Below are 62122 nucleotides of genomic sequence, written 5' to 3' on the forward strand. Positions count from 1 at the left end.
CAGCATACATAAACATACATACTCCATGTATGTGTGTATATAAATATAAATGGAGTACTACTTTTCATTAACATTGGAAAGTATCAGTCCTTTTATCCATAACTGAGGGAAGTATTTTAATGAGAAGCACATGACTGTACAATCCTGGTTAAGATGACAGGACCACTTTTTGTAGTTGTACACACACTCACTCACACACACACACACACACACACACACACACACACACACACACACATAGAGCATGCAGAGACACCCCCACACATTATGGCAACTGAATAACATGCAGAAGGAAATGTGGTTTTATTCATTCAGGAAAAGAAACAAAAGGTCTCAAATGGACTAAAAACACACACAGATTTCACTGTTAACGTGGTTTTAATTGCATTACACTACAAAAACAGGCAGATGATGTGAAACACAAGCAGTGGCCAGGGAAGTTTTGGCATGAGTACAGAGCGCTCTGTTTCGCTCCTCTGTTCGGTGGTTTGCAGTGGAAAGTACCTACCATGGCACAGAATTAAACATATGGTGACAGACACAAACTGAGATAATGAAGCCGCTGAACAAAGGGGTGAGCACTGGGGGGGAATAACACTGGATAAAAATAGAAGAAAGACAGAAAAACGTGCATGATGAGCCAGCCCTGAAGCCCTGTGAGCTCCATCCAGATTGTGAAAGATCTGCTTCTCATCTTCTCTCCTTGACACAAGAAACTCTTTCTAAAAATGCAAAACCAACACAAAATCCAATCCTGAATAATAATCCAGAACATCTGATGTTCTCCAGACATTCATTGTTTTCAAACACAGCCAAATACATGATTGCCTTCCCAAGTTACTGGGTGCATCAGTGATTGTTCTCAACATGTTCGGCTGCTTTCAGCACTGCTGGTATTTGTTTAGACTCTTTTGCTCCAGTTGATCTTTCAGAGTTAACTTCAATAGTTACTTCCTCCAAACCAGCAACATGTTTGTTAGATCCCATTCCTACTCGACTGTTCAAAGAAATCTTTCCAATTATTGATGCTTCAATCTTAAAAATGATCAATCAGTCTTTATTAGTTGGCTATGTACCACAGACCTTCAAGGTGGCTGTAATTAAACCTCTACTTAAAAAGCCATCACTTGACCCAGCTGTCTTAGCTAATTATAGGCCAATCTCCAACATTCCTTTTCTCTCAAAGATTCTTGAAAGAGTAGTTGTAAAACAGCTAACTGATCATCTGCAGAGGAACGGTTTATTTGAAGAGTTTCAGTCAGGTTTCAGAATTCATCACAGTACAGAAACAGCATTAGTGAAGGTTACAAATGATCTTCTTAGAGCCTCTGACAGTGGACTCATCTCTGTTCTTGTCCTGTTGGACCTCAGTGCAGCTTTTGATACTGCTGACCATAACATTTTTTTACAGAGATTAGAGCTTGCTATAGGTATTAAAGGTACTGCACTGCAGTGGTTTGAATCATATTTATCTCATAGACTCCAATTTGTTCATGTAAATGGGGAGTCTTCTTCACACACTAAGGTTAATTATGGAGTTCCACAGGGTTCTGTGCTAGGACCAATTTTATTTACATTATACATGCTTCCCTTAGGCAGTATTATTAGAAAGCACTGCATCAATTTTCATTGTTATGCAGATGATACTCAGCTTTACCTATCAATGAAGCCAGATGACACACATCAATTAGTTAAACTGCAGGAATGTCTTAAAGATATTAAGGCCTGGATGACCTCTAATTTCCTGCTTCTAAATTCAGATAAAACTGAAATTCTTGTTCTCGGCCCCACAAATCTTAGAAACATGGTGTCTAACCAGATACTTACTCTGGATGGCATTACTTTGGCCTCCAGTAACACTGTGAGAAATCTTGGAGTCATTTTTGACCAGGATATGTCCTTCAATGCACATATTAAACAAATATGTAGGACCGCTTTTTTGCATTTGCGCAATATTTCTAAAATTAGAAACATCCTTTCTCAGAGTGATGCTGAAAAGCTCATTCATGCATTTATTACTTCTAGGCTGGATTATTGTAATTCATTAATATCAGGCTGTCCTAAAAGCTCCCTGAAAAGCCTTCAGCTGATTCAAAATGCTGCAGCTAGAGTACTGACAGGGACTAGAAAGAGAGAGCAGATTTCTCCCATATTGGCTTCTCTTCATTGGCTCCCTGTTAAATCTAGAATAGAATTTAAAATTCTTCTCCTCACATACAAGGTCTTGAATAATCAGGCACCATCTTATCTCAAAGACCTCATAGTACCGTATCACCCCAACAGAGCACTTCGCTCTCAGACTGCTGGCTTACTTGTGGTTCCTCGGATATTTAAGAGTAGAATGGGAGGCAGAGCCTTCAGCTTTCAGGCGCCTCTTCTGTGGAACCAGCTTCCAGCTTGGATTCGGGAGACAGACACCCTCTCTATTTTTAAGATTAGGCTTAAAACTTTCCTTTATGATAAAGCTTATAGTTAGGGCTGGATCAGGTGACCCTGAACCATCCCTTAGTTATGCTGCTATAGGCCTAGTCTGCTGGGGGGTTCACATAATGCACTGTTTCTCATTCACCTTATTTACTTTTTTTTTTTTTTTTTTTTTTTTTGCCTGTCATGTCTGGCAGATCTTGCAAACAGAACTGTGATCTGAATGCATTGTTGTGCCAAACATATTTGCTATTTCAAGATGAGCTCTACAGGTTCTCTATAGGCTCCTCTTGTTACTGTGTAACCCTTTATTTTATTTGAATTATTTTTAACATGCTATTTATCAAATTGTGCCAGAAATGACAGGCTTAAGAAATAGAAAAGAGAAAAGAAAGAAAAGAGAAAGGGAAAGAGGAAGAAGAAAGGGGAAAAAAAGGAGAGAAAATAGAAAAAAGAAACAGGAAAGAGTGCAAGTAAGTAAACCAAATAGTTAGCCACTTGTTAAACTTAAGATATTGACAATATCTGCAAAATTAAAGATTGTGTGGGGAAAAAAAAATAAATAAATAAATAAAAATAAAAGAAGAATAGTTATACAAACCAACCATTTTGTGTTATTATGTGGGTGTATGTGTTTGTGTCATGAAATGTACTTACCAATGAAGGCAGAAAGCCGCAGCCCCGCCCATCAGAACCCAGAGGCAGGCAAAGAGAATCCCAGGAAGCCCAGGCCACCAGCAGCCCATCAAGACCTACGAAGACCCGCGGCCACTCATTCCAAAGACAACCGTACACCCCTCCCAGCAGACGGAGGACGGAGGTCTCAGATGGAGTCCCAGCAGCCAAGGAGCAAGGGCACCAGAGCATTCGAGGCAACGAGAAGCCAGCCCCCCCCCCCCCCCCCCCCCCCCCCCCCCAGCGCCCAGCCCCCTGCACGGCCGGCAGCAGGGCCCCAGGGCCCCCGGCACCCGAGGGCCGCCCAAGCCCCCACAGGGCCCCCCCCCCCCACGCCGAAGAAGCCAATGCAGCCCCGCGCCGCAGCCCCCAGGGGAGCAGGTCACCACCCACATCAGAACATCCGGCCCCACCCAGGAACCAGGAGGTACCCACACCCCAGGGGGGCAGGGGGGGAGAGGCAACCAGCAAGGAGCGGTCAGGAGGCAAGCCACCGGCCCAGACCCAGGTCCAGCCAAACATACAACCACACGCACACCGGCAAGCACACCCATGTACACATTTATGCACAAACACACTCTCCCACACACATATAAACATAGATACACCATATTCACTCGCCCACCCATACTCACGAAGACTGTGACAAATACAAAGACACACATTCATCCATAGCTACCCACTCTCTGAAGATGGGAGCGGAAACCACCCCAGGGCCAACAGTGACCCCAAGATGCCGCCAGCCCGGTCCCCAAGGAACCACCCGACCCCGACCCCGGGCGAGGCATAAGAAATCGGGGTGTGAGATGGCCCACCCCCCCTCCCCCCGCCCAACTTATAAGTGTATGTGTTTATGTTGTGAATGAATGAGGTGTATAGGGTGCAGTTAAAACTGAGGGGGCAGTTGTGCCACAAGCACCAACTGCTGGACGTCAGTGCTCGCCCACACTGCCCCCCCAAAAACCCTCCATGTCTAAAATGCAAATAAAATTTGGGGACAGACAGAAATGAGGATCTGAATGGGGCCACCTCAGCGGCCGCCCCTCATCAACCTCTATGTAACATGCCTGCCCCAAAGGTCCTATATGTATCGTGTAGTATGTGTGCATGTGTTGTGAATTATAATGTCTATAGTGCAATTAAAAAGGAGATGCAAGTGGCCTCTATGTGGGTGGGGGGGGGGGGGGGGGGGTAAGACCAGGAAGGTGGAAGAAAAAAAAAAAAAAAAAAAAACCCCACCCAACCTGGAAGAAGAGAGCCAGCAGTCCACTGGCTCAGTAGGCACCCCGACCTCCCACACCCCAGCACAGGGCAGGGAGGGGTGAGCCCGGGGCCATGGTGACAGCATCCCAGAGCACTGCAGCACCTGAGACTGGTGCCACCGCCCCCATCATAGAGGGTAGCCCACTCTCACTAGACGCCCATTCACTCAACAATAGACACAAACAAGCGACAGGACATGCTGGCCTGAGTTGGAAATACGGTGCCCCGTCCCCACCAACCACCCCACCGCCGTCCCCACCCCCCACCCCACCCCCCGGCAGCGCAGGCACCCCAGGGCCCCAAAAGCGCAGACCGGACGTCCCAACGCAGGTTAGGTCAACCCACCCCACCCGGTGGCGCGCCCGGGACAGCAGAGACCCCCCAGCGCCAGGGGGGACCCACCGGGAGCCGGCACGGCCCCAGGTCCGGGGCCCCAGGGCCCAGCCCCCAAGCCACCCAGGGAAGACCAGCCAACCGACCGGGGGCCGGCACCCATCACCCCAAACACCCCGGACCACACCCCAGGACCGCAAGGCAGCACCATCCAAGCCCCCACCACCATCAACTAGAACAGGCACACAGACATCACCAGAAGGTCGCCCCAGGACTCCAGTCTCAGGAGGCTACCAGCTACACAGGCCCCCAGAGCTCCCACCCGACTGCCTACAAAGCACCTCAGGGGCAGAACCAACAGCCAACCACCCCCACTAAGTAATGGAGCTGATCAGTGGGAACCAAAGAGAGTCAAATTCCTCCAATTGATCTTTAGATGAAGCAGACATTCTCTCTAAACTAATATAATCTATTAATAAATATTTACTTTGTTTATACTCCACTCTGCATTTAATCATTAATTGATATTAATCTCTGGCTCTCTTCCACAGCATGTCTTTCTCTCCCCTCAGCCCAACCGGTCGCGGCAGATGACTGCCCCTCCCTGAGCCTGGTTCTGCTGGAGGTTTCTTCCTGTTAAAAGGGAGTTTTTTCCTTTCCACTGTCGCCAAGTGCTTGCTCATAGGGGGTCGTTTTGACTGTTGGGTTTTCTCTGTATTATTGTAGGGTCTTTACCCACAATACAAAGCGCCTTGAGGCGACAGTTTGTTGTGATTTGGCGCTATATAAATTGAATTGAATTGAATTGAATTGAATTGAATTGAATTGAATATCAACAAGGGTTAGGAAACCTATTCTGGAACCCAGGCTGGTCTGCTCTACAGCACTCCTTTATTTATCCCAGAAATTAGGAAATAATCGTGTTACAGCACGCACTGTACATGTGTATCTGCTTGTACAAAATTTGTATGAAGTTTACAGACTGCTTCAAAAGTTTAGATTGCATTAAGGCAATTACGGACATGTCATGAGTGACAGACAGGTGAATGCTGTTTTTTTCATGATCAGCATTTTATTATACCGTAGACTGTATATAAAAGATGGACACAGCTTCAGTGTTTGGAAAAGTGAAGCCAATGCAAAAGTTCCTTAAACATAAATTCTTTTCAGTGGCCATCATGGGAACATTCCTGTGCTCATATAAAGACTTACAGTTATACAGAAGTTTAAGGGAAAAAGGTCCTCAGCTCCCTTGATCTTTGACCCAGGCCCTGTACTGTGAAGCAAGTTCAACAAATCAAAGGTAGCTTTCTATTTTCTGGGTTCACTTACCCTAACACTGACAGTCAAGATAAATGGTCATAATTCTATCATTAAGACATGGAAGAATCTGATGGATTATAATGGAGCATCTCTTTAAATCAATGTTTAAAAGAGTTTTACTTTTTGTTCATTCAGCTGAAGCCTCAGTGGTGTTTAATGGTCTAAAAGCAAATGATAAACATAAAAATATCATTCAAACGTAGGCTTAGAGTACGTGCAAATGAGTGCTCTGTCATATATCAGTGCTTATAGAGAAAAAAAATTGCTTTAAAATTCTTTGCAGCCAACAGGAAAAAAAATATCAAGGAATAAATTTGCATATAAGAATCTAGAATCAATGCTGATGTTCACTGAGGAAACACAAAGACTGTAGATGTATTGAAGAACTGTAGTCCCTCCTGCTCTCTATGCACAGATGTCTGAGGGATCTTTCAGGAATGTTGATGCTACTTTCCAGATCAGCCAGTAGGCGGTGATTTCATACCTGTTGATCTCTAACCTGGAACCAAACCAGCTCTAGTCTAGGCCTGTGTGACTGAGGCCTAGAATACCACACCAAATTCATGGCTCCTTACCATAGTAGGGCTGGCTGGCTTGTAGCTATAATTAGCTTTCTCTTCTGGGCCAACTCAGTAAAGTTCTGACATAGAGGTGTCAGAAAGTTGCACCAACAGGACTTTATTTCTTTATGAAGGAAGCAAATACAGTGTAAGATAAGATAAGATAAGATAGTGTTTATTCGTCACATGCACAGTTATACACAGTACAATGCACAGTGAAATGTATTTTGTACCTGCAACCATATATACACACACATATAAATAAGAAGAATAAAAATAAAAATAAGTAATTCACACTATACACTATACTCTATATACTATACACTATACACACTTTTACGTGGAATTATAGATTATAAATTATAATATTTACATTGTGCAATGATAGTCAACTGGTGTACAACTGGTTACTAACAGTTCACTCAGTACTGGGCTACACACACACATTTTGGGCTGCCCGTCTACCTGCAGAGAGTGTTTGTTGTCAGATGGAGGCAGTGTGAAAACCATGATGTAACCGGTCTGTGGTCTACTCTTGCTCATGCCGTTATTGGTCCGTCATCCAGCCACAGAGAAGGTGTTTGTTTGCACTTCCCCCATTTCTAGTGAACTCCTCTGTCACTGCCTTCCTTATTCCAGCCCACTTGTCAACCAATCAACATTCAACCAATCGATAGGGCATCCGAGTCCAGCAGCATGACAGAGCACATTGATGGTAGACAAAAACCCGTCTCCGTATCCTATCCAAATGGAAACCTGGAGGCAGATGGACAAATTTGCAGGACCATAAATTACACTTTACTCTAACTCACGTCCCCACAACACTGGACCAGTGCCACAAATATATTGTCCATCAGGCTGCCTTCTTGCTGAAAAAGGCTCTGCCTGTAACAATAGCTAACAAGTGCTGCCCTCAGCTCTACATGAGATCTACAAAAGAAACAAAATGTCAAACTTGAGGCTTCCAAAAAGTGGCCCACAAACTGAATGGTGACCCCTGTGTTTTTCATACAGTCTACATACTACTCACAGGCATTAAATAAACATGGATTATATCATCTAACTCTCAGAGATATTTATTCCCAAAAGAATTTCTTAACACAATTCCAATTAATCCATTATCAACAACCATCTTACAAATAGTGGTTGTGCTACTTTTGGTCCTGAGGCTACTTGATAGGATGATATTACTTTACTTTCAATACACTGTGGTGATTTTGCTTCTACAGAATACACAATAGTTCACACAGCATTGGTTTATACAGCAGCAACTCCTAAGTTTCCCCCCTTTGAGGATTATTGACTGTCTGTCTGTTGGTTTTACCAATCAAGATCAAGAGCAGGGCAGCAGGAGAAGTTTAAAAAGTTTCCATGGACTCACAAATACACAACGAATGAAATGCTTCCTGACTCTTGTGTTTTTCAGGGAAGCCCAAACCTGTAATCAATATCACATTGTGAACTAGAATCCCCGGAAACTGTGAGTGATGCCATGGTAGCCACAACTCTCCATCCCAGACGGACACCTGGGACACATCTAAACACCCTCTCACTCCCACCCTGCCCACAACCTCACCACACGCCAGACTTCTCTCCATTAGATGTGGTCTGAGAGCATTCGCTCACTCTGGAAAGACGGAAGGAAGAGAACATCCTAACTGTTTATTCTCATTCCCACTTACAATCACACATGCCCACTGTTTCCTTTTTATTTATTTATTTTTTCAAAAATGAGCACAATTAGGAAGCTGTTGAACTTGCATGGATTCAAACTTGGAGATGGAATGGACTTTGAAAGCTCAAAAATGTGTGGGTGTCTTTCTGTTTATGTGCGTGCACGGAGTTTGCAGAGTGAGAGGAAACCGGAGGAAAAGTCCCAAGTTGAGGCTTGGAAAACTGTGACCTTGCACTCTGAATTCTGCAGCTTATGGATGACAAGATGAAACAAGAGAGGAGGAAAGGGGCAGAAAGGAAAGATACAAAAAGAAGGAGAGAGAAGGTGGAGATCTGAGAAAACAAAACAAACAGAAAGGAACTGGGATAGGTAAAGACAAAAGCACACTGTATGTTTTAAAAGCAGAAAGAGAGGGCGAGAGGAAGCCTGATCACCTTTTTCTGTAACTGTGTAACATATCAAACGCACACAGTGCTGCAGAAGATTGTTATTTTGCTCAGAACACATAGACAGAGGGGAAATTAGCAGCACACAGATAAACACATCTTCTGTCAATATATTGATTGCATCCATTCAACAACCACAGCATCCTCTGGAAACACCGTGCACACAAACATAGCTTCAACTCACATGGTGGCTAAGGTCTGTCAAGAAATTAAAGCTACCTTGAAGAGTGTGTGTTTCAGATGGCTGTTATCTTTGTGAGCCCCGGTAGGATGAAAGTGATGGCAACAAGCTGCCCTCATCTTTGAAGGGAAGTAATAAAGAGGGCTTCATGATGAAGACAGGCAGAAGAAGAGAAGGGGAAGTAATGAGAGGTCTAGTTTTTCTCTGTCCCCCCTCTGATTCTCTCAACATGTGTCTCATTGTGGCAACAGCACTTTTGTGTGTGTGTGTGTGTGTGTGTGTATGTTAGAAAGTCAAAAAATCTGCTTCTCATATGAAGATCAAATACAGAAACAAAACTTTCTGAGGTCAGATATTCGGATTCTATACTCAGCGCCCTATCCTGTTCATAGTCACGATGCATTAAAAAAAACAACTTAAATGCAAAGTAACTCCTCTTTTTTTTTTTTTTTAATAATGTGAAATTGTGTTATCTGCTGTTGTCCATGTGAGATCTTGTGTCTTGATTGTGTTCTGTTGTGGGCATGTGATTCCTGTTGTACTCCTTTGAAGTCTGCTGCCTGGGGCACATGCATAGTGGGTGCATTGTAATGTAAATTCTCCAAGTTTGCATGGTCACAAAAAAACAGGCAGGCACATGGACTCCCACGGGGACCCTCACTATCTGATGACAGAATTTACATCACTCAGATCCAAGCGGGCCCAACTCGTGGGTGCTGAAAATATCATCAAGGCTTCAGTCATGCAGGCAATGGTAGTTTTAAGTGTCTGAGTTGAAGGCAACTGGACTTTCTGATTTTTTTTTGTCTTTTTTAGGTTCCTGAAGGTGTTTCACCTCTCATCTGAAAGGCTTCTGCATTTCTAAAAGCTAACGGGGAGTCCCAGGTATGTAACCCCTGGTGGGGTTTGTCACCTTGGAGGTGGTCCAGAAAGTCGTTGACCTACCCAGTCATAATGTGAGTCGTTAGCGCCACGTGAGCCAAGGAGTGAATTCTTTGTGAAACATTGCTCCTCCCTGCCATCACGTAGTCATTGAGGTGTCCAAGGTGTGAGCGGAGGCTTGAATCGACTGTGAAGGGATCTCAGGGATCTCATTATAGGTGGCTGATAGGTGGTGTGTCATGATCCTGGGGTTTGATCCAGCATTTGGTGTTTTGGACTCGAATTTTTCTTCAGTTTGTTTTTTAGGTTGTTTATGGTTTCATTCCTCACCTTTATATTTCTTTATGTATTATATTTCTATGTTTTGTAGTTTAGGTTGCTTGCCAGCCTCAGAGTGTGTGTGTGTGTGTGTGTGTGTGTGTGTGTGTGTGTGTGTGTGTGTGTGTGTGTGTGTGTGTGTGTGTGTGTGTGTGTGTGTTTCACTAGAAATTTACCATTACTTTACAATCACACTGCTTTGATTTTACATAATATTCAGTTGAGACAGTTTATATATTTTCCACATCAATAAGTATACACACAAGTCTGAAATGCTCCCCTAGGATCTGAGTGAGGTAACTATTGTTATCAGAGGGCATGTGTTAGCTTCTATCCACACAGTCACATGACCACCACGCTGCACCAACTGCGCCCACAGCGGAAAATCTGAATCAATACTGACTTTGAAGAGAGGTTGTGTAAAGGGGTGCAGATGTGTTACACACTGATACAATTCCTCCTCATCCTGCGGGTATCCCCGGGGTGCATTAACGATCCTGTTCCCGGTGAGATGCAAACGAGTGAACAAAGAAGGTTTCAGAATGGATATTTGCAAATATTAGAAGAATGCCCGTTTCATTTGCTGCCTCTGCAGGCTTTCTGTTGTGTTCACTTTGGTTTGTCAGCGTGTTATTTTTTTTGCACAGTATCGCAGATTGTTAGTCACACTCCTTTTGTGAGCTTAAAGTGCATTTGCCTGAGACTCGTGTGAAATGAACCAAAGGTTTAGTATGTCCAAAACTCACCAGCAACTATGTGTCTGTGCACTCAAGATGTGAGCACACTTCTTGCTGCATTAGGGCGTCTCTGTTCAAGCATTTCTTTAACTTTGTGAAACCAGCGATCCCACATTCACACTGTGATTGCCCTGCTGTGTGGAGGTGGGGAAGACTGGGTTTAAACTACTCGAGCTCCTTTTTTTCCTTCATTCGTCACACACCTACTTGTGGCACTTTTTACATGAAGGACTTAATGCAGCAGCATAAATGTTTGAATTTAAACTCTTTTCACACCTCCTTCAAGTGTGCTGTTTGGATCATATTTGCCTTTCGAAACATCTGTTCAACATGTTGGACGAATTCCTTATTTTGCTGTCTAAAACAGCCCCTTGGCATGTTTGGGCTCTGGAATGACATGCCCACAAAGACAATTATGCTGACATGCTGATGTTTTACAGGTTGCTTTATACAGGGATCTCGAGCCCTTTTCAAACATGGAACATGTGATGGTATTCTGTCTTTAAGACATAGATCCCTTTTCTGTTCATTTCCCTAATGGCTTCATTGGGACATACCCACCACAATGACTGAGAGGAAAATGGTACACATGAAATTGAACAGTTCATCAAAGTGACATTTAATGTGTTGGTATAGTGTTTGGCTTTGAGCTGTGGGAAAAACAATGCCGTGTTTTGTTGGTCTGTAGAGATGCTGTCGGTGGTGGTGATCAAAACTAGGCTAATCTAAAGAAACTGCCCACATGCTCTCTGCTATGTCAGTATGTCATACTGTAATCATATCCACATGCAGTTTAGATGGCAAAGAAGTGCATGCAGGAAAGAGCCACCAGTTTAGTGTGCTTGCAGTGCAGCACTGGTTATAGTCAACACAAAGTACAGCTGAGCCCTATTTAAATTTCATGTAATTTTGCAGTTATTGGACCAACTAAGAATTATGTTGAGTGGTTATTACTGTTCAGGATAAGGAGGACATTTTTTAAAACCAGAATTTATTGCAAACCAAATATGTTTGTCAAGATATTTCATATTCTAAATGCTGACCCGGCATTAGAGTAAAAGAACGGGGTTTACTTAAAGCCTTGATTACACTCTGTTGTGGACACGGAGAGCTGGAGACGAGCGAATGCAATCACAAAAAAAACAAGCAGGCATGCACAGACCCTCACGCTCACTGCCCGATGATGAAGTGTGCATCACCTGGACCCGAGCCAATCATTGCAGACAGCGATGTGGAAAGTATAATTGAATAATCTGATTTATAGATCACTCCATCTGGTACTTTTTTTTTTTTTTGGGATATTTCAGTCTGGCTCTAAGTGGTAGAGAGAACAAATTGTTGCCAGTCTCCTAAGCTGTGTCACTGACGTGGCTGAAAGCAACAGTTACAGCAGATGCAAACAAGGTATCAGTTCAGCAACAGAAACACTGTTACTGTGACAAATAATAAATTGAAATTTCAAAGCTTTCAAAATAACAGCAGATATAGTCTTAAGTGCTTAAGATGAAGGCACCTACGACACCCTGTCAGAGTACGGCTGTGTGGATGCATGAAGCAAACTTTAACTCAAAATGCAGCTTTAATGCTGAATCTTCTTATAATGAGAAAACCCCCACAAAATCACAAAATCAAGGCAAAATCTCCACAATACAAAAAAAAAAAAAAAACCCTTGGCAATCAAAAGGAAAACTCAGGAGGAATACACACACAGCTGGCAGGAAACAAAGACAACAACACAGCAAAGAACTGAGCAAGACACAGATAATATATACACAGGAGGTAATGAGAGGAGAGTGGAAACATCTGAGAACAGGTGGACAGAATGACACTAATGAGACTAAGAAACCAAGACTAAACACAACGCACACAGAACAGGAGACTGACAAAATAAAACAGGAAGTGTGAAAACGAGGAAACAGAAACACAGACTTGACACCACACACAGGGAAGCACAGAAAGAATACACACACACACACACACACAGACACACACACACACACACACACACACACACAAAATGTTGCCATCTAATGTCACTTCAACTCAAAAATGGTTTCCTTGCAACAAAAAAAGTGCTGTGCCACTAACTATGTGATCACGTTGGATGCAGGGTTTCAATGGTGAGAAGCTTGAACATGAATCTTTCATGTTGCACAATGTGAATTGTAGAAATTAGCTGCTAATCAGCTAAAGGATTTCCTGCTGACATGACGTTTATGATAATGGTATTAAGCCACAGGATGCAAACGGCTGATTGCATGCGACAGCACCTTCATACTTCATTCTGAGATATGTCACAAATTAGCAACGTTGGAGATCATGAGTGAACTTTCCGAGGAAAACCATTTTTGACCTCTGAAATGTTTGATAAGCCATATCTGTGTGCTTGAACTTGCATTTTCTTTTTTCGTTATAGCACTTCAACAGCAAGCTATAAACGCAAGATACGCTCATCTTTAACTTAAGATTAATATTTATTCTCTTTTAGCTCCGTTTCCTTTCTCCTGTGGGGAAAGGCGGACTCTTTAGCTGCTTTTTTCCCCCCTACTACTTCTAATACTGCACTGGGAGCCTACAGTGATTTATTTTATTGAAATTACTTCCATTTGGAAAAATGTTTAGAAGTTCCTTGGACCGTGGAAGTTGTCTTACTACTGTAACTTCTTTTTCTCCGTGGTAACTGCTCAAATTCAATCAAATCATTAAGTACATGTCATACAGCTGCAGCTACAGGAAAAATATTATCTACAGTGTGCACAGACAGTATGCAGTGTCTGAAAGAGACTTCTGTACTTTCAAAAATGTAATATTACACAGATTTGCCTGAGGCATCAGCACAAACAAACTGCATGTTATTAGAGGGGAAACATTCCTCAGATGGTTCGTGGATCTGGCAACCTGTCCGCTTGGCACGTCTTGCCTTCTGCTTGTGTGTGAGTATGTGTGTGTGTGTGTGTGTGGAGTTGGCAGCACTACACACGCTCCTCTGTCATGGTCTTTTTCAACATCTGTCCTCTTGGAGAATGACCCACCAGGCTTCCACAGAGAGGAATTCAATACACTCTCCAGAGAGGAAAAACCGCCGCTTTCGTGTCCAGCAACTGAAGCGGCTGTGCTGATTTATCACGTGTATTACTTTGCATTTGAAACACCTGTCATATTTCCTCCCAAGCATCACCGGGGAGGTCGAGCATCATTGATTTTGTCCCCTTAGACAGCCGGATGCTTTTTTTTTTTGTTTTTTTTCCAGGTACTGATTCTAATTCAACATTGGTCAGATTAATGAAGACTTGGCCTTTGAAAGTGAGACAGATGCCAGATTAGAGGAAATGCCTGAATAAAGTTGCAACAACCATTACAGATGCAGATCTTCCAAACAAGACACAAGTTGTTGTTTTTCTCCTGCAGCTGATCACACTGGTTGCATCTTTAGTCAAGACAAAGTCCCAAAAGATTTCGAGGGAACTTAAGAAAGTTTGTCTTTTAAAGGGACAGTTCACCCCTTTACGCACATACAGGCCAATGGAAAGATGTGTATATTGGCGTTTGGGGTGAACTGTCCCTTTAAAGTGTATTCAGCAGCGGACTTTCTCTGCTTCTTTGCTGGATCTCCGCCCACAATAAACGCTCAAATCTGCCACTGGCTGCAGACCGGACTTAAACCGTCCCGCCCACTGGTAGATAACTTCTGTGTTAAACACAGCTGCAAGTCACTCAGTGGGAGGTCATTCACAGAAGGAGACACGCCGGGCGGGTGTGATTCGTGCAGCATAGTGGAGATGCTGTAATTAGGAGCGAAAAGACAAACTTTGTTAGAAACTTCCTATCAAAAGCATCCACACAGTCACGATGTGGAAACCTGTCTGTGCATCTAAAGGCCTCCTCGGCTTTTCGGGACCTCGCGCTGCTGCCGCCGCGGTCACCTTTCTGCTGGTGACCGGGATGCTGGTCGTCATTGCCGGACACCCGAGCTGCAGAGTCCCGGAGGAGCTTCCAGCTGCGGGGACGAGCGGAAAAGTTTTCTCGACTTATTTCAAGAAACTGACCCGGGAGAGGCGAGAAGTAGGGGGACCCCCGCGAAGCAGCGCTCCCCCCGGACCGCTGGAGCATCTCTCCCCGGCTGACCTGTTCATAGCGGTGAAAACCACCGGGAGGTATCACCAGCAGAGACTGGAGCTTCTGCTGGACACCTGGATCTCCAGGAACATGCCACAGGTGAGCTTGATAGTCCACCTGTTACTCAGAAAGGGGCCTTCTGGTAGGAGATCTTCACATGATGGAGCCTAGAAATACACCGATATCTGTAGATTTATTTAACTGTACTTGTTAGGATACAGGAAATGTTTCTAGCACCTTTTCATGTCAAGCCTGCGCTCACTAAATTCACAATTAGGGAAGCTGGATCCTAAATGTTTCCTTCACTGACTGCTGCTATTTCAGTTTAGACCCAAAGCCTTTGTGTGGCCGGGGCTCAGCGGCGCTTTGATGCTCGTGGGCAGGGAACCGTAAAACGGAGATGGGTGCTTTTGTAATTATGAGATGGAGATCAGAGGACTAACAGGCCGATCACACTGCCGCTAATGTGTTGACACAATACAAGTAGGAGACAAGAGGAGGAGAGACCGCGCTGATCAGTCAGTCCTAATGGGATGCGTCTTGGTTTGTGAGTAAAGAGAGGAAGTTCAAAATGATCTGAGTGTTTAAGCTTTCTTTGTTTCTGCGACACTGACATTAAAGAGCTGGTCGTGATATTTGTTGTTTTACTGATTATCAACCTGACTGCGTACATTTAGTGCTTACAACGTAATTTTGACCCCAAGCAAACTGTTTTTCTCTTGTACTAAGTTTTTTTTTTTTAATTCAAATACTCTGCATAGTAACTAATTTGCATGTTTTGAAATAATCAGTATTCAGATTTTCCCCCCTTGTGCTTAAAAAAAAAACCTACAAAATAATGAATACATTTCTCTCAGATTAGTCATTAATGACCTGGCTAATCACAGGAGTCCTGTGATGAGGACTGCTGGAGTTTTGAGGGAGAGGCTGGCAGATAAATATCTAAGATCAAACGGGATGAGCAGACAGCTTTTTGGTCTGAGGCGCGGTGGTGAGTGAGTCAAGGATGAATCTGTTGCTATAAAACACATGAGGCAGCGGTTAAGTGATCTCAGTAGCTTCAAAGCTCGTAATCAAAGGCAGACGTGACTGCGGATCGTGCAGCGGTCATTCTGATTTCCAGTTAAACCTCCGTGTTTGGGGTGGCGGGGTAACTCATTTAAGCTACACCCAGACTGTTGACATGTAAATACAGTTTATGTGGAAGAGAATCTGTGTGTGTGAGAGACGCATTCCTGCATCAGCTCTCACGGTTGTTACCCTACCTGTTTCCCAGACACACCTCTATACTGTAAGACTGCTGAGTAATAGAAACAGCAACACACACACACACACACACACACACACACACACACACACACACACACACACAAATAGATACCGTCACAAATACACATGCCCTGGGAACTCAAAGGATTTCTCACGGGAAGTTACAAATGTGTCTGATCACAAGGAAAAACACGCGCATGCACACACACACACACACAGACACACACACACACACACACACACACACTTCACTTTCTCTTGTCTTACTGGCTGTTGCTGCTCAACCCCTGGTACCCCCCCCCCCCCCCCCCCACACACACACACACACACACAAAAAAAAAAAAACACATTTTCTCTTCCACCCTCCCTCCACCTCCTCCCCCCTGCTGCCTTCTCAGAGAGGCTCAGGCATGCACTGGTATGACACAGACACACGCTCTCATGCAGGCGTTCTGATGCAGAAGCTGACTCTTCTCTGGGGGCTTAAGAGGCTCAGAGTGGGGGGAAAAAAAAAAAAGACTGACAAAAACTCACAGCTGGCTGGACTCTCTCTCTCTCTCTCTCTCTTTTTTTTTTCTCATCCCAGTCTCTTGTTCTCTCTCTCTAGACCACAGGCAGTGATCTGATCACGTAGTACTTAAAGCAAAGATTTATTGATAAATTCATGCTGCATGGCAGGGGGGCTGCAGAGTGGAAGAGATCCCTCTGATCTTTGGTTTCGCAGTGTCACCCCTGCACTCCACAGCAAGGGATTTTAATGGAAGCAAAGACTCTGTGAGGCTCAAGTGCTTAACCATTCATGTCATCAAATGGAGAAAATGTACAGTATATGCGATTTTTGTAGGTGACACAAGTCACTATGATGGTTTTATTTATTTAATTTTTTGTCAAGTCCTCTGCAGGCAGTTTGTGTCTGAAGGTTGCAGCAGATTTTGAGCATCTACCCCGCTGCCACGTCTGGACTTCAGCATCACATCAAGTATTGATCTGTCCGTTGGCAGGACAGGAAACTTGCTGGCATCTTTGTAGAGAGGTTTTCTAGAATTCAAGGACACACGCAGCACCACCAGCAATTAACTGATCTCATGTAGCTGCAGCTCTTTGTCCTTATTGATGAAATGCTGTAGAATCTTTTATTTATTTATTTTCCTCTCCTGCACTGTACACGGGTTTTAGGGACTTTAAATGTTAAATGTCTACTGCCTCGCTCCAGCATAAAGAACAAAGTCATAAAGGATTATCTTAACAGACAAGAACAACAAGGAAACACTCGTGAAGACACAACAGCACTGAGACTAAACAGGCTCCGAATGACCCCCAACAGTGAGCATGCTCTACCTGCTATTGTCTCATTTCAAACACACTGTCCCGGAACACCGACCCACAACAACAGACTATTTAGCGACTGGTGTGTACACGTGTTGTTTTTTTGTTTTTTTACTTCCTGTGGAGTGTTATGAGGTCTACGCAGCTTCCTGAGTGCACAGTGACCCTCAACCTTGTCACTCATCACATTAACACTCACACAGACACGCACAGCGTGAGGGGGGTGTCGAAGCCAGCTGCTGTGCTGCTGACAGACAGGAGGCTTACCTTTGGCCTGGCGCTCAGTCAGCACAGCATCAGCACAGCTTACTGCTGCTTTGTGGAAACAGGATGAGTCTCACCTGAAATCACAAGTGCGATCGGGATAACGCAGTCATCACCCGCGTGATGCTGTTTTTCTTTCCCTGCTGCTCAGCAAAGATCGCTGGAATGATGTGACTGGTGTTTTGTTTTCCATAGACATACGTGTTCACTGATGGAGAGGATGAGAAGCTGAGGAAAAGAATGGGTGAGCCACACACACACACACACACACACACACACACACACACACACACACACACACAGGAGTTTTGCTGAGTCGCTGCAATGTTATCTACAGTGTGCGAGGCAGGAAATCAGGAACCAGGCTGCTGACTGGGCAATAATGTTTCCACAAAGTGCAGGAAGTCACTTCAGTTTAATCAACAGGCTTTTCCTCTTGTTACTCACGGAATTGTTCAACCTTCAATCAGTTATTCTTCTCATTGTGTGACTCGGTGCTAAATTGCGTAATTAGGATATTTTATGAGGGTGTTTTCAAGCAGTCAGGATATAGTGAAATCCTATGCTTAAACAAATTATTAAGTCAAGGGTGCCTTGATCATTGATTTCTGCTTCTTATTGATCATCAGGCGCTCACCTGATCAACACCAACTGCTCGCAGGCACACAGTCGTCAGGCCCTGTCCTGTAAAATGGCTCTGGAGTACGACGCTTTTATCAGCTCTGGAAAGAAGTAAGACGCAACCCACACCGCACCATACACCACACAGAGAGGGCGGTTTACTAACCCACAGCACTGATGTGTCGCAGGTGGTTCTGTCACGTTGACGACGATAACTACCTGAACACGGGCTCCCTCCTGAAACTCCTGTCTCAGTACAGCCACACACAGGACGTTTACATCGGACGACCCAGCCTCGAACGGCCGATAGAGGCCACAGAGAGGCTGAGCACTGATGAAATGGTAATTTAGGATGATTTTTTATTTTTTTTAAATGTCTTGCTCTTAGTTTTTGGTTATACTGAGCACAGATCTATTGTGCTTTTCTGCATTTACTGCTACAAGGCTCAATGGTCATGTTAAATATAGTAAAATTTTCATATGTGCAAATAATCCATATGAGCCAAAATCTCAGGCTTCTTCCTGCTCTAAATACTGTTTCTCACTTTGTTGTTGTTGTTTTTTTTTTTTCTACTCTTGGCTCTGTATGATGTCACAGAGGGGATAGCCAATAAGAAGAAAGTTGGTTTAAAGTGAGAAGGAAGGCAGCTGCTGCAGCTTGTTTCAGACACTGGATGAAATGAGGCCCAGTGAAAGCTGAATAAGGATTACGATGAAATGAATGCAAAATTACTGTAGAATTAAAAAAAGGAAGCTGGAACACAATTAATGACCACACTGGTCCTAAGAGTGATAATCCCCATTAGGAAATTCTTCTGTTACTTTTGCAAAAGATTGTGGAAGCTGTACAACTAAAAGTGGAGGGAAAATAAAATAAAAGAGGAACGGGATGATTGACTCATGCTGTGCGTGTGTGTGTGTTTGTGTGTAGAAGCAGGTGCGTTTCTGGTTCGCCACTGGAGGAGCGGGGTTCTGCCTGAGCCGTGGCCTCTCCCTTAAGATGAAACCCTGGGCAAGGTACGCCCTCACTTAAGATGAATTAGAAGCTGCTTTTTTGGCACTGCTTCAACCACAGCTCTCATCTTCTCTCCCTCCAATTCTGTTTCTTTCTCGGTCTAGCGATGGCACGTTCATGACCACAGCTGAGCACATCCGCCTCCCCGACGACTGCACGGTGGGTTACATCGTGGAGGCGCTGCTCGGCGCGAGCCTCATCCGCTCAGGGCTGTTTCACTCCCACCTGGAGAATCTGGGACTGGTGTCAGACATACACAACCAGGTACACACAGAATGACTCATGGCAACTCCAAATAAACTAGAAGGGCAGATGAGGAGACATCTTGCACAAAGACCCAGCACCCTGCCCCACAATTTTAAAGGGAGCGCTCCAATTCTGTGCCAGAATTTGAGGAGCTCTTCCTTTGTTTCACCAAATTGGATAGTTTTTGACTAAATTTTCACAGACAGAAACTAACAAACCTCGCTTTTGTCGTCCTCCCATCAGGTCACTCTCAGCTACGGCACAGCGGACAACAGCAGGAACACTGTAAATGTGAAAGGCCCATTTTCTATAGAAGAAGATCCCACCAGGTACATTTTCTGTTCATGCCAACACATGACACTGTTCACTTATTTAGTTTCCTTATGTAATATTGAACCTAGGATTTGTGGCTTCAATAACTAATTAATTGATTGGTCGATTAAAACTCATATAAAAAATAGTCAGACTGGCAGTAATGCTTTCCAAAAAAGACAAAGTATTAAACTGAGGCTCCGTCTAACACAAAAGGTCACCTTCACTTTGAATATTTACAGTTCAAGGACCAAAATACATCACATCCAAGCAAAGCAAAACAAAAGGCTGGAGAGCACGCTTCCTGACATTAAGGAGATTTTTTTTTTTTTTTTTGCTCCCCTTCCCTTCCCTTCTTTTTCCCCTCCCTTGGTTCTTTGCCAGTAATTATATTGTTATGTATTGAATTGAGGTAATTCCATTTATTTATATACTTCGTTAGTAGGCACTGATGGCGCCGTGCCTAGATGGTGGGAGGTAATGAGATAAGCTTGCTGTGAGTCGTTGGCGAGTAAAGGAGGGGAATAGAAAATCAGTAGAGCCTGCATTATTTTGTATTTTTTCATTTAAAAAAAAAACATATTCATCATAGTCTCACAGCTGCTTTCTAATTTAGTTTTAATGCATGTGTACTACAGTTGTGCTTTATGTAAGCACTTCTTGTTCATGTTTTACTACTACAAGTTTCCTGGCTTTGTTCTGTGTGTGTGTGTGTGTGTGTGTGTGTGTGTGTGTGTGTGTGTGTGTGTGTGTGTGTGTGTGTGTGTGTGTGTACGACTGATTGTATTCACGGCCTTATTTTGAAATCCCTAGTTGGCAGCTTCCAGGCATTGTGACACTCATTTCCCCGTCTCTCTCAGATTCAGGTCTGTCCATTGTCTGCTGTACCCAGACACTCCTTGGTGCCCCGGCCCCTGGCGACTTTAACACCCATCTAGAGACAAAGACGGAGGAAGGGACGGACTGATGGAGTAGAAACCATAAATATCTGCCGATTATGCTGCTGAGTCCCACCGCTCCTGACTCCGAAGAATGACTTGAGACAGTTGGAGATTTGTGTTTGCCTCTCGGCAGCGGTCGGGCTAGTAGACTGACTTTTTTTTTTTTTTTAGGAAGGAGCGCCGTTTTATTATTTGACACTTGAACTCTGACCCCGTAAATTGGGTCTAAAAGCAAAACATGAAACTGCAGCAGGAGCAGTGGAGCAAAAGCCACACGTCTTGCATTGTGTTGGTGTTTTTAACTAAATCAGCGGGCTTTATCCTCTGCGTGGTGGTCATTGTAGGATATCTCAGCGCAGAGCCCAGTGTGTCAGCAATGACTCTGCTTATATGGAAACTGTTGGAGGTTGTTTCCTTATTTTTATATGTAGCTTATTTCCTTTTTTACCTTCATTTGATCAGGCATGATCAGACTGTAGATTTCAGTGTTGAGGTGCCGACAGGAAAGTGTTGTTACCTTTGGACAGATCCACTCTGTTTCCATCTTTTCCTTTTTTTTTTTTTTTTTTTTTTTTGCTAAGCTATTTTGCTAACCTGAGAGTTATGAGAGTATAAATCTATTTATCTAGCTCTCTGCAAGAATGCAACAGGCCTGTTCTCATATAATTGGGGTAATTAAAGTCAGATAAGTCAAGGTTGGTTTTCTCTCACGAGTAGGGGTGTTTAAAACCTGTGGGATTGTCTGTCCGGATTTTTAAGACATTTTAAGATTTTTGCAGTAAGTACGTTTGTTTTGTAATTGGGCCGTAACGCTGCATTCATCCTCTGAGAACAGGGAATGCCGACACCAGTTCACTCTCATCAAACTCACGGGCACGTTTTCATTTCAACACTGAGATTATCAGACCTAGAGCGACGAACCAGGCACGCACAGCTGCCTTGAACATTTGTCGGCATTACCCAGAGAAGCTGCAGTCAGATCGGCTGATCTTTAACATCCCAGTTCCCTAGCACAGTCGGCGTGACGTGTGATTGCGCCCTTGGAAGAACCGAGCAGGTATTAGACTATTGAAGTCACAGTGAGTCATGTGTGCTGCCTTCTTCATGCTCTGAGGTGGATTTTTCTCCTGCTGTGTGCTACAAGAGAAAGGGCAACTCTCTGGGCTATGTTTCGATCTGATTTTTACCGTTCTTATCTGGAGTTTCTGTGTAAGAAGGCGTACTGTAGCTAACGATTTGAATGTAGATTTACTGTTCAGTGCAGCTACCACGGTTCCATTAGAACTCTTTAAAAGTTAGAAGCTGCTGCTGTGTAGTGAAGCCCGGTCTGCTTTTTTTTTTCTTTTTTTTTTCTTTTTTTTTAAGCATCCCCTCTCTTCTTCCTCTTTAATCTAAATGAGGCTCCTCTGTGAAGCAATCAAACAAAGAAGGAAGACTTTTTTTTTTTTCTCTCTCTCTCAGTTTTTAGCATCATGAAGCAAAACCCATTTTCGATGGTGTTAAACAATCAGTGTTCAATATAAACCTCATTCTTAGGTATGTGTTTTATAACCGCACACTTTGCTGTCTTATTATTTGCAATTTGTCATTTAATAAAAAGACTAAAAGGAATAGTCTGACATTTTGGGGAAATGATTTCCTTTGCTTGTTGGTGCGGAGATTACATTTGGTGTATGACGTGATGTCAGTCTGCTCATCTAATTCTCCATGAAAACAATCAGATTTCCCAGAATGTCAAACTGTCCTGTGTCCTGATACGAAATCTTCTTTACACAGGTTTTTTTCCAATGCAAATGGAAGGATTATAACACATTATGCACTGCTTTTAAAATGCTGTTGTGGTATGAAGTCATCGTCCACTTTGAGGGTTGTTTTTGTTTTTGAGAAATGACTCATGTTGAGTCGTCTTTGCCATCTTTCTGTGTGGTGAAAGTAGTTTGTGCAATTAATCAAAGTTGAGCCCCATCCCTCCTCACATGAATGTATATATGTTGATCTGTTGCTCGTGAAGCATAAAGGCTCTCTCCAGTATCTGGATTATATTGTTAATGAAAGTGTTTTTATCAATCAACTGTTTGTGTTGAGTTTTTTTTTGTTTTCTGCTGACTCTGTGTTACAGTATGGGGAGTTGAGGCAGTTGCAGAATCCTCCAATCAGAAACAAGCTAGAGTGATGAAACTTGCACATGCTCAGAAAGCTTTTCTTTTTGCCTATTGAGGAGAAGCAGGCATAAAGTTTTAATTTTTTTTTTTTTTAAATAAAGTTTTTGAATTTATGAAAGTCAAATTTGTTGTCTTTATTTTTTTGCTTGGATTTTACCAGGAAGTTTGTGGCGTCGTCCACTCCAACGAGCATTTTGAGCAAAGCTCTTTCTCGGACGTTGGCTGCCTTTTGTTCCATTCCCTGTCAGTGTGATCCCACACCGCCTCAATGTTCAGCTCCAGTTTCCTCAAAATTTTCAGAGACACACTGTCTCCATGCTGAACATGGTGTCTGTGGAGACAGACTGGTTCATCCCTAAGTTAGTTTTTTTTGTTTTTTTTATAATGCTTAAATTATTCATAGGTCACCATTGAGTGGTTTCATAAACAAACATTCCTCTGAAAAGGTCAGGTACAGGGACTGGACTGAAAGTGAGTGAAAAAGCAGCCAATGTCCAAAGAAAAGCTCTGGAAGGTCTTTGGATAGCCTGGAGAACGATTGCTCAAGACCGCTTTAATAAATTACAAGTCTGGCTCCTTCGACATAAAATACAAGGAAATGAGCGGTGAGTCAACACTTTTTCACAGTAGTGTACTTTTTAAAAATTAAAATTGTCTATTTTATGTGTTCAAATAATACAGGATACTGCCAGAAAAGTGTGAAAGCAAAGTACATTTCATTGTGAGTTTGCCAGTATATTGGAGTAAACCTGATGAAGCTACACAAGTCTTATATATCTGACAACCTGAAGATGTGTAACCATATAAATAAGCATAACAGAGCCCCAAATTAGATAATACTGTATTAATGTGTGTTACTTGAGAGACTGTTCGTATACTTTTTAGTGCCTCTGATTTCTTGCGTTCAGTTGAATGTTACAGGGTCTTTTATAGTATAAATCAAATGCACATATGTTTCTTATATGAAAAGATCATTACTGTTTGAAGAAGCCTGAAGAAGAAGCTTTGACCTTTCAGCTTCTTACCTGTTCAGGAATCTATGGGTACCTGTCTCAGGACACCTCACCGCCGCGCCCAAACCCCATGATTTTCATCTCACATTCACACTAACAGTCCTCTTATCTGATCAAGCCATGCATGAGGACCTGCACAGATAAAGGCAGAACCAAAAGATTAGCAGCAGACTGTCAGGTATGTGTGTGTGTGTCGGCGTCTCTACCTCTCTGTGAACCCACAGATGTCAGGCTGTCTAGGCCGTGGGGAAAACTCACAGCAGTGAATGTCTAAAAATCACTTCGGTCTCTTACATGCTGCTGAGTGGACGGCGACACCTGCTGGCTGTATGTGCAACTGCGCTGTTTTTCAAGGTCAGACATCTTTGTGCGCCCAAAAATGTAGGTTTCATCTCCAGCATCATGCCTGTGATACGCAACATCCTTTCCGACTAAAACACTCAGGATTTAAATTTAATCAGCACAATTCCAGATTAAATTAGTCTAGTTACTGAATAATTATCCCCCTAATTTTACCTGGATCCTCCCCCTTATCAATGATTATACATTATTTCAGAGAAAAGCTTTGTCTGCTGATTCACGGTGTAAAGCAAAAAAAAAAGTTTCCTGTTTCCAGTTTTACAGCAGAAATGTAAACTGCTGGTGTTACTGCTCCAAATACAGAAGCTCAGTGAGTGGAACGTCCTCTGAGGTTCAAACGTACTGCTTATTAATTTAGTAGTACAAAATGTAACTTATACTAAGCTCTTTCTTCATGATGAAATCCCTATAAACTGCTACTATTAAACTGTAAGAATCTCGGGGTTATAGAGAGACAAAAGAAAGCAGCGCGAAAATAAACGTAGCTCTGTAGAGGTTAAAACGTCACATCAGCTGCACTCGTTACTGTAATTTATTAATGGATTAATGGAGGTACCTCTTTCATTTCACTGCCATCAGTCCAGTCCCTTTCATTATCTTCCTGATGTACTTTGCACTGGTATTGATTCTGATTATGCAGGAGGACACTGTTATAATATATCACATCAATAATGAAATGATGGAAGCTGAGAACACATTGAAGGAAAACGAATGGATGCCAAACAGATATTTCAGTATCACCGAAGAGATTTCAGGACTTCTAAAACACATCAGCTTACAGTGAAGACATACTACACACTCACCTGCCACTTTATTAGGTTCACCTGTTCAGCTGCCCGTTATTGCAAATACCTAATAAGCCAATCACATGTCAGCACCTCTATGGACTTTAGGGATTCAGACATGGTCAAGATGACCTACTGAAGTTCAAACTGACCATCAGAATGAGGAAGAAAGGTCATTTAAGTCTGTGTAGGTTCTCAGTCATCCAGGTCATAGTACTCCCATCTCTAAGTTTCTTGAACTTACCTGAAACCACTGATTGTAATGACCCACGCCTCCTTTCACACCTTGGCACATGTGATTATGTACATGAACAATAGTGGGTCACAACCACCTCCAGGGGACACCCCCACTGGGGTTTACATACCTGGGTCTCTCCACCTTTTGGTTTGAGAACTGAAAAAGCCTCTCGGATGAGCTGTGAAACATCTTGAAGAAACTTAAAGAAGGCCACCTTTTTTTTTTGGAGTGGCTGTAGCTCAGGAGGTAGAGCAGGTCCCCTACTGATTGGAAGGTCAGTGGTTCGATTCCTGGCTGCTGCATGCCAATGTATCCCTGGTAAGATACTTAACCCCAAGTTGCTCTCTGATTCAACTGTTGGAGTGTGAATGTTAGATAATTAAAGCACTTAGCTTAGTTAATCATGGAAGTACTGGTGTGCATGGGTAAATGTGAACGTGTTGTATAAGTGCTTTGAGTGCTCAGACTGAGTAGAAAAGCGCTATATAAGAGCTAGTCCATTTACCATTTTTTTCAGGCTCCAGAGACAAAGGTCATTTAAGTGACTTTGAATGTGGCAAATGGGCTGGTCTGAGTATTTCAGAAACTGCTGATCAACTGGGATTTTCCCACACAGCCATCTCTAGGGTTTACCAAGAACTGTCTAAAAGCCCAAATATCCAGTGAGCGGCAGTTCTCTGGGTGAAAATGCCTTGTTGATGTCAGAGGAGAATGGCCAGACTGCTTCAAGCTGACAGGAAGGCAACAGTAACTCAAATAACCACTCATTACAACTACAGTATGCAGAAGAGCTTCTCCATGGCAGCAGCACAGGAAACTTGGGGGCTACATTTTGCACAGGACTCACCAAAACTGGACAATAGAAGACTGGAAAAATGTCGCCTCATCTGATGAATCTCAATTTCTCAGTTGGATGGTAAGGTCAGAATTTGGTGTAAACAAAATTCATGTCACGCGGCTCACATCATCTCAGACTGGTTTGATGAACATGACGGTGAGTTCACTGTATTCAACTGGCTTCTACAGTCATCAGATCTCAATCCAATAAAGCACCTTTGGGATGTGGCTGATCAGGAGAGTGACATCATGGACAAATCTGCAGCAGCTGTGTGATGCACAATGTTTCCAGCACCTTGTACTTGTACTAACAAGGTGTAACTAATGAAGTTTCCAGTAAGTGCATGTTTCCTGGTGTGTTTCCTTGAATATTTGAGTGCATTTAGACCCGGTAAAACCTTCTGAGCTAACTCTGCATAAAGAGAAACATGGTGATAAAAAACTGAAGCAGCAGCAGTCTTTATCAGTACGTTAAAGTTACTTTAATTTCTTTTTTAAAACATTTATTCCAGGCTGAATGATATCATTACCACAGTTTTGACATGTATATCATTAATATCTTAGTTAAACCATCAGAAAATAAAAACAGCCATAGAAAACGTTTGTCTCACATCTGAACAGTTGTGCATTTGACGTCCTGTAAACACCACGCAGGAGCACACGCTCTTTACCGACTCTTAATGAGCGTGGCTCTTTCTCCCCCACACCACAGCCCACCCCACCCCACCCCATCATGACATACTGCAACAGAGCAGTCAAATCACAGAGAGCATTGGCACAGAACTTCAAACACAGCATTAAGTCAGGTGTGCGGACGACACTGTAATAGTCTTATTAAAACGCAGCAAGACAGAGAGAGTCATTCACCATTAATAAGAGAGGAAAAACGCTGCTCTTGCCTTTATTCTCCTACAAAACAACTAGCTATTATTTTATCTTTAAAGTCTGATTTTTACAAGACAGAGAAACGTAAAAAAAAAAAAAAATTAAAGAAGACATGTCGTGATATGAAGAGTGCTGTAAGAGTTTAAAAACATTATGAAAGGCCATTAATCAGTGACTAGTCCCACAGATCTTAACACTGTTTGCATCCATGGTGCAATAAAACACTGTAAAAGTACTAGACCATAGGTAGCATTGTTACCATAACATGGACATTTCCTTTCTAGTAAAATCACACATGTAAGATTGTCTCGCTAAACACGAGAAGTGGTCATTGATTAATAAGACAGTATTAAAATGCTGTACAGGAAGGGTGGTGGAATAGCATATGAGAGTTCAGGGCGGCTGACTACATGATTTGGGGCTGTTCTTTAATTCAGTTACTACATACTACATCACCCATAATGCAAAGGATTATTTATGTGGTGGTGGGGGGTGGGAAAGGGGCGGGGGTGCTGCTACTATCGCTCTAGATATGAATGTAAACGGGATAAAAAGTAGGGAAAGATGGGCTTTAAATAATACTGCAGTATGTATAGAAGGTGTGTGTCTGTAAAGCAAGTTTGTGCGCGTGTGCGTTAATGTGTGTGCAACGTCAGTGTAGAAATGACTCAGGCTAGATAGGCCGGCCTTTGCTGCCTGCCAGTCAGACACAATTATCACTGTACTCGCACAGAGTAACACTGACATTAGAGCAACAGCCAATCACGCCGCGGTGGTGCCACACACACACACACACACACACACATGCACACACACGGGTTCACAACTACTGATTTTATACACTATACACAGAGAGCGGGAGGAAAAGCCACTGGCAGTGACCCAGGCAGTGAGTTTTACTTCTCCATCTCACAAAGTCACCTCGAAGAGAATTTGTGCTTGTGGGTAAAAAAAAAAAAAAAATACAATTTTTTTTTTTTTACAAAAAATAAAAGACTCGATTATTGATGCTAAAGGTTTATATGAGGTCACCAAAATAAAAGCACAGGAAGAAACAGAATACTACAGTTGGTCACAGTATCACATCCTCAATGTCAGGTTCTGATAAACAAAAAAAAAGAAAAAGAAAAAACACTCACTGTCATTTTGTGTAACATTTTTTTTATCAGGGATTTTTTTTCAGGCTTCAGGACACAATTTACATTTAGTAATCATGGAAAGCCTCTCTTTTGTACTGCTTTTATGTAACACATCCCTGAATTAAAAAAAACAAACAAAGAAAAAACATTAAAAGTAACAAAAACATTTCTGTCCCTCCTCAGTCCGGATCATCTCGACTGACCTTACATAGCACCTCGCAAATGTGTTGTTGCAACTATTGGTCCACTGTTTCCCTTTTCAAGTGTCTCTCCTCTTCCAACTCTTCCAAGTTGGAGGGAAAACATTCCACATGAGACCCCCCCCCCCCCCCCCCCCCCCCCCACTTCTCGAGACGTCCGGAGGCAGTAGGAAATGAGGGCAGAATCAGGCATCCCTCATTTAATTATTCAGTTTTTTGGCACAGGTTGAGCCTTCGTATGTCCTCTGTCTCAAACTCCATTTCCCAAAGTTCAAAGCAGTTATTTCACAACAGGGTTACTGGCTCATAAATGAAACATATGCGCACGTTAACAAGTATGGAGACGTGGGCACACTTTGTTTGTTTTTTTAGTTCACAATTCAAGTCTTAGACGACGATGTTAAGCTAAAGAGAGAATGTGGATGCAGTGGTGCAGTTCATCTAAGCATGGCTTTCTGATTCACTGGCTTATTATTTACACAAATGAGTGTTTGGTTAGACTATCTGCCTATCTGTGTGTATGCACGTGTGTGTCTGTGTGTGTGTGTGTGTGTTTGTGTGCATGAGAGATACAGCAACAATTTCCATGATAAACACACAGCACACCACATTACCAGTAAGGATTCAATAGTCTACTTTTCATGAAATCAGAATAAAGCACATGGTCACTATTTACAACTCTGTACAGTACGCATGTGTGCGTGTGTGTGTGCTTGTCTGTGTGTGAGCGTGTCGGGGGGGTTGAATGCTGAGAGTGGCGTGGATGCCTTCACTGGACGGCAGTGTACAGATGCCAGTGGAGAAGAAGAACAAACTGCAGAGAGGCGCTTTTGTGGCCGTGCATTGTGGTTATGAGGGCTGATCCATCGCAGCAGAGGTGGATCGAGCAGCTTGGGGGTGTGCGTCCATAAAGAAGAGAAGCGGAAGTACTTTTCTTCTATCTGCCTTTTTGGTTATTTTGGTTTGTGTAGGTAAGAAGTAGAAGTTGAGCTTCAAAGTGCAGTCATGTGCTGTGATACCTGGTTGATGAGTTGTGTTATTTCTGATGAACCGGTCAGTGTTAGATTCAGTGGACCTCCACAAACTGGACTCCTGTCGGTGCTTAAAAGCACACAGTTCTGGTGTTGAGTACTGAGTTGGATCTTGCTGTTGGCTGTGAGAACTGGATTCAGGCAGTACTGTGGCTGAAGTGCTTTCTAGTGGACTGAGGACTGTGGTCTGGCAGCAGGGTGAGGCCGGCTAGCGGGATCCAGTTGGTCATTGGGAACGGAGCGTCGATTCTGGTCTGGTCGGTTGGTCGCCAGGTACTTCGCTCTCATACTGGAGGTGTACTGAAGGGGCGGGGGATACACAAAAAGAAGAAAAGCGCAAGGGACAAGAGTGGGAAATGATGAGAAGCAGGGAGAAAGAAACAGAAGAGAGGGATGAAAAGAAGACAAGGAAACCATGGACAAACAAGGATTAATGCTTGCTGATAGATAGATAGATAGATAGATAGATAGATAGATAGATAGATAGATAGATAGATAGATAGATAGATAGATAGATAGATAGATAGATAGATAGATAGATAGATAGATAGATAGATAGATAGATAGATAGATAGATAGATAGATAGATAGATAGATAGATAGATAGATAGATAGATAGATAGATAGATAGATAGATAGATAGATAGATAGATAGATAGATAGATAGATAGATAGATAGATAGATACATAGATAGATAGATAGATAGATAGATAGATAGATACGTTAACACAAACACACATGAAGAGCAGAAATACTGTGACCAGTCATTTGGACAGCCGGGGTTTGATTACAACAGTCATTCATTATGTAACAGCTGATCAGGTCAGGATGATGTTATTGTAAATTAGCAGATGTGGTTCATTCGTAGTTAGTTGCTCTACTTCTGATGTAGTAGGTTAGCCTGGTATGAGTTAGTGGTCTCTCGTGAGCACCTAGGTAGTTACAGTTGGAGGTCTGTGGTTTCCACATCGCTGCAGAAGACAGAAGAGCAGCTCTGCACAGGACGGCGGCCCAGCCATCGGCCCTGTCTAAGAGTGGCGAGTGGTCGCCATTTTGTTGGCTGCTACATTTCAACAGTGGAGGTGGGAATAAGTGCTCCTGTGGCTGTGCAATGGTGAAGGGTGAGGGAAACACAGGACACATACACCTCGACCAGAAGATGCACACACAGACACAGTGTGGGAACAAGGGAGGGGAAGGAGGAGCGGGAACTTTAGAGGCTTGGGCTCAAGTTTGCTCGAATTGCAATAAAAATGACCGAGCTTGACTGCAGGGTTCGGTCAGGTTGCACGGAGCAGGAAATGCAACCTGAGCCCTAAACTAATCGGACTTGGATTGGTTCAATAAATGCTGTCACACCACATATTGTAATGTAGAAAGTGTACAGGTGATACTGTATGGAAACGACATCCACAGCTACAGGCCCAGCAGCACCTTTTCAAAGCCAAAACAGTCAGCATGTCATTTCTTACAAAAAATGTTTGCGGCTCAGAACAAAAAACAAAAAAACTCTTGAGGTGGTCAGCAGCAAAAAAATAAATGCTATGTGGTCCGCACGTCACACAGCGCCAACCAGACGTTTTACATCAGAAATAGAAGACAACTTTAGCCGAACATGACCCAACAGTTACGCTTATCAAAACAGTCTGCCCCCTCTTTTGATCCAAGTGCAGATCTGACTAACAAACGGGCTTCTTTTCAAGCTTCCAGTTTTCCCAGGCTGCCAAAATGACCTTCATGAAGGCGATCCATGATCACGGTCTATCGTGAGCACAGAGAACACTTGCAGTGGTTTAGGGATGGGGAGGTGGGGGTGGGAGGTGGGGGGGGGCTACCTTCCAATATCCACAAATAAGCACGCTATGAAACATCAGAGATAGTGAATAATTTACACCATTCTTTCTTTGTGTCTTTGCACTTAAATGAATAACATGCCAACTGTGTGGGATCTGAAATGTGTCCCAGCAGCACTGTGGCTATTGGAAGATAGCTGAGGGAGAATGTGTTCTAGAAAGTGTGCACTTACAGAGGGTGGAGGGGACTCCCTGCCAATCAGGGGGGTGTTCTCACACCGAGGGTTCTGAAAGTTTGCGTTCTGGCTCCTGCATTATAGAATAAGAGGTTACTGCATGTCGTCACCCTGCCGCTGAGCTCTTGATGTGCTGTTGATTTGCTGATCTGCTCTAATATATGATGACTTTGACATATGGCCTCTGACAAATGACCTCAGTAATTATTACCAACGTGGGACTTTAGCTTGGTACTATAGTAGCAATGACTTATAACATCTCGACCATAGTCCAACGTAATTAACATACTTTCAGAACAAAGGAAAAATATTGACTCTCACAATGGGACACTGACTCAGTAAAATAGGACTTTTATTATTGTGGATAAGCACAGGAGGTTAGCCCGAGGCCCACATTTAAAAGAGCTATACGCCAGTAAATCTTTAGGCCAACATTTCAACTATTAAAGGATTCAAGAAGGTATTTTAGCATAATAACAGGCTACAAATGTCCTGCGCAAGCAAAATTTATTAGGGAGCTAAATGAGAAGTACTTCCATAACTTCGGGTATTTTATCTACAATAAAAGAGAGAGACCTACAAACCTTAGACTGTATCTTAAAAGTATGAAAAAAACTAAAAATTGTTCATTCTATTACTGCAAAGGGGCACTGTGTGTACAGAAACCCAGAACCCTAACATGGAAAACAGAACTGGAAATAGTCCAGACTGTATAAGCGGCACTTTTTTCCATTTAGCTAGATATAAACAAAAACCAGTCGTCACTCGTGTGACACCAGTGTTTTTAGTCCACTATAGTGTAACGGTGGTGGGTTTGCATGCTTTGGTCATCTAACTGTAAATGTATGATTTACATTACTGCCAAACCAGCTCCCAATCTTTCTAACTGTATGCTGTGGTACTTATTTTTTTAGGATTATGGGAATCTGGAGTTTTAGCCACTGCTGGCAGCTCCCTCTTGCTCTTTAAGGTCAAATTCAACAATCATATGAGACTGCATACTTATGCAATGACAGCTTAGCTCTGACAAAAAGTAAAGGACTCCCCATCAAACTATCTGGCAAAGCTCAAAAGGAATACATTCCTCCACAACTTTGTGGTATGCTTTGTAGTATCGACGTCAGGACTGGTAAACATACGGGGTTGGTGAATGTGGGCCTTCAATGGACCAAAAGCCTCAAACTAGCACACGTCTTCAAGCCCAGTCTTACTGTCTGGTTTCCTTGTGGCTTGAAAGGCATAGCTCTTTACTTTGCAGCAAACATATTGTGTTTAATCATTGTGCAGAGGCAGTACACACATGTATGCTTACTTCTCTTCTCTACTTGCTATTATAAACACTGCAAGCAATTCAGTTCTCTGCCAACAGCAAGCAGGGTAAAATTAACTTATGCTATGCGAGTGCAAAACTGAATTTTCCTCATTACCAGGTTTTTGCTAACATCGTAGGCTTAAATAGGCAGGCTGGCTGAATACAGCAAGCAGCTGTTTTTTTTAGCATCAGAGAAAAACATGAGTACTAACTCACTCAGTAAATAATATTGCTGACAGTGTGTCACAGTCGACATGCAAGCCATACATATTAAAAAAAACAGCTTTTCTAACTTATTACCACAAGCAGTAAACACTGCTGCGCTTGTAGCCTAGATCACAGGGGGGCAAGCATCAGCTACCTATGGCAGTGTATGATCCTGCTAGCCGCTAGCTAGCGGTGGGTGCTAACTCACATGTATTCAGTGACGGGGGCATTGCTGACAGTGTGGGCTGTAGCGGGCAGGCTAGCTTCGCTACCGTAGCTGGAGCCACAGCTGTAGAGACTGGGCATGTGAACGCGGTACAGGTTATCGTGCACACCGCCGCGTGAGGCACCCGACTCGTCCTCTCCGTCTTCCTCATCCATCCTTCAATTGGTCAGGGTAAGGGCCAGGCACGAAAGGGCATGATGAATTAGAGGGGAAAAAAATAAAATAAAAGGTACAGGGAGAGGGAGATCCGAGAGAGACAACAGAGTGTAAACAAGTGGTTGAAGAGGAGGTTAGGAGAGGGGGAGGTGTACTTGTACTATCAGGAGTTCCCCGATATTAAAGACTGGGTAAGGCTATGCCTCCGGCCCCAAAGCAGAACAAGAAGAAAAGGAACATGGGCAGCATTCATCTACTAAACAGATCCACCACAAGTGCAGTGAGGCCCACGGTGCACACATATATTAATATATCTTTTTTTTCAATTGCTATGTGTTGTTACATAATCATCAACTGTAAGGAAGCAGCAGACCCTTCATATTGCATTTCATTGGTAGAAACATGCATGTCATTTTCTTCATGCAGTCATCCACTATTTTAGCAGAGGGAATTTGCTCCTTTTATTAACATGTCGAATTGTTTAAAGAGTGCCCGATTTCAAGAATATTCTCTTACATAATTCATGCATCTCTGTGTGCTCCATGAAAATAAAGCAAAAAAACATCAGGAAAAAAATAAAGATAATATGGCTGGTTTGGGCAAACCATTTTCAGACAAAAAAAAAAAAAAAAAAAAAAAGTCAAAAATGTAAAACGGCCAGCAACGTAACAAAATGAGGCTTCAAATAAGATACGTGCTGATTTGGAAGTTGGATTTCTGGCTGCAGAAAAGCACAGGATTCTACAATTTAAGGACAATCACAAAAATGCATGTGGACCTAGGCTATTTTTTTTCAGGTTTTTTTTTTTTTTTTTTGCAACTCTATACCAGCTGTCCATATATGAATAATATAACATCAGACTGGAGTAGTTTCAATTAACTTAAAAGGGGAGGAAGCTGTATGAAGAATAAATTAGCCTGGCCCTAACAGCGACAGGGGGTGTTATTGCCCTGGCTGGCCACCAGATGGAGGTGTTTCATTCAGTAAACCAAAACTCTAGTTTGCCGCCCCTCAAACAGATGGTTGCAGCACATTCAGTCTTACAGGGAACAGACCCAGTGAGCACTTGTTTTTGTTAAATTCAGAGACATTGTTGATTACTTCTTCATACCTGTTGGGCCATACACTGATACTGCTGGTGATTCATGCCCCAAAACAACAAATGTAAAAGGGGGAACAAAAAAAATTTTTTTTTGGCACAGCTGTTGCATCATTCAAATCATTCAGAGTGAAACGGTCACTGCGAGTCCAGTCAAACGCTCTTTCTCTGATTTTTAATATCTGTTTGAATGGGTTGTTATTCTGACCACGGGGGTCGTTCGGTTTCCTCAATATGCATCACCATTCGCTGAAGCCCAAAGCATTTCCAAATCAGGACAGAGGGGAGAGGAGGAAGGGAAGGAACATAAGGAGGAAGTGGGGCACAGAACAAAAAAAAAAAAACCAAAAAAAAAAACTGTGGTGATATATAATCTAACACAACACTGGTGCTCCAAGTCCAAAGAGGAGAAAAGAAAATAAGAGATATGTACAAACATACAAACAACGTTCAGCCAGACTGGCGGTGCCAACGGCAAACAATAAAATAAACTGGATGGATGTGCAAAGACAGGCAGGAAGATGTACAGAGTGATACAACAGTTTGGGAGGCAGATACACTTAAAAAGAATGACATGCATGGGCACCAAGTAGATTCTTTATGGGTCTTTCCACTGTTAACAAGTCCACCAGCTGAATTCAGTTACACAATTACAGTAAGGTGTTAACGAGCTAGTAACGTGTCAGTCGTTAGTTAACTAAGGAGATGGATTTAGGGATGTAAAGGCTTTGTGTGAGTGCATGAGAGAATCTGTGGATGAGTGTGTGTGTGTGTGTGTTACCTCTTGCCCGGCCAGGTGTGTGGCACGCTGCACACAATAGAGGAGAACATCAGAGCGGTGACAAAGGAGAAGAGAACCAAGTAGATGAGACCCTCCACGCCGTCATAACACAGGCCAGTCAGTGCTTGGACATAGTCCTACGAGGAGGGAGCAGGGAGGGGAGGGGAGGGGAGGAGAGGAGAGGAGATATAACTGATTCTTTAATGATTCGATTCCTTATTTACAGTCATATAAAGAAAAACATAAAACTATTTTACATCTTTAAGCAACCCAAGGAGAGGAGAGGAGTCACGGGGGATGTATAATTCACCAAAACTGCAAACCCTTCTGAAAGCCTACACTGTAACCTACGGCGTGATCTGACATACACCTCCCTAGAAATGAAACTACATGTCGCCTTGATGCAGCCCGCGCACTTATAAATGCTGGCCATGGCATCAGCCACTTGCGTAGGCCATGCCGTAGATTCACTGCACGTCTAAATTAAGCTTCAGTTAAAGACGTCGTCTTTACCACAACACACACTGTAACTCACCATGTGTAGGCTGCGACAGTCAACAAGAGCAGTCAGCTGGTGCAGGCCGACTTCAGTGGAATTCAGCACAGACTGGATTTGCTCGAGACTCCCCTGCACACACAAAGCAAAGGTTACACATGTATGCTCAAATACACTGTAAATATCCGCCTTTATGTACATTCAAACACACGCGCACACATGCACAAGATAAACCCATCTGTCCTGGCACATTCAGATCATCACACACACCTTGGTGCTGGCAAAATCACGTGTTGCTGATCTCAGTAACTCTGCCACATCATCCTGCATCTCCACCAATGCTTTGTGACTCCCCGACAGCCTCTGCAAAAAAAAAAAAAAAAAAAAAAAAAAAGCAAAGCAGCCTCGTCTTTTTCTTTCTGCAAATCCAAATCTGAAAAGAGGAAATCACAGAAAAATGCATTCCAATGAAGCAAAGGCAATGACAAAGACCTTACCTGCTGAAAGGGGTTAATCTGTCCAGAGCTGCAGCTCAGGTAATACTGCAGGATATCTGGGAATATGCCAATAAATACATATCACTATAATGATGCAAACGTTAGGAATGAATGTGTAAAAAATATCCAATATGCGTCCTCTGAGCCATGTTTGCAGTGCCACTCAGGCATAATTGTGTGTGTTTCACGTGTGTGTTAAAGAGGCAACATCTGCGCGCTACAGTAAACAGATAGAGCGGAAACAACTGACAGACAAACAAAAGTCATTAGATGAGTGAAAGGAGGCGAGCGAGGGAGGGAAAGGAAGAAAAGGAGCAACTGAGAAGTAAAGAGGGATATAAAAGGATGGAAAGAGAGAACAAATAGAATTAAATGAAAAACAAAATGTACTCAGGTTTTTTTTGTTTTTTTTTTTCTGTGAATCTGAGACAAGCTGGGGTAGACCGGGCGGGGAGTACAGGGCTGCTGATGCATTGCAGTGAGCACAGAGAGAAGGGAGAGTGAGAGCTTTTAGATACCAGAGTGCCAATCAAACACAATCCCGCTGGACACACACGCACACACACACACACTTGTTTCTTTAAATAGCAGCAACATGTCAGGGTGAGATTCAGCTGTCAGTGAGGAAAACGGACTCTGTTCGAGATGTTTCTGCTCACACCATTTGTCAACATGCAATATTTGTGTATAGGGTGCCAATATTTTGTTGGCTGCTCCTAACATCCCTTTACCATAAAATGATCATAATTTATAATTAACAGAAAATTTCCAAACATGAGAATCCCCGCTCCAGGAGCTGTAGACCAAAACATTCAGCGAGTAAAAGAACCAAAAAAAATGAATTTGGTTTTTAATAGAAGACACACACGTGTGTCCAAACTTTTGACTGGTACTGGAGATTTTATATTGTGTATATAATATTCTTATTTACATAGTATTTATATTGTGTATTATATATAGTATTTATATTGCATTCTTATAGCATCATATATTGTATTAGTGTTAACTGCTGCTTCTGCTGCAAAGGATCAATAAAGTTCTTTTCCATAACTTTAGTTCTAGTCTATAACTCCGACCTTGGAGCGCGTCCTACTGTAAATCCTTAACTGGCCGATCAGCATACATTAGCAGTACTGTTTCTTGTAAATGCTGACATATAAAGGATACTTTATTACACTTAATTACTCTATCACCAGGTTGCCTGGTGATTGCACATGAATTTTTTTTTCCACATTCGGCAACCAACTGCAAGTAGCTGCGGCGACCAGCAGGTCAACCAGAGGTTGCGCGTGCAACATGTTTGGGCAACTACTTTCAAACTTAAGACAGGACAGGTCTCTCCAAACAACTGCGAACCAACTTGGACTAACTGCAGTCACTCTCAGACAGACTGGTGAAGCTGTGAAAACGACTGCCGTCCAATTTCTAAACACAGACATGCCGACAGTCTTGAGCCAGTACGCGCCGGTGAGTGAAACTTGTCTCTGACGTGTCTCTTTCCAACAAGGGATTGCAACAATTGCATTCCCGTATAAAAGCAAGGTTACCAAAAGCCTGTCATTGTGCGGTTAATTTACTGTCCTGCAGCAGCTACGTCACTATTTACGGAGGAATTTCTGCTTCACATCTATGAGGTTCTGGCTGGACTCTGAATATAAGTCATTAATGTGAATTTCTGTGTATGCAGACAACAACAGGTCTGCAAGAGACAGCGACAGATTTGCGATTTTCAGCGATTTATTACAGTTAATTGCTGCATTATCACAAACAGACTGCACGTAATTGCCAACTTGACCCCATCTAATCGCACACTGATAGCAGACCAACAGCAGACTGACTCCTTTTTCATCTCTGTCTTGATGCACCAAAGTTGATTTAAAGAGGGCAACTGGCTGTGAGTGGTCACAAACCTGCCCCCCCTTCCATGTGGAAGATTACTGCACACACTCGCAATAATTTTGGTTGTGCTACCATCTCCAACCACTATTTCCCGTAAGAAGGGAATAGAACGTAAAGTCTGTAACTGGGCTGTGAAGGTACTTTGTTTTAGAAGTGGAGAGCCTCTCCTCCCCGAAGGTGCTCAAAAAATAAATGTTGTTTAAAAAATAAATAAATAGTGCACCATCTTTGAATCGCCCTCATGAAAAGTGTGATTGTTGAATTCATTTTATGATTATCTGAACCACAAAAAGCTTTTTCTTTTTTTTTTAAATGACCAGAGCTTTATTTTCTTGTCTCCGTACCTTGGTTAATGACAGCGTTTTCCTTGGTCACCCTGGTGATGTACGCATCAGGGGAGACGCAGAAGTCGCTGGCTGACTGTGGGGTGAGCACACATGACACATCAGGCTACAGTAACATGCTGAACGCACTCACTCGAGCAGTGGGTAAAGATTACATCACTGCAGAGACAGCGAGCTCGGCAATGTTGCCATGGCTACACTTACAGCAGCAACAGCCAGCTCCAGGCCCAGCGATCCCCAGCTGATGATCAAAGTCAGAACTCCCAGCAGACACACTCTGAAGAACAAAAAAAACAAAGCATCTTTTTAAAGTGCGACTCAGCTTACCAACACGACATACACAAGGCAGTTTTAGCAGACACAGAGGCAGACAGGATCTGAGTCATCCAATAGGAGCAGATTTCGGTCTGTGATGTAAAGTAACTCACCCAATGAGAGTTCCTCTAGAGTTGCGTATCAGGCCAAACAGCACCAGAAGACAAATGAGAACGTCAAATAGCAGCAAGCCGAGGTACCCCAACCACCTGTAAATAAAAATAATTTTCAGTGTTTCACACAAACACTCAACACCAAGTCAAACAGATAGATATGCAATGCAAAAAACACAAGGAATGAGCTAATTAATACTTTACCAGGAAATTTATCACAGAACGACATCTCAAGGTCAGACCCCTCAGTTATTTTATTAGTTTTAGTCTCATAATTGCATGAATGTACAGTCACTGGGCTTCCAAAGCTTCGGGACTTTATTTTTCCACCACTTTATTTGTCATTGCTCCAAACTGCAACAAAGCAGGCTAACAAAAACAGTCGGAATATTGAAAGAAACCCCTAAAAAAGAGGGACAAAAACTATTCATGCTCAGATTAGAGTATCCATTCATTCTCAAGCTGCTGGGAAGGACAGATTCTCCATAAACTCACTGAATATATATACCGGTAGTGCCGGTCTCTGGCTGCATGACCGCAGATGCTCGTCTCTGGATGAGTGATCTGGAACGATCATTTCGTTGTGTGCCTTGTGTGCACAATGACAATGAGTTGAATCTAACATGTAACATCTAACATCTAATATCTTTTAAGGAACCCTTTTGAAGTGTATCTCGGCTTCTCCATTTGATGGTACATCATGACATATCTGATCCAATGTATAACAGCAGGTAGCCTTCATTCTAATTAGAGCTAAAGCTGGGCCCACATGTAACTTTATAGATTATGATTAGTTGCTGGTGTGTCAACCTACCCTCCCACTGGTAGCTGCTTCAGGCTCTGGTCTTAAAGCTGAAATAGGTTTAACCTGGTACCCATCAGCTTTGCATCGCCAACAAGTATCCCGGCTGTTGTCGCTAAAACTCATTGAATGTTAAGAGTAGTCTTGAGTTTGAGCCAGCAAAAAAAAAAAATGCACATTTGTTAGTAATTACCTGTAAAAGTCAAAGGCCTCAGTTTTGCGGGCCAAGTCCTCCAGGGAGATCTCAGTATTGGACCAGAACGGAACATCGACCATCAGCCTCACCAGCTCATCCAGCTGTCCCTGGAGCTTCTGGACAATGGACACATAATCTGTCTGATCCTGGAAGGCTGTCTCTAACTGGACCAAGTTCTCCTCCACAGTCTGGTTTAAGGCTAGGGCGCTGTCTGACACCTAGACATAAAGAATTGTCATCAGGATAAGGACTTTCGGAGGACACGTATCCAGGAAAAAAAAAAGAAAAATGTTTTGCAATCAGTGGATAACTACCAGTTTCTCCACTCCAGACACGGTGCGGTTGGCATGACGGAAGGAGTACGCCAAACGAGTGGCTCCATCACTTGACTCCCCGTTTCCATAGAATCCTACAGCTATGCCAGCACTAGAAGGAAGGCAGAAGACAAAATGTTTTTTTTTTTCTTTTTTGCTATACACATATCCATATCATACATAAGAACCCACTGAATGCAGCTGCTGAATGTAGTTGCTCTGTGAACCAGCAACAGGCGACATTGAGCTCTTAGCTTTTTTGCTTTGGTGTCACCCTAAAGCCTCAGGCAACAATAGGGCTACCAGGAATGATTCTCACACACACACACACACACACACACACACACACACACACACACACACACACACACACACACACACACACACACACACACACACACACACAGTCCAAACAATAATTGGGTCACCAGACCTCAAATAATATGATCCTTCTGCAGCTCTGCACCCACACTCACACATTACATATACTACAATATCTAGGGTTCTTGGCCTCCAACACCCTTTATCCCAAACTCAGGTCCTCCTTAACCATGTTCATGCTACGACTAACCCCTCACACACTCAACGCCCCCATCAGAGAAATCTTCTCCACTCTCTATTTTGTCACTCCCGACTCTTTTCCCCCTACATCCCCCTCCCCACTATGCTTTTATGTTCTCACTTAGCCTGTAAAAGCTCTTGTGCCTCCCTGCCCTCCCTTTGTATGCATGCTTGACTGACTGTATGCTTTGTATTGATGATGCCTCTGTCTGCACACTAACACCAGACAGATTTGTAGAGAGAAATTTATGGCCATTGTTAAGGCAATTCATTCTAGCCCATTAGATTTTGAGTAGCCACATGTTACAACAGGGTCTACATTGTGTGTGTGCATGTGTTTGTGTGTGTGTGTGTCTGTGTTTTACGACATATGTGACATAAAACCACAAACACAGAAGAAAAAAACAGAATGTCAATAAATCCAAGCATGGAGGCACTTTAACGCGTGTGTCGATGTACCCACTGTCTACTTCATGTCTTCATTTCTCCACCCATCCCTGCCTCCCACCATCTCGCTCCATCCTCCATGCGATCTGAGCTTGAACAGTCAACCACCTCCCTCAGCTCCTGTTTACTCATCCTCTTCTTCTCGCCTAACACCAATTCTCTCTCCCACTCCTGTCTCTTAGTTCCATTTATCCCTCCTTTCCTTCCTGGTTTAATACCTGCCGCTCCTTTCATTAGATTGCATAAGCTTAGGATATGAGACAGACAGGGGTCCTTATTAAGGCAAAAGTTCAGAAATCAAATAACAGCAAACACTGCCCAGCTTAGTTCTGATAATAAAAACAAGCTCCAAACAGGAGAACACAAATACATCACTAGGACATCATTTTGCCTTTGAGGAACAGCAAGCTGTTTTGAATGACGCTACCTCAGAGAGTCAGAGCTCTGCTTAGTTTCTGCTTCAGTCCACTTTCAACTCACATCAACTGACTTCATAAGCTAAAAATGCTTTGCTGTACCTAAATGAGCACCCTTAAATGCAGTCAGATGGAGCTCAGTAGATAAGAGAGTAAACATTGCACGCAGTCAAAACTAGGTTAAGATGAATTCCAGTCCAAACAGATTCACTGCAGTCCAAAGAAAATGCATCCAATTAGCAAACAGCATTCAGACAATTAAAAACATGTCTTACTACAGGCAGAATATTATGACTATTCTGGGGGATGCATTAATCCAATTTGTGTTTACCAGACCCCCTTACTTTTTTGGGGGTTTTTTGGCCTTTTTTTGATAGTGGAGATAGACAGGAGAGCAGAAACAGGGGAAGACACACAGCAAATGGCGACAAGCTGGGACTCGAACCTGCGCCTGCCACACAGCCAAGCGGCACACATGGTCACCTGCTCACGCCCTGAGCTATCCTGGAGCCCAACCAGGCCCCCTTCCAGACTTTAATTTCAGACACTATCCACACTAAAGTCATAAAAAACATTTTCATTAAACTAAATTGATACAAAGATAGGATACATGCATGGAGGAACATGATACAAATCTGGGCAACAGTGTCACAGTCCCTGTGGCTTTTATTAGTTTTAGTGTTATCGCCTCCTCCTGTGTGTGTCCAACAGTTTCTGTCATCTCGTTTAGTGTTACAGTCTTCATGCCTCATTGTTAGTTATTATTATTTTACTTTAAAGATTTGTTTTCTAATGTCTCGTTTTGGTTGTACTTCCTGCTTTTGTTTCCCTCCTTTGAGATTGTTGTTGACCGTTTTCAGCTACATCTAGTCACCAATCAATGTATGTTAGATTGTCTGTTTATGTTCCCTGTTGTTCTCCCATTTGTTCCCTGTGAGTCTTCCTCTTGCTCCTTGTTCTTTTGCCTCCTTCATGGATTCTTGTTTGCCTTTTCAAATTGGACTCTGCATGGGGTTTTGATTGGCCAATAAACGTTCCGTCCTTGTTGTTATCCCTGCCTCCCTCTGTGTCCTGCTTCTGGATTCTCTCACCAATATATAAGAATATACAGACATATCTGACCATTTTTTTCAGCAATTTAAGGTATGCCCATTTTCTGATGATCTCTCTATATAATTATTTCAATCATTCCCCTTCTAGGTTCAGATTTCCTAGGAATCCAGCTTTAAATGCTCTTTACATTCATTCACTCACAGTCAGTCTCGGTTCAACAGCCCTGGCCTCATGTTACCTTATCTGGTCTCCCAGTGGTGTGGCATATATTTTCAAGGTACACAGAGTACAAATATTCAAAAAGTACTCAGCATTTTTTTGCCTGATCGCCTACTCTTTTCACAACGACAGCAAAAGAAGCTAAAGCAAGCTACGATCTCCTGTGTAAACACACTACAGCTGCACACAAATGGAGGAAGTCCACATGTAGCTGGCGCTGGGCCAAAAATAGCGCATGATGTCATATTAATGGACCAAAAAGAAAACAACAACAACAAAAAAACGTCTGGACACACAAACACAAACACACACACGCACACAATCAAACACAAATTCATGTTCATGTATTCTCTGATCCATATTCAATAAGAAATATAGCTAATCATAACGTATTAAAACCTCTTCAGCTCTGATTCATGCTAACGGACACACACACACACACACACACACACACACACACACACACACACACACACACACACACACACACACACAAAGACAGCTTCCCCGACTGTATAATTCATTTCTCGTCTCTGCATCAAATCTGCTTCTGTCTCCATGGCAACCTTTCTAGGCCAGGAAGAAGGCTGAACAGAGAGAAATAATAAATAAAGGAGGAGGACTAGCAGAGATGTAGAAATGGAAAGAGAGGAAGGAAAAAGTCAAGAGAGGAGAGGTAGAAAATTGATGAGCATAAATGAAAGAGGAACAGCCTGTGTGCGTCTCGAAGCGGGCAGAAACGTGCGTGTAATGTGTGTTTGTGTGCCTGCAAGAGCAGAGTCCGCACAGTCCAGTATCTGTGATCAAAATATCCTACTGCTGGGTCACTTGGGTTAAAAAAAACTCAAGAATGCACACAAGCTTCAGATAAACACAAACACTGAAGTGTAATGGCCTGGCTGGCTCCCACATACACCACATGGGCTTCAGGCATGTGAACAGTGCAACAGCTAGACTCAAATCTATCATGGTATATGCGGAAGCAGGAATTGTGACTTGCCACCCCTGCCACCTATGACGCATTTCACTGTCACCCTCTTTTCATTTATCTATTTGCCTGTCAGGACGTGCAGCTGCAACAGATCTGCTGATCCTCTGACCAGGACTAGCTTCCCCACCTTCAGCAACAAACATGTACCGGAAAGACTTTATTACACTTAAAGTGACATAATGAGTTGTCAGCAGTCTCCACACCTTCCTTATCGTTACTTCAACTGTTCTACTTGGCTGGCCCCTCCCCCCACACCCAGTGAAACACACACAGGCACGCATGGTGAAACAGAGCAGCAGAGAGAAGAGAAACTATCCTGACCGTAAATGACTGCAAAATGCAGTAGTAAATTTAGCCCTGAGCTGATGCTAAACTAGTGCACTAACCAACTTTTTTTCACTATGATTTCTTATGAAGGACCCGTTAGACAATGTTAGGAGAAACACTGGATCACTATTATCAGCTGTTATCACATCCTCTCTATTTCAACATGACAACTTTTTAGTGTCTGTAAATAACTATTAATTCAAGAGCATTTGCAGTACTGTGTATAGTTACTGTGGTATTTGAGATAATGAGTCTCTATTATTGCTTCACTTACTTTGTGTCACAAATTCAACAAGGTGCTGGAAACATTCCTCAGAGATTTTGATACATATTGACCTGATACCACCACACTGATGTGAATCTCCCATTACATCCCAAAGGTGCTCTATTGCATTGAAATCACACACTGAAGTCACATTTAAGGAGCCAGTTTGAGATGATTTGTTGCTGGACCAGAAGCAGCCATCAGAAGATGGGTACACTGCGGTCATAAAGGGATGGACATGGTCAGCAACAATCCTCGGCTGTGGTGTTTTTCTTATTTATTTTATTTTATTTTATAATTTATTTTTTCCAGATTTAAAATTGCTTTAACAAGGGACTCCTGGCCAAAACTGGGAGCGATATACAGAGTTACATATAAACAAACATAAAAACATACATATAAAGTGATGCTCAGTTGGTACCAGGGTTATTATAGTTAACGAAAACGAACGAAATAACGAAAACTGAAATTGAAAAAACATTGTCGTTAACTGAAATAAATAAAAACTATAATTAAAAGGAAAAAACGATAACTAATTAAAACTGAATTGCGAGTTTACAAAACTAACTAAAACTAACTGAAATTATCGATAAGCTGACTTTCATTTACTTGTTTTTTTTTTAAGCCTTGTGGATTGATATGAAATCATTTTTTCCGCTCTCCGAGTTTAAGCTGGGAGCGCCACAGGACAACTGTGTGTGTGAGTGCGCATGTGCGTGCGCTCACCGCGCTGGTCCGCAAAGTAATAGCTGCGGTCTGCCGAGAAAGCGGCAGAGTCCCGTATGGAGGTTCTTTGAGTACAAACACCTGCACACGACCACAAGGTAATTAACACTCACAATCCAGCTACACAAGCATAAATGTGGACATGAGGTCGGCAAGTTCCGTAGGCTATGTACAGAGGCCACAAAGACCCTGCAGGTTTAATTAGCAGCATCTAACCAAGCTAGCTCCAAAACAGAAGCAGCTTCAGGTGGTGAGAACATCAGGATGCAGATGGATTTGAGCTTTGACTCCTTCAAAGAGTTTGTTTTTGTCACCACATGTAGCTGTTGTTAATCTACTGCACTGATGCTGAACTTTATTGTGGAGTTTATTGTAGAATTTATTGAGTTTGGGAGTTCATGTTTTTCTTTGTTTCTCCCTGTTGATGTTCATGTGTGTCCTTAATATTACACACATTTAGCATGTCTTGTGAACAGTTGGTTGTTGAATATATTTCTTTAAACTGTATCTTTTGTCAAGTTTTCATTACACAATAGTCACTTTTGCGCCTTGAATCTTGCACCTGATTAGGTATGAAAATACTAAAACTAATACTGAAACTAACTGAAACTAACTAAAACTAAGCATGAAACCAAAAATAAAAACTAATAAAAACGAGCAAAACCACTCTGAAAACTAATTAAAACTAACTGAATTAAAGAAAAAAAAGTAAAAACTAACTAAAACTAAACTATAATGTAAAATCCAAAACTATTATAACCCTGGTTGGTACTAAAGGCCCCAAAGTGTGCCAAGAAAATAATCCTCCACACCATTATGCCATCACCACAGCCTGAACCACCGATACAAGACACGATGGATCCATGCTTTCCACAAAGCATGGATCCATCTTCTACTTCAAGGTTGGATGTCACGTGCATTCATTGCATACATACAGCTGTTACGAGTGGTTATTTGAATTACTGTTGCCTTCTTATCAGCTCAAAGCAGTCTGGCCATTCTCCTCTGACCTGTGACATAAACAAGGCATTTGCACCCAGAGAGCTGCTGCTCACTGGATATTTTCTCTTTTTCAGCCCATTCTCTGTAAACCCTAGTGATGGTTATGTGGGAAAAGACTTGTTCTGATTAACAGTGACTACAGATAAAAAAATATTTAAAAAGTGTGCCTTCAGTCATTACTGTTAAGCCTGTTAGTCAATCAGGACAAGCCTGCATCCCTTTTTAGTGACATGCTGTACACCAACTAGCTGTATAATGCTTTTCTTAGCAATCCCCTGAGAAAGTTTGAGTCCAGGTTACAGGGCAACTCTTTCTAGAGAATAGCTAATTATGCTGGCTCAACCCTATGGGAGAATTCACACTTAAGCACTGCCAACGAGCGGCATCCCTCATCACTTTTTTTTTTTTTTTTGCAGGACTGATGGTCTAATTTACCTCCTTCCAGTTGAAAATTCCGTCTTATAAGTCAGAATTCCTGACTTCCCACTTCAAATGAACGCAGCACTACCAAAAATAACCAAGCACTCACAAGGCAAGCCAAAGAGATCTAGCTAGTGCTGAAACATTTGAATACACATGGCTGATTTGACACTTGAAAAGTTGAAACTTCTTCAACTTTTTAGCACAAGCAAAGTGAAGCATCAGATCCACAATTCAGTTTGGCAACACATGATGTCAGTTCATTCAAAGTGAATGAAATGCAAGAGCACTGAAGCCTGGACCATCCTAAAAACAACACATCTTATAGACTGTGATGCAAAAGTGGATGGTGTTAAACATACTCAAGCACAAATAGCTTTATTATATTGTACAGGAGCATCACTCTCATAGGGATAACCTCTCACCTGCAGACGAGTGTGGCAATGATGACGCACCAAGCGGTGCAGCAGCAGTCGGCGCTAGGCTGCTGGGAGTGCATATGGGAGTGTGAGGATTCGTCACTCTTGCGTCGCCGGCAGCAAAGCCAGAAAGAGTAGAAGAGGAGGAAAAGAAGGTCCAGGCCCAAACACACCAGCGCCACAGCACCGAGGAGCAAAATAGACTGAAGAAAAGAGTGAGAAAAAAAAATTAGCAACAAGACATTTGTGATTTTAGTACACTTTGGGTTACACATTTTCCATTAAACTTTGCCTTGGTTCACTCAGATACATCGCGTTTGAGAGGTTTCCCTTATCGCAAGGAAATGGACTATTTAGGCTGTGAGTGGAGGTTACAGGAAGCAAAATAGCTGATATGAACAGAAACCAGACAGGCCACATGATTTGGTAGACGCATGTGCACGTATGCACAAAAAGTGTTCCTGTCTCCTGCTATTTGAGGCCAAAAAACAGTTGCTGTTAAATGGGCTTTTGATAGATACCATAAATTTTTTACCTTGTACTGTTTTTGCACACTATCAAACACACACACACATACACACACACACCTCCATAAGTGAGCGGAAGCGCTGCTGCTGGGGAGCTGTATGCGTGAGAGACCCACCACACAGATCACACACCCTCTAAAAGCTTTGAAGTGTAAAAAAGGTGGGGGTGGTGGGGGTAGACAGAAGGAGAAGTAGGGGGAGTAAATTTGGAACAAAAAAAAGAAACAGGCTGGGGAGACATACAAGGAAGATGTGAAAAATGACTGAAGTGAGCACTAAAAAGGAAGAAGTCGGTAAAGACAGACAAGAGAGCTGTTACAGCAATTTGGCTAGGATTGATGAAACTTTTTTTTTTTTTTCTCACACACACACACACACACACACACACACACACACACACACACACACACACACACACACACACACACACACACACACACACACACTTAAATGTTGATTTTTCTTCCCCCTCTGGGATTGTCTGCAAAAGTCATTGTACTGCAGGACCATGTGGGACAATTACACGTTTCTGGAAAACCAAATTCTCCACCTGCTAGACTACTTAGGGCAGACAAAGGAATCCTGCCACAGAGCCACACGGTCATAAACAGCAACAGTGAAACTCCAGGGACCCTTGATGATAACACAATGGAACTCCACCACCAAGGTCCACAAAGACTTCCTTACTTCCCAAGATTTTAAAATACTGCTTTTTTTTCTCCTGACCTCATATTCTTCCTTATTTCTAGTCAGCAATGTCCTCACCTCTTTAGGCCTATTAAAATATATCAGGAAAGCAATCTCTGGCACAGTGAGTCTCAGCCTGAAAGCCAGTTTGCCCAACAAGATTGAACAAGAATGATTTAGGAGAGCAAAAAAAAAAAATGTACACACCATCACTGTGGTTTTAAGGATCTTCTTCCTTGAGCCTCTTAAAATTATTTGCCTAATGCAAAAAATGGAATTGAACTGAAAGAGACATCAACAACTGCTCAAGGGTTAGACCTACAGCCAATCCAGTAGATCTGTGAGACTGCACGTAACCCAGATTTACCATCCAGCATTTGTATCAGCAGCACTCAGGTGACACAGAGAGAAAGCTAACAGGAAATTTACCAATGCAGAAGCCATGGATTGACTCATGTGCAGTCCTCCAACAAACCAGCAGCATGCCACTCATGTGCAGTTGACTAATATGCTTATGTTGACTGCTGAAAGTTAGCTTGAATGGGAAGGCAGAGAAGCAAGAAACATCACGAAGATCATAAAAACAACAATGAGAAGCTGGAGGCTATGCATAAAGTGGAAATTGTTTTTGTTTTTAAAGACTGGTTTCACTTCACCCCAAAACGTTTTTGGGTTGGTTTTTTTTTTTTTGCCTTCTCTGGAGCAAGGGCTAAACTGGAGGACCGACAACAGCACAAAGAGACAACATTACTGCTTGGTTCATATATATTTTTGACACTGACCTGCATTAGGAAGCTACAACATGTAGATGTGGGTCTGAAAGTGCTGTGAAGCACCTCCGTACTACCAGTGCAATACTATCCCATTAGGCATGGTACCATGGTACCACTTTGAGCTCAATGTCAATTATCAAGAGGCAGTCCAAAGTTTACCATGTTCAGCATCTGAGTTTAAAATGCAAGCATTAGGGGGCAGCTGAAAGTCCGTCCTTCTCGCTTTTATTTCGACTTTCACTGTCTCTTTATAAAGAACCTTTAAAATTTTCCTTAAGTAGTACCATTCACACTAGCTAGTCACACTAAATACAAGTGATAGCTTGTCTTTGAAGGCACAAATCTTTTTTCACATTAAGAAAAACAGCACACTCTAATAATGTCAGCGTTTCTTGGTGCGTGAGCTGTGGCAGATGTAACACCAGGTCAGCACAGTATCAACATATGGAGGGCTAGAGCCAATCTAATCAGGTAAGAGCTTACTAGAATACTACAGCAGATATTTTTATACAGTATATATAGCCCTACAATACTCCAAATCACAAGCCTCGTTACTTGCTGAAAGTATCAGTCTACTTATACTGTAGACTCGTCTTATATTGTAGATTGTCTGAGACCTTACTGCTGCGGCCTGGTGTAATGTTCTAATGAATCTCATTACAAGATAACTTACAACTACATGGAAACCCATGCCATGAAGCTCCTGGTGCACAGTTTTTGTGCTGATGTTAATCCCAGAAGAGGTTTGATGCTCTGAGTGTTTGTGACTTTTACACACTTTTACACGGTCTGCCACTTTCCTAATTTTCTGAGTTGCTGATGTTCTTAAATGCTTCTACTTTGCACTTACAGATGATCTCCAGGAGAGAAGAAATTTTATGATCCGATTTGTTGTAACGATAGCATCCTATTAGAGTGCCACACTCAAATTCAGCGTATTCCGAATATAGGTGTACTGTATATTTGACTGTATATTGACTGTGAAGAAAGAAAGAAAGAAAGGAGGAGGAGAAGAAATCTGGTTATGACCCAACTGTCCCTGACCGTCTTCCCCCAACAGATTAAAGATGATGAGGAGAGAACATGAGATGAGTTTCCTGATTCCTAATCTCTGGTATTATCCTGCGGTACCATCTATAGGCTTTAAAATCAAGAAAGGGATTTAAACCATATAGAACAATAGAGATTAACCTTACCAGAACTGCAATGAAACTGCATATATATAAATTGTGTTATATGTTACTAGCAAGACATATTTGTAAAGACAAAGTCATATTTTCTTTAATTCAGGGTGTTCCCTTTCATCAGTGCTCAATTCAGATCCGATTTGTTCGGTTTGGCTGTTAATTTTTAAAAGTGGCTGAGATCAAATTTCCGTGCAAACTGCTCATGATGCTGGGCTGACTCACATGCCTGAAAGAACAATAGCAAAGACGTCACCTCGTACAGAAATAAACATGGAGGTCACAGTTATTGTTTACATTTTCTGCTTCATAAGTTTGTGTGGGAAAATTTGTGAGCAGATGACAAAGAGCACAAAGACAACAGCCAGCGTTTTAATTATGGCATATCTTGTGGTGTGTGTGGGTGAGGAGCTGGAGCCATGAGTGGTGGCATTGTACCATGAATTGCTTCACCAAGACAATTTTCAGGTTGTCACAGGCTATTTTGACTACCTAATAGAATTGTGAATTCAAATTTTGCTGTTCACATATCAGCAAAAATAACTAGAGTTCTGCCTGCAGTCTGACGACAGCCTGCGGCACAGCGCCAAGGCAGTTTCATGCAGTGACTAAGCCAGAATGAGGAGAGTTCTCATCCAGTCTGGAAAAAAACAAGAATACTGTATTGGCCTGGACAAATGTGAAGATCATCACATATTGTGGGGACTGTCTAATTGTTTTTGCAGATTTGTTTTTGTGTTTGCAAGTCTTATTTGCAGCCCTACTGTTGCTAGGCAGGCAAGTATTTTTTTTTTTTATAGCATGTCTTTGAGGGTTAATAAAATTGTTTAGTTGACCCAATTAAACAGAGAGCAAGTCTGAGACGGTGAAGGCTACAACATGTTTCGCTGCCACAGTGGGAAGAAATTCACAGTGAGCAGGGAGAAATTCCCCTGTCCCCAGATGATGAGCTGAAAAGTAAAAAGCCATCCCTCCAAATAAAGCGCTTAAACCCTCGAGTAACGTAGGCTAGGCCCTGCAATTAAACTGCAGAGCTCAAAAACTGGCATTTGTCAAAACAGTGGCTGGAAACTAATTAACTGTATTATTTTTATCAATAAACTGAGATTTTAAGGGTTTGTATTATTGATAAAACAAACAATTTTAATAGAAAACCTGGGCCTTCTTTAGGCGCTAGTGCCTAAAGATACCATTTAAAATGGGTTCTTTGCTAAGTAGTCTGCATTGTGTAGACACAACACTGATTCATTCTTTGAGTTATGTGCCTTTTTTTTATGCTTGAATGAGTCACAGCTCAGTGTTAAGAGGTTTAAAAATAAAATATACATTCCTCTAAAAATGGTCAGGCTCACGGACTGGACTGAAAATGAGAAAAAGCAGCCAATGTCCAAAGAAAAACCTTTCCGAAAGCTGCGAGAACTACTACTCAAGACCACTTTAACAAGTTACAATAAAGTCCATCTCTTTAGAAGCAAAATATAAAGAAACGCGTGCTGGGTCTAATTCAAGTAAAAACATGATTTTGATTTATGATTTGAAATATGATTTGAACAATCACCTGCCAGTAAAAACTGTAGATCAGTTAGTCATGACTGCATTGGTTACAAAGCAACAAGAACTGACCTAGTACTCACAGGACTCCTCCTGGTGTGCTTGATGGCTGCTAGATTAACTGTCAGGCTAACAAACCATCAGCACAGATTAAGACGGATCGATTAGCTCTAATAAGCATGGTGAGCCTGGGTGTACATGAGTGTGTGTGTGTGCATGCACATCCACCACACTGGAGATCAGCTTGCAGGCTGGAGGAGGGGCTAAACGTTAAACACCCTGGCACACTGATCTACTTTCAATATGCCCATTTAAGCGTGTGTACGTGCACTCTCGTCACTGCACCACATTACACACACACGCACACAATATGCGTGCGTGTGTGTGTGTTTGAGCTGACAGGATCAATCACTTCCACTTCACTGAGTTGTCCTTGCACTCTCCCTGCCTGTGTGCTACTCTCTACTTTGGCCTTGTCTAACTACTGTCCTCTCAACTTCTTTCCTGAGGCATTCACTGACCTCAAGTTCATTCTGTTAATATTCACCTGTGCCACTGGGTCAAAGAGCTACCAAAGCACAAAGGCCTTTGAAGGCCAGGACAGTGGGTTTTAAACCTCCCACAAACAAAACAACACAAAACAAAAAAAAAGTTGAACATCTTCTTTCTGTGAGCCACCAAAAATGCTATGAAAAAATGCCTTCCTCAGTGCAAACTGAAGCCAACCATCCAAAATACCAATTTACTGACTTACTTTCCACAGCTGGCAATATGAAAATGTGTGTTATTACAGGTCACACGGTTCCTCTGTAATGTTCTGCAGCTGCTTAACTGTGGCTGCGAGCTGACTTTGCGATTCTACCATAACGCAAACAGATGAACGCACGCGCAGAACCTCAGGATAAGAGCTCCTATTTCAGCTCTGCAGGAAAAAAATAATTCAAACAGTTTTCCTCACAAAGCCACAGAGTCAGCATCCCCACTAAAGTCAAAGTCATCAGAGAGCAGTGAGTGAGTGAGACATGGTGTGAGAGGAGAGCGTTTCTGAGCAGCTTCAAAAGCTGAATGCAAATGAACCCGAGCCAAATCGCATCAGAAAGAAAAACACTACACAGAAGAATCTCTATTGTGTGAGTGTGTGTGTGTGAGTGAGTGTGTGTAATGTCGTGGTGCGGTGATGGACACGGTGCACTGAGAGACACTGTGTCAGTCCTTGTTGTTATGTGTGTGCAGGAGTGTTTATGTGTTTCTCAGCTGGATGAGTAGATGCATGAAAGCCTTTGAGACAGATATACTGAGCCAATCTAAAGACGGGCTTCAGTGAAAGAGTGAAAGAGTGAAAGAAAGAAAGAGAGCATTCTTTCACAACAGACTCCAGCCCTCCTCTTCACCCTCCCCCCATTCCAACTCACCCTCCTTCTTCTTGTCTTTCTCAACCTCTATCTCTCCCTCCCCTACGTCTAGCCAGAATTAACGATTTCACCCTGAATGGAACCCCTACATTCACTCACACACACTCGCAGAATAGCACACACAAACCCCCCGAGGGAGCTGCGTGACCTCATCTCGACAAGCAAGCACTAAATACGCACTGACACAGAAAGTGAACATACTGTACATGACATATATACATGCATACAGCGCATGCATGCAACGACAACTGTACAAAAAAAACCATATGATCATAGCACAGAATGCTCACTGACATAGAAACCACCTCGTCTGCTAAAATATGTCAGGATGTAATTAGTCTAAAAGGGGGGTCCTTAAAATTCCAGTGGGCAAACACATTAACACACACATCTACAAAGGCTCTTAGTTAAACACTGAATAGCTCACAGGAAGTGGCTATTTGGCAATTTAGAAGCGCCTCCCATGGCTCATGGAGCCTTCTCTCTCGCCTCCAATCAGTCTCTTTTTATCTTTCTCACTCCTCTTCCTCCTCCTCCCTCTCTCCCTTCTTCTCTCTCCGGTTCTCATCTCCCTCCCTTGTTCGTGGCTGTGGGTGCCTTCCCACGCTCAGCGCTTGAACTTGCACGCCCTCCCTCTTCTCCCCGTACTGTCAGCAAATGTATTGAGGGATGACTGCGGTGCATGAAATGTGAGATTCTAAGCGATGTGCCTTGGCTTCATGTGGGCTACCGAGGCTGGGTTTTCTGCTGCAGAGACCTGGGAGTCACCTTGTTTGAGGATTCTAATGAAATGCAGCAAAACTGGGGCAAAGCCCCTTTTCAAGATGGAGCTGCTTTCTAATGCAACGCTCCCGACTCAGTCAGCGTTTAATCTAAGAATAATATCAATTAATTTTATGCTTTTAAAGAAATCTAATTATGGATTTTTGCTCATTAGTTTGTGAAGTATTAGGTTCATTTTAATCCAAAAAAAAAAAATGTCCGAGATATGTGAAAAACCAACCATTACAGAGCACAAAGTGATGACTACAAATTCTTTTGTCCAACCAATTCTCCCAAATCAGCAGATATTACACTGATAATGATATACAAGTAGGACAATCATGTTTGGTATTCTGGCATAATAAATTACTTTCCATATTAATAGGTTTTGATTTATTTGTGTCCATTGACAAATCCATTGGTTCCTACACTTCTAATGGTGTCTAGAGAGCCAAGAAATCAATGCCGACTCACTGCCTCACATTATAAATCGCATATATCTATGAGCTGCAAGCAGTTCTCACAGAAAGTGATGCTCTTTTCACAAATCATCTTATTTTGACACTGAAAAGTAAAAAACACCGAATCTGTCCACAGACACATACAGACATGTTAGGAATTTGCAGTCTGCGTTGGTGTCCCATTTAGCTACGCAGAGAGAAGGATTATGGAAATTAAACTAATGCTGAGGCTACAGAGCCCTATGTCGATGATGCTATGTATGGGTAGGCTGCTAATTGGCTGACAAGCTGGCTTGGACAGACAGGGGAACAGAAGCAGAGAAACATAAAAAACATCAAAGATGCATCCATCCATCCGTCTTCTTCAGCTTATCCTTTTCAGGGTCACAGGTGGCTGGAGCCTATCCGAGCTGTCACAGGGCGAGAGGCAGAGTACACCCTGGACAGGTCGCCAGTCTGTCGCAGGGCTAAATACAACATATCAAAGATTCAAAAAAAAAAAAAAAGAACAATCACACGAACCTCAGACAGTGTCTTTTTTCATTGTTTTTTTTTCCCTGTCTCGTCACGACAAGGGACAGCAACAACAACACAAACATAAAGGATGGCAGCCCACATTACTGACTGCTCCATGTATTTTTGGCACTGCCAACTGGTGACAGTACAGTTACAGCACGTGGACGTGGTTCTGCACAGTTCTGTGTAGCGCCTCAGGTCTACCAACATGCTATCACACCAAGGTGAAAACAACACCAGGCACACAGTTAACAAAGGTTTATAGTTTCAAAGTGTAAAATGAAACTGGCTTTGTTCCAGCAGCCATCACAAAGGTGAATAAGTCTTTACTTGTTGAATCTGATGCGATTTTCTTGAAACAATAAGCATCTTGGATGCTTCTCACTACGTTGTGTTATGTTGGCTGTTATTTGTAGTAAGTGAGTCAGGATTGCAAGCTAAATTCACTTTATAAATAAAGCAAGCCTAAACTGAGAGTTTCCCCACTTATTTGTCCACAGCCTCGGACTTACAGTGGAAGACTTGCAGTTCAATAAGCCAATCACTGTTTACAAATGTAAATATGGCTTTAAAAAGGCTAATACAAAACAAAACCTGGCAAGCATGAGTGGTTTTGAAATTGCATTTGTATTCCCTTATTTGCTCTCTACATAAGAATACAAATGTAGTTGGCGGAAAACAAATGGAAACCAAAAATCTTGTCCCTTTCCTACAATCAGGATATTAATATACAGTTATCTATTCATATAGATTATTCAGTCTATAACAGCAAGAATAACCTCAGTCTTGAATCTTTCACTCTCTCTTTCTCACACGCGCGCGCACGCACACACACACACACACACACGCAGTGCTGATCGATACAGGGAGGGAACCCACAACTCTGGTTGCAGGACGGCCTCAGTCACCACTTGGCCACTCTGCTGTGAAATTACAGTGTGGGCATGTGGCAGGCGGTAGGATGATGAGGTGATGCTGCACGATGAAGGGGGTGATGAATTTCTGAGTGGGAGGTAATTGTTCTCCCGCACTTGTCTTACCTTCTGGTACTCAGAGTCCTCTGGCCTGAAGTCGCTGCTCACCATTTGAAACTCGATGTTGAAATGAGGCAGCCGGTGGAGCAGATTCACCCACCAAGGTGGAGAATAATTCACTACGGCCGCCATCCTGATGCAGCTGCCTGCCGGCTCTCACTTCACTCTATAACCTGATTCTTCACAGGGACACTGTAAAGAAATTCAAAACCGCCGATCACTGCATCTGACGAGGATGGAAAGCACCTTCTGATGTCACTGAATGCATTAGATGAGGAGGAAGATGTAGCATTCACACATTATTATAAGTCTAATGTGATGACTTATCAGTGATCATTCACTAACAGGGCGGGACAAACATGCCTATATCCACTCTTTATTCATTAGTTACACATACATTTTCACAAAGTATCCATTTTACTAAGCTTATATCTGATGATGATCTGCCATATCTGCCATGATCATTTACTTTTTGACCAATTTGGACCAATATAAAACATTTCTGCTGTAAAACACAGGGGTACATGTTGCTGTGTGTGTGTGCGTGTGTAGTTGCAAAGGCAAAAAGACTGCAATATGACATAATATCACTTTACTATTTAGGGGTTGCCGTCCTTTACAGTGATGCATTTTTGGGTTTTGCCAATATCATGTTGTAATATAACTCGTTAATATATTATTACCGCACAACAATTATCACCAATAACATATTAAATTTAATTAGAGCCCTTAAAGTCTTTTTGTAAGGGTACATTTCGCGCACATGTTAAAGCTATGCGGTCATACTGTACATGAATTATGGCATGACAAGAGCATCCATGACAGCGTCACCCAATTTACGCCCATTCTGCAAAACACAGGCTTCGTGGGATAAATGTGTTGTGGACGGGGAAATGGCCGTTATATCAAAGCCCCCCACACCGCCGCGACTCTTTCTATTGTACTGAATTTACTGTATGGGCACATGTAGGTTAGCCCAGTCGCGGGTACCCTCACACATTCAGCATTCAAAGTCTTTATTTATCGCAGCGCTCAATAAAATGTTAGCAAACCCGGATTAGCTAGCTTTATCCCGCTTTGTCCGTTAAAACTACCGCAGTACCACAGAGTCGTCAAGGCAACTAGGAGGATTAAAAAAAAAAAAAAAAAATGAATTTGTTTGGGGTGTGCACGCCTGTGGGTATCAAAGTCCCTGTGCTGGGAGGTTAGGAACCGTGTTATGACCTACCTAGTGAAGCCCAAGCGGATGCAGACTCTCGTTGAGTGTAGTCCAGACCGGCGTGTAGTTCACCTATTGTCTTCCCAGATCCGGCGGTAGATTTGAGCACGACAGCCGTGCGTTGCTGCATCAACGCGGCCGGACCAAGCTAGCTGCACCGAGCGAGTCGCTTGCAGTCCCATCCACATTGAAAAGAACGAAATAACGGTCACCGTCCCGAGTCCGCTTACATTTCACCGAGACGCACCTCCCGTCTCGACTGCCTTCACACTCGCCAAAAACGTCACGGCAGACTAGGGGTTAAACTATTTGACCAGCAAACCTGTATTTATTTATTTATTTTACAGTTTGACGATCCGGTTGCTGTCCTCCTCGCGGTTTATGCCCGTCGGCGGTCTTGCCACGGTGACCGCCGGGTCAGTGCGTTCAGCGTTGCGGCTCTTCTGTTGGACGGTATTGTTGGAGCTTGAAGCAAACACGGCGCTTTAAAAGCCCTGAAGGACGGGGCTTTGCGGCAGCTCCGTGTGCGTGTGTGTGTGTGTGTATGTGAGAGGCAGAGGGCAAATGCGCAAAAAGGCCTCCACCTGACGTTGAAATGGTGGAAGTACACGTTGGCAGTGGGGCGCTTCATCCTCCACCACTGGTGAAGATGATTTAAGAAAGAACATATACTACGACACTGGTGGAAAGCAACAAAGTGCATCTTTTACTAGGAAATCTTATTTTGTTTTCCTGTAATACTTCCATTTTTATTTTATTTTTTTAAAAGTCCAAAAACAAATGCATTTCTCCTACCAGTAATCAGAATCAGAAATACTTTATTGTTCCCAGAGGGAAATTTCAGTTGTTACAGCTGCAACCATTTATCATATAAAAAGAAAAACACTAATAATTTAAAACCAAAAAGAGAAATTTGTAATATGTACACAAGAATTCTTATGAATACAGTAAAGGCAGTGGCTGTTATAATAAATATAAATCTGGACCATACCCTAAAGCAGTTCAAATTATTGCACCTCTGAGTTATTGCACACATAATAAATTCCCCGGATGAACCATAGTGTCACCCATTAAGGGAGGAGTTATAGAGTTTGATGGCCACAGATAGGAATGACCTCCTGTGGTGGGATGAGTCTTGCACTAAATGTGCTTCTGTGTCTTATCACTGTGTTGTGGAGTGGGTGGGAGCCATTGGCCATTATGGCCTGCAGCTTAGACAGCGTGTTCCTCTCCAACATTGCCATCAGCGAGTCCAGCTCCACTCCCACAACATCACTGGCTTTGTGGATCAATTTGTTGAGTCTGTTGGCATCTGTCACCCTCAGCCGCCTGCCGCCCTAGCACGCAACAGCATAGAGGACAGCATTCGCTACCACAGACTCATAGAAGATCCTGACCATAGTGTTGAAAAACCTCAGGCGCTTAAAAAATAGAGACAACTTTGGTCTTCCTGTATAGGGCATCAATGTTCTTAGCCCCGTCAATATGCACTCCCAGTATTTACTATTTCATTTTACAGTGTCCACACCGACTCCCCTGAAGGACACAGGGGAACTCAGTTGGGTCTGTGGTTGAGCTTCAGCACACTCTGGGGATGCTCAAGCTTAACATCTTTAATGATGTGTATTTTGGGGGGGAAATCAGTCTTAATTATTTAATACATTAAAATAAATACATGTAATAAATTATGTTTTCACTTGTACTTTTAACATTGTCTAATTTTATTGCCACAGTAGAGTACATGAAACACACATTTTTGAAAATCAGGTATTTCACTGGGTTTCCCCAAAGGTGTCCCCCCTTTTCTCAACATAGATAATACGTCCATATGATACGCAGTAGTGACACTTAACTTTAGTAAAGTGGTTCTTGATTCTTTCAGCTACCTCCCCATGAGCCTGATACTGCTAGAGATCACTTCCTGTTAAAAGAGACTTCTCCCCCCCCCATTGTTTCCAAATGCTTTCTCATTAGTGTTAGATCATTTAGGGTCACCCGCTATTGAAAATAAATTGTTTCCTATGGGGACAGCTTCTGTTAAGGTGTTGCATCTTAATGTGATGAGTAACGCTGAGAGGAAAAGAACATACATTTTGGAGTCTTAAAAGTTATTCAAATCAAGCTACACTATATGAACAAAGGGACTGGTATTCTTTCACAAGAATACCAGTATATATATATATATATATATATATATATATATACTTTTTTTTTCTGTGAGTGTGTGTTACAATCCACTAAAAAAATTTAAATTATCATTTACCTCTGACATGTTTGGGAAAATAAATAAAAATATAGGTAAAGGTAATAGTTTTCCAGGAAGGAACACATGAGACTGGAGGTATTACTATAAAAACATTTTATTGACTGTGTCAGAAATGAAGTTACACAGATCATGAGGAGAAAACTGTACTCATCCATTGCTTTTGACTTCCTTTGAGGTTATTATTTGTCTATTTTAAAGCACAAGTATTACTGTCATTGGACACAGTCCCTGTGTATCCTCCACTGCTCTCTGTTTCAGTATTGCAGCAGACTGATCTATAACTTAATTCACAGTTTGGCTCAATAGTGCATCAGTTAAGAATTGTCCCTCAGCCACACCGCAGTCAGCTATGATGAATTAAGCAAACATAATGTGCTGACTTTCATGTATTACTAAATAAGGCATGTGAAAAAAAATGATTTTATTATTTCAGCCTGTGAAATCCAGATGAATTTACAGTGATGTCTGCCAGGTTAGCAGAAATGAATGCATTTATTATTGTAACTGGGGGCCCAGCAGCGAGGCTGTGGGCACCTATAGTGATTCCAGGTTTTCTTATTATATCATCATCAACTTTTTTTCCCCCTCTCCAGTGGGAGTCTATGGAGTCCCTAGAACCAGCTGGTCAAAAATTGTGAAATTTGGCACACTTCCTGAGGAAGTCTCATTATCATTTTTACCAAATTATGCACCTTGAGCACTGCAACGTCACCACTGAGGCAAAGTTGGGGTTGTGTTTGCAACTGTAACTTGTGACCTGTGTGGCTGGAAATCAATGTATGGTTGGAATCCTTGAATCAACGCACCCTATGACGTCATGTATTTTAGGAAATCCTTCAAAAATTTTCATAGGTCACAAAGTTTGTCCAATGTTCACCAAAACTGACTCAGATCATCTTCAGACCAGGCCTGACAAAATCTATCAGATGGATTTGTGATTTTTTTTTAAAGTGCTTGCCCAACAGAGCCAATGATCAATATCGGAGGCGATGTCACCAAACAGGAAATGAGCTCACATCTTAGCAAAGCTTTAACCTCTCAAAATCAAACTTGGCACGTAGACTTGGAACTCATTCAGAAGGAAGCAGAAGAATTTTGGTGACACTTGACCTTTAGGGGGTGCTCTAATTAGTAAAAATGTGTTTTGACCAATAACTGCTCATATGTTCAGATTTACAGTGAAATCTGTGTGCCTGCTGATGCTGTCAGAGGTCAGAGGTCTCGAGCCTGACTGAGCCGCCATATTGGATTTTATGCAAAATGAAAATAATTTTTTACAGGGCGCAAATTTTGTAAGATTTTCACGAAACTTGATATCTATGATCTTCAGAGCAAGTCTCGCAGAAGTTATCACATTTCATTTTGGTTTGCAGAAGCATTTACCCACAACACACACCAATTAGTTAAACTGCAGGAATGTCTTAAAGACATTAAGGCCTGGATGACCTCTAATTTCCTGCTTCTAAATTCAGATAAAACTGAAATTCTTGTACTCGGCCCCACAAATCTTAGAAACATGGTGTCTAACCAGATACTTACTCTGGATGGCATTACTTTGGCCTCCAGTAACACTGTGAGAAATCTTGGAGTCATTTTTGACCAGGATATGTCCTTCAATGCACATATTAAACAAATATGTAGGACCGCTTTTTTGCATTTGTGCAATATTTCTAAAATTAGAAACATCCTTTCTCAGAGTGATGCTGAAAAGCTAATTCATGCACTTATTACTTCCAGTTTAGACTATTGTAATTCATTCTTATCAGGCTGTCCTAAAAGCTCCCTGAAAAGCCTTCAGCTGATCCAAAATGCTGCAGCTAGAGTACTGACAGGGACTAGAAAGAGAGAGCAGATTTCTCTCATATTGGCTTCTCTTCATTGGCTCCCTGTTAAATCTAGAATAGAATTTAAAATCCTTCTCCTCACCTACAAGGTCTTGAATAATCAGGCCCCATCTTATCTCAAAGACCTTATTAGATTAGATTCAACTCACTGTCATTGTGCGCACAAGGCACACAACGAAATGATCGTTACAGATCACTCATCCAGAGACGAGCATCTGCGGTCATGCAGCCGGAGACCGGCGCTACCGTTAGGCAATGTGGTTTAAGTGTCTTGCCCAAAGACACAACACAGCACAGGGACAGGGGCTCAAACCTGCAACCTTCCGGCTGCAAGGCAAGCACTTACCCACTGCGTCTCTGCCACGGATTATAGTCCCATATCACCCCAATAGAGCACTTCGCTCTCAGACTGCTGGCTTACTTGTGGTTCCTCGGATACTTTAGAGTAGAATGGGAGGCAGAGCCTTCAGCTTTCAGGCCCCTCTTCTGTGGAACCAGCTTCCAGCTTGGATTCAGGAGACAGACACCCTCTCTATTTTTAAGATTAGGATTAAAACTTTCCTTTATGATCAAGCTTATAGTTAGGGCTGGATCAGGTGACCCTGAACCATCCCTTAGTTATGCTGCTACAGGCCTAGTCTGCTGGGGGGTTCACATAATGCACTGTTTCTTCTC

General features: G+C 42.5%; 2 protein-coding genes across 2 annotated transcripts; one reads left to right on the forward strand and one right to left on the reverse strand.

Annotated features, from left to right (window-relative positions):
- The first annotated feature begins 14666 nt into the window (after positions 1–14666).
- LOC115785673 (beta-1,3-N-acetylglucosaminyltransferase lunatic fringe-like) lies at positions 14667–21317 on the forward strand. Its single transcript, XM_030737462.1, has 8 exons — positions 14667–15032; positions 17988–18036; positions 18422–18524; positions 18602–18755; positions 19345–19430; positions 19533–19692; positions 19918–20003; positions 20847–21317. Exons 1-8 carry the CDS (start codon positions 14667–14669, stop codon positions 20911–20913), a joined length of 1071 nt encoding a protein of 356 aa, XP_030593322.1. The 3' UTR covers positions 20914–21317.
- Positions 21318–28688: 7371 nt separating this feature from the next.
- Positions 28689–57905, reverse strand: LOC115780351 (protein tweety homolog 3-like). The gene is made up of 15 exons (XM_030729506.1): positions 57347–57905; positions 56125–56310; positions 47218–47414; positions 40366–40477; positions 40049–40269; positions 39054–39149; positions 38830–38902; positions 38626–38701; positions 36383–36438; positions 36156–36248; positions 35925–36017; positions 35390–35526; positions 33335–33508; positions 31605–31680; positions 28689–29877 (listed from the first exon to the last, which is right to left on the reverse strand). The coding sequence occupies exons 2-15, from the start codon at positions 56248–56250 to the stop codon at positions 29743–29745; spliced, it is 1665 nt and encodes a 554-aa protein (XP_030585366.1). The 5' UTR covers positions 56251–56310; positions 57347–57905; the 3' UTR covers positions 28689–29742.
- Positions 57906–62122: the final 4217 nt, after the last annotated feature.

Source organism: Archocentrus centrarchus, chromosome 1, assembly GCF_007364275.1.
Source record: "Archocentrus centrarchus isolate MPI-CPG fArcCen1 chromosome 1, fArcCen1, whole genome shotgun sequence".
Lineage (NCBI taxonomy): Eukaryota > Metazoa > Chordata > Actinopteri > Cichliformes > Cichlidae > Archocentrus > Archocentrus centrarchus.

What these genes read in the sequence shown, in the direction of transcription:
- LOC115785673 (XM_030737462.1), top strand. Translation starts at nt 14,667, where the DNA reads ATGTGGAAACCTGTCTGTGCATCTAAAGGCCTCCTCGGCTTTTCGGGA. An exon ending in TCTCCAGGAACATGCCACAG is followed by an intron (nt 15,033 to 17,987) that starts GTGAGCTTGATA and finishes TGTTTTCCATAG; the next exon opens with ACATACGTGTTCACTGATGG. An exon ending in TGTCAGACATACACAACCAG is followed by an intron (nt 19,693 to 19,917) that starts GTACACACAGAA and finishes TCCTCCCATCAG; the next exon opens with GTCACTCTCAGCTACGGCAC.
- LOC115780351 (XM_030729506.1), bottom strand. Translation starts at nt 56,250, where the DNA reads ATGGCGGCCGTAGTGAATTATTCTCCACCTTGGTGGGTGAATCTGCTC. An exon ending in TCTAGAGGAACTCTCATTGG is followed by an intron (nt 38,903 to 39,053) that starts GTGAGTTACTTT and finishes TTTGTTCTTCAG; the next exon opens with AGTGTGTCTGCTGGGAGTTC. An exon ending in TGGAGCTGGCTGTTGCTGCT is followed by an intron (nt 38,702 to 38,829) that starts GTAAGTGTAGCC and finishes CTCACCCCACAG; the next exon opens with TCAGCCAGCGACTTCTGCGT.